Here is a 60,948-nt window from a genome sequence, read left to right on the forward strand (position 1 = left end):
ACTCTTATGAGGTGGTTTTTCAGGCAATTTGATAAAAGGAATATTTCGCAAAACTACAATGGAAACAGGTTTTTTTTTGCATTTACAGGTCACCTGCCAAGTCGATCATTCTTTAAAGGCGGCAGTATGTTTAGATATGAAGACGAGACTAAGTTCTTTAAACTTATAAAAGACAAAAGAATTACAGGAATATTGGATTCTAATCAACAAAGAAATGACACAATTTATCAAGACCTTGAAGCAGATAGAAGGGAGAAACACCCAGAAACACCTCATACTTGGGCGCTCTCAAGTATATGGGGCTTTCCTTACCATTAATGCTTGGATAACATGCTTACGTGTCCTTCGATTAAACATAATGGCTAATGCAGTGGCTGTGATACACTTTAAACCTACTGCCATGATTTTTGGAATGACTTATTGCAAGAGGAGAACATTACGTTTTAGTCGCATAACATCAATTAAAGGTGCCCTAGAACTTCTTTTTAAAAGATGTAATATAAGTCTAAGGTGTCCCCTGAATGTGTCTGTGAAGTTTCAGCTCAAAATACCCCATAGATTTTTTTTAATTAATTTTTTTAACTGCCTATTTTGGGGCATCATTAACTATGCACCGATATATAGGTTGCGGCCCCTTTAATTCTCGTGCTCCCCCGCCCCCGGAGCTCGCGCTTGCCTTGAACAGCATAAACACAGTTCACACAGCTAATATAACCCTCAAAATGGATCTTTACAAGATGTTCGTCATGCATGCTGCATGCATACATCGGATCATGTGAGTATGGTATTTATTTGGATGTTTACATTTGATTCTGAATGAGTTTGATAGTGCTCCGTGGCTAAAGCTAACATTACACACTGTTGGAGAGATTTATAAAGAATGAAGTTGTGTTTATGAATTATACAGACTGCAAGTGTTTAAAAATGAAAATAGCGATGGCTCTTGTCTCCGTGAATACAGTAATAAACGATGGTAACTTTAACCACATTTAACAGTACATTAGCTACATGCTAACAAAACATTTAGAAAGACAATTCACAAATATTACTAAAAATATCATGTAATCATGGATCATGTCAGTTATTATTGCTCCATCTGCTAGTCTGATGATTCAGCTGTGCACATCCAGACGTTTTGCCCTTGTCTAATGGCTTGAACATGAGCTGGCATATGCAAATATTGGGGGCGTACACCCCGACTGTTACGTAACAGTTCGTGTTATGTTGAGATTCGCCTGTTCTTTGGAGGTCTTTTAAACAAATGAGATTTATATAAGAAGGAGGAAACAATGGAGTTTTAGACTCACTGTATGTCATTTCCATGTACTGAACTCTTATTATTCAACTATGCCAAGGTAAATTCAATTTTTAATTCTAGGGCACCTTTAATGGAAACAGCGTCATTTTCACAATAGTCGGCATTTAGAAAATATTAGGGCTGGGACAATAAATCGTCACAATAAATCAAGAAATGATTCTGGATCAATTCTGAGATTTTCTGAATGCATCGCAATTCTCTCTCAAATTGATTCTGAGCTTAGTTTTTAACAGCAGATGGCACTGCATGCTTTAGAAACAGCCGTACTCTGGTTGTTTCCAATTCTTTACACACACACACCACTTGAACCTTCTATGAAATAATCATTCATAAAATTTGAAAAGGTTGAAGCGAATTACTTGGGTGTTTGCAGTGGGCTGTTTACATTAATCTTGTGTCATAAAAGCATTCTGAGGTGCAAGTACATTCAGCCGAATGCACGAGCGCTCTTCTTTGTGAGCATTTGAGCGTGGGGTTAAAAGCTAGATTAGAGCACCATCTGCTATTAAAAACTAAGCTCAGAATCGATTCAAGAGAGAATTGTGATGCATTCAGAAAATCTCAGAATTGATCCACAAATTAATCGATTAATTGTCCCAGCATTAGAAAATATAGCAAAATTTTTGCGCAAATCTGTAATGGAAACCTGGCTAGTGATGAGCGCTGCTTTTTATCCATAGTTGATCATCCCTTAACTCTCGACAACTGGTAAAAAGAAAACGCTGGGTGCTCAGCGTGAAACAGGCACTCGGTGCTGCTAACGTTTTAAAAAAATGTGGCTTATTGAAAACAATATGCTAGCCTCTAGAAAAAATGCTTTGGTGGACACACGGCCTTAGAGTGAAGGAGGAACCTAAGCATGTCAGCATAGCAACTGCATATCAACAGCCTGGAAATTCCCAAGCAACCACTCAGAACACCCAAGCAACCATAGTGCAACGCCCTGGAGACCACTGAGAACACCAAAGCAACTAGATTTCCATGTCCTGGCAACCACATAGCAACACCCTGGCAATGACTCAGAAAACCCTAGCAACTGCATATGAGTGCCCTAGCAACCTTCCAGAGCATCCAAACAACCAGTGCCCTGGCAGCCACTCAGAACAACTTTGCAACCACATAGCAACATCCTAGCAACCAACCACAGCCACCACATACTAACAGCCTGGAAATCACATAGCAATGCCCTAGCAACCAACCAGAGCATCCAAACAACCAGATTGCAATGCCCTGGCAGCCACTCAGAACAACTTTGCAACCACATAGCAACATCCTAGCAACCAACCAGAACTCCACAGCAGCAGCATACAGCCAGGCAACCCCCAAAACACCATAGCAGCCACATAGCAATGCTCAAGCAACCAAATATCAATGTCCTGGCAATGACTCAAAATACGCTAGCAACCACACAGCAACACGCTGACAGTCACTTGCAACACACGAGGACTGCATAGCAATGCCCTGGCAACTGTATATCAATGACCTTGCAACCTCATAGCAACACCCTGGAAATCCCACACAATACCCTATTGCATAGCAACACCATGGCAATGACTCAGAACATCAAAGCAACTGCATAGCAATGCCCTGGCAGCAACTCAGAACAACCAAGAAACTTCATACTAAAGGTGTGGTCAGATTTACCATTGCTCTGCGAAATTTCGTGGGTGAATTCCAGTCATTCCAATCGGAATCTGTGCGTTTCGCATGGGGGTGAAAAAGTTCCCCATACATATTTTGCTCTATTCAAGTTTTGAACTTACCTACTAAACAACAGAAAGCTTACTTCATTTGAAAATGACTTGTGTGTGAGCAGTGCCTGATACATTGCTACACTAATAACAATAGACTCTATTGACATTTTTGCCTGCAAAATTTTGCTGAAATGTGACCACACCTTAATAGCCTGGAAACATAACTGAAAACACCCTAGCAATGCCCTGGAAATCCCCCACAACACCCTTGAATTGTATGCATATTGGCACCCAGTGGCGTAGCAAGTCAGTCAGGGGCCCAATCCGCCCGGGCCCATATGTACAGGCATACCCTGCATATCCAGACCATACGTTTGCAATCTCTGCAAGTGTTTAAGAACATAGATTATGTTGTAATGCATACTGCATAGCACCAAATACTTGACAACATGTATCGAGTTTGATTGTGTGGAGCTGAAATGGAGTCTGATAAAACATTCATTTGCCGCAGTCAGATCTGTGCTGTGTGAAAGTGTGAATGCATGTGATATCCTCAGGCTGGAGCTTCATTTGCCCTGATGCCAGTGCACTGTCGGGTACACAGTGTTCCCTGTCTTCAAAGCAGATGCGTGGAGGGGGCGAGGCGCTTTGCTGTGAGCTGCTGACATTGTATAAGACTTGAGGTTATATATGTGTGTGTGTGTATTTGAATGGATACGCTTGCCTGTGTGTTTAAAGGTGCTGCAAGTGCTCTTATTCTCATGGTTTGTTCTGTAACAAACTGTTATTTAAGCCATCTGTCAACCTTTGCCCGTATCCCTTGGATTCTGGTATGCCGAGTTCCCATTGTGACATTTAAACTAAAGCAACGGCTGTTATACCATAGGTGAAGCGACAGCTTCACGCACATGTGGCTGTCCAGCAGGTGGTTTGGGAAAACGTTGTGCAACCTCATTAATTCAGGGTTTCAAAGAGCAGCAAGCGCTATTAACACACGGCAATAGCTACCGATTGGCTCTCCTGAGGCACTTCCCACCTCAGAACTCATTTCTAAAAAGGGACACGCACTAGAGCACTTGTGGCGGTCTCCATGGCAACAGCTGGCTCTAGTGTGACAATGCTCTGTTGGAATTCCGGATGGATGGTCCAGGTTGTTCCCACGCTACATGCCGAGGAATGCCTCTTCACAAACATGCTGTGGGTGGCATCCAGCTAGAGAGGAAATCCACTGTTCAAAATTAAAAATTGCAAGTGTAACCCTAGTTAATGTTTGCATAACTGGCAATGTATCTAAATATCAAATATTTTCTATGTATTGGATCACTTGTATTTTTATGGCAGCACAAGGGGGAGTTATTTTACACCATGTACATACTGGATGCGACACAGCGACCCTTGCAAATCAATTTGTCCTTCGAGCCAGAAGTAGTATAAGCACTTGAAGTACATCAGAAATAGAATGGGGTATCAGTTTTTTGTAGAGAACTTGTCACACAGTGCCGCATCCAGTGTAGACAGAATCACTGATTATAATGGGTTTTCTTTTTTTTTGATAGCAACATTGAATGTTTGTTTACTTCTATGCGTGTAAACTGCTAGCCTGCCAAATAAAGGTTGTTAGCATGTTCTAAGCTACTTTTAGGTTGTTTCATATATATGCATTTTCTGTAGCCTAGATCAGAAGTTTCCCAAACTGGGTGCTGCGGCACCCTGGGGTGACGTCTGGCGAGAGCAGGGGAGCTGTGTAACAACTCCTTCAAACATTTTTAAATAACTAAAATGTGTAAAAAATTATTTATTAATGTACCATCAATCTCTGATGTCCCCAATAACAACAAATAACACACACAAATTTATAATAAAAATGCAAATTGTAAGAAAAGTCTGAATTTCGGCGGGGGTTGCGAATGATTTCATTACCGTGCTTCATTCCAAGTGTGTACACCTAAAGCCGCCACTTGCGGTCAAATACACACAAAAATATTGTCACTATATGTATGTCTTGCCTCTTATGTCTTGCGGTTTTCCCGCAGAATTAATGTCCGCGGGTTGAAGCGACCCCCATCCCATAATATTTAGCCCCTGGGATGCGAATTTTACCAAGGAACCCCGCCAAAAATGCGGATTTACCCCCCCAAATGCGATTTTTTATGCAATAATCAAAATTATCCCAATATAAAAACACAAATACACTGAGCAAGCAAAAAATTAGGCTAGGTGAGATAGTTGTAACGGTAATTCAGCAATATTTATATATGAATAAAAGCCTTAATTAAAATCTGTCATCAAAGTTATCTCTTCAGAAAAAATTACTGATTACCTAGACTTTCAATGGATGGACAAAAAAAAAAAATAGATTTCATACAATGGTTCTTCCCTGTGGTATTGAAAATCAATCATTTTCAAGGTATGGTATCAAAGTAGTATCATGACAACACTAGTTTGGGGTGCCAAAATTGCCGTTCTGAAAAAAGTTTGGGAAACACTGGCTACCTATGGATGTTAACAAGATATACAGAATACAACTTAAAGGGACATTGATTGCATTGTTAGCTTAGCAACATGCTAATTGCAAGTTACTCTATTCAATTCTACAGTCTCTGTTGTACTTTGCAGTTGCTGAGTTGCTGCCTGCAGTGTTACCAGTTCGCATGGATCCGTGGAAACAACTAATAATTCTGTATTATGAGGGCCAGACAAGTAATTTGGCGATGTCACTTTGGAAAGTCTAAGTGTCTGCACACGTACACATTCAAACGTGCAAACCTATAGACTAAACACGTAAATGAATGGCAAGAACGCATTAAAAGTCTTGTTTTCAGTGAAAAAGGTGTCATTTAAGCAGCCCCTAAGTTAAAAACTACAATCAAAAACTTACTTTAGCTCAATAATAACTTTTTCCTAGAGCTGCTGTAAAGCCAAAACAATCTCTGTCCATTAATTTTCCTATTATTACTGTGAAGCTGCTTTGAACTAATCTTTATTGTAAAAAGCGCTATATAAATGAAGATGACTTGACTTACAATATTACAATGTTACATATTAGTCACTTGTGAGGTTCCATTTCAGTTAGCATGCTAATTTAAGGGTGTGTTCACACTAGTTTGGTTCTCTTGGCTCGGACCAAAAAAGAAAATGATACATTATTCCTGGTTCGCTTAGCGCTCACACTCATTTTAAAGACCAAATCTAAAGATTTGGCTTTTATGACTTATGTATTTTGTGACAGAACTTATCGAACATCGAAAACAATGCTGTGTGCTCAGCTAAACATGCTCTGAGAGCTTGTGAAGAGCTTATAAAATGTGTCAAAACATCAGCAGGAATCCCTCCGTCACACACACAAATGAAGATCTTCTGCAAGGACATGGTGGTTCTGACGTCTGTACCGAACTGTAATGCCCAACATTGCGACAATAACAAGAAAAATCAGGTATGCTTGAGAATTCTGTCCTTTTCAGGGTCAAATCTTGTGGCATCATGTCATGTTTTTGGTTTGCTTGGATGTCTTTGGTCTGTGTTTCGTTCATATTTCAGTTGAACCTCACCAGAGATCATTTGGAAGTGGACCGAGACTTACCTTTTCAGGGGTCTCGGTCCACTTGTTTGGTGCGCACCAGGGTTCGGATGGCAGCGTTCATGCTTATTCAAATGAAACACTACCAGAGCAATCACACCAGAGTTTGTTTTAATCAAACCAAACATGCCAAGTGTGAACACATCCTAAAAGTCAGCTACCTATACAGACAGTAGACAGCAATGCAGCTCACTTGGTGTTGGAACAAAGCCAGTCTCCATCCATCATTCTCTCTTATATCATCATTTCTTCTTCTTCGAGCATAACAAACAACCGAGTAACTGGGCCTGGACATTCTCTCAGAGAGCTCTGCGGCAGGTTGTGTGACATTTAACTCTGATCTGGGGTCACGGATCCCCTCTCGGTCCTAAAAAGGGCATGATTGGCCTATCTCTGCCTCACACACAAACAGACCAATCAAGCTCAACAGCTGACCAAGTATAGAGACAGCCTGACAAGGGCGCCCACCCACTGCCAGCGGCAACAGATGTGACTTCACAAGCTCTGTAAATTATACAGGGCTCTTTTAGCTGGCTGCAGGGAAGCGTGTTCATATACATAAGTTCAGTGAAATGTCCCTGAAAGGCAGGCAGCAGTGAGTCACAAACAGCTGGGCTCTCATCTGGACGCTAATGTTTGCTTTAAATGAAGTCTTACCCACAGTGAAAGGATCAGCTCATATCTGGTGAATCATTCTGAGCCACAGCAGATTTGTATAGCTTCATGTGTTCCATTTTCATATCTTTGATTTAAAGGTATGGTAGGCAATTTTTTTAGAAACACTTTTTGTTATACTGGTTGAAACTCTCTTCACGTCCTGATAGCAATAAAGAATAGAAGTGGTCTTGTGGTTATAAATAATTACTAAATAAAAAAATTACATAAAATCTTCTGTGGAATTTTCAGGACCAAAAAAATTGTCCAATAATTGCATTCAGTCCGTTATCTACAACCGTCACCGAGCACCGCAAACAAACAGCAGTCCCCTTTTACAGTTCCTCCTGAACCAAAACAACAAGCTTATGCTGCGTTCACGCCATGTCATAACCGTAATTATGAGTTGGCAACCTCACATTCGGATGTCCACACTTTCAGTGCCTAAATGAATCTGCAGCAGTCAGGTGCTACAAGTAGAGCTCTGTAAGTTGATTACATCCATTATTGTAATGTTATGTGCTTTTAGACATGAGGTAATTTAACGCCATCTCTCGTGACACTTTGCAGACTCTGCTGTGCGCGTTCATGCGATTTGAAGGAGGCGTGGCTTTGGAGATGCTCTGAAGGGAGGGTGGGATCTTATGTTTTCAAAGCTAGCTTGCTATTGCTAGCCTCTCCAAAATTGCCTACCCTACATATACCCTAAATATATATATATATATATATATATATATATATATATATATATATATATATATATATATATATATATATATATAAAGAGCTCTTTTCCAAAATGCGATAAACACCAAATAAAAAAAAATGAACGAACGCGGCGCCAGTTTCGTTTTTTACCATAAGTTGAATAGGGAAGGCATAGGACATTCAGCGTAAGCGCTATGAAGAATGCGGAAGCGGAAAGTACGTTCAATGTGATATTTTGTTTATAAAGCATAAACGGTTGTTTTTTTTTCCAAAATGACCTATCGATTCGCTAGATAAGACCCTTATTCCTCGTCTGGGATCGTTTAAAGCCCTTGAAGCTGCACTGAAACTGTAATTTTGACCTTCAATCTGTTTGTAGCCATTGAAATCCACTGTAAGGAGAATAATCCTGGAATGTTTTCCTCAAAAACCTTCATTTCTTTTCGACTGACGAAAGAAAGACATGAACATCTTGGATGACATGGGGGTGAGTAAATTTATCAGGAAAAGTGTATTTAAAAGTGGACTAATCCTTTAAGTATTTGCCTATTAAAATCCAAACAGCGACTTTTTTTATATATATATATATATATATATATATATATATATATATATATATATATATATATATATATATATATATATATATATATATATATATATATATATATATATGAATAAATTTAAACATTAAAACATTAATTCTGTATCCACTTAAGGCTGCTCAGGGAAGGGGTGTTACTTTTAAAACAGGGAAGAATCATATGTATTGAATGGTATATTGCTACATTTATTATGATAAAAGACACCAGTAGATATTTTACAATGACTTCAAATATGGCTCATCCAATCAATATTTAGAAATGAACAATAAAATCTTTCACTGTTTAATGTGCAATCATTGCACGTCCTTAGAGATGGAGAATCAGTTTAAAGATACAATGAATAACATCAAATCAGTCACTGTATGCTTCAGCTGTGACACAGAACATGGGAGAACATTTTCTCATTTCTCATGCCCAGCTGGAGAGAACATAGTGTATGTGCCAGAGGTTTTGTTGACATGCCACAATCAAAAAATACTGCCGTGGCCACACCTGACTTTTGTATTGATGAAGATGTTGTGGACTCTTTTCTAAGGAACAAAAGAAGCTGTTTACAAATCTGACAAACGCTTACTCATAGTTGATAGTTTTGGGGGGTTGAATGTATTCACCAGGTGCATCATGTTCTGACTCCTGAAACAAGACAAGGATGTTCTCAAACAAAGATCAGAACAAACACATGCAGGCTTAAATCAGCTTCTTACTGTGGCAAAAAAACCCACTGAACATGATTGAAATTGATTATTTCAATGATTAAAGCCGTTTGGATCCCAATGTATCTTGGCAAAAACATGGCAATACCTTGGTGCTTTTATGCAAGTGTAGTTAATGATGGGGCTTTCCAGTTTTGTAATTACACTGCATTACGTTATGGAACAGCACACAAAATGCACACTATAATAAATACACCGATCAGTCATAACATTATGACCACCTTCTTAATTTTGTGTTGGTCCCCCTTTTGTTGCCAAAACAGCCCTGACCCCTCTAGGCATGGACTCCTCTAGACCCCTGAAGGTGTGCTGTGGTATCTGGCACCAAGATGTTAACAGCAGATCCTTTTTAATTTGCGAGGTGGGGCATCCATGGATTGGACTTGTTTGTTCAGCACATCCCACAGATGCTCGATTGGATTGAGATCTGGGGAATTTGGAGGCCAAGTCAACAACTCAAACTCACTGTTGTGCTCCTCAAACCATTCCTCAACCATTTTTGCTTTGTGGCAGGGCGCATTATCCTGCTGAAAGAGGCCACAGCCACCAGGGAATACCATTTCCATAAAAGGGTGTACATGGTCTGCAACAATGCTTAGGTAGGTGGTACGTGTCAAAGTAACATCCACGTGGATGGCAGGACCCAAGGTTTCCCAGCAGAACATTGCCCAAAGCATCACACTGCCTCCGCCGGCTTGCCTTCTTCCCATAGTGCATCCTGGTGCCATGTGTTCCCCAGGTAAGCAACGCACACGCACCCGGCCATCCACGCGATGTAAAAGAAAACGTGATTCATCAGACCAGGCCACCTTCTTCCATTGCTCCATGGTCCAGTTCTGATGCTCACGTGTCCACGTGTCAACATGGGCACCCTGACTGGTCTGCAGCTATGCAGCCCCATATGCAACAAACTGCGATGCACTGTGTATTCTGACACCTTTCTATCAGAACCAGCATTAACTTCTTGAGCAATTTGAGCTACAGAAGCTCGACTGTTGGATCGGACCACACGGGCCAGCCTTCGCTCCCCACGTGCATCAGTGAACCTTGGCCGCCCTTGACCCTGTCGCTGGTTCCTTGGACCACTTTTGATAGATACTGACCACTGCAGACCGGGAACACCCCACAAGAGCTGCAGTTCTGGAGATGCTCTAACCCTGGAAATTGCTGGAATGGGTTCAAATATGCAAAAATGCTTGAAAACTGAAGAATCTGTAGGACACAGAGGATTTTTCTGAAGAACATTGCTCAGTTTAACTGCTCAGAACAAACAAGAGACTCATGAACAACCATCACAAAACAAACAAACAGTCATGGATCTTCCAGGTAACCACACACAGTATTGAGAATCAATGGTTCACATACTTATGAATGGGGTTATTTTAATAAATTTAGCTATTGTTTTGTCTTGTGAACTAAATGCAAACATCTTTTATGTAAAATATCTTACTCAGGACAGTACTAAACAAAAAATAACATGCATTTTGTATGATCTCTCTTATTTTATTAAAATAATTCTCATTTTCACAAATTGTGCAAGGGGTTCACAAACTTTTTCTTGCCACAGTATACACAATGCACTATTAGTGAGGAGGGAATGATTCCAGTAACATCCATATTGTTCAAAAAAAGGGGTCAGTTTGTCCTGGCACGCGTCCTTCTCAGCTATCGGAGGTAAATATTTACTTTTGACAGACCACATATGAGCCCCACGGTGAGGAATCCTTCTCAAATCACTGTGTTTTCCCATATTATCAGTTTCCTCTCGTCTTGCAGTTTTCAATGGAAAGAATTTGATATCGTGAGGTTTGTTGGAAAGGTTGAGAATGTAGATAAGTGTGGGATTTTACATTACGAATATTTGTTCAGTGTTAGTCAGTAATGTGCTGTTACTCGAGAAGGCCTAGATGTTCTGATCTTGACCTTGCTCCTAACATGGCTGAATTTGAGACGTGAAAAATATGAAAAGGCCAAAACACACTGCAGAGACGGGCATTCAAAGAAATATTCAACAATTCATATGAGACAAATTATATTTTATGCATGTACTATAATTTTTTTATGTACTATCATTTTTCAACTGATGCATGTCCTTTAATATGTTTAATAATTTGCAGGTGTTATTATTGACATTTGAAAATTTGGATGTTTAAATGGTGACCGGACCTAATATTAGCTTGAATTCTTTATTCAGGTGTTTTTATATATATATATATATGGATGAATCCATCAAAGAAATACTTTTCGTCATCTTTTTAAAATAAAATCAGTATCAATTAAATTCAGTACAAAATATCACGATAACATATAAGCTACTTTTTTTTTAAACTTATTTTCTGATTTCTTGTCGAAATATAAAATATGTCAGTTTTTGTAAGAATATAGTGATGTTAGGAGGTGCTCTGGGAGCACAACGTTGTTTTGTGATCTAAATCTGTTGCCTTAATGCACAAACAGATCTGATCCTGCTGGAAACATGATATTCCATGCTGATGTAATGATGATTATTCCAAAGACATATGGGGCACTGCCAACAATCAGACCTTACATCATTATGACTGTATGCAGAAGCCTCATTTCCCTGTAACACTGTTATGACGTTATGATGTCATAAGTGTGCAATAACACAACATGAGCGTAATGTAGCCTTTTAAGAGTGGTGCGCTTGCATAAATGTATGTGTGTGTGTGTGTGTAGATTTACATGTGTTCGGAGGGGGATGGAAGCGGCTGGGGACATCAGGCTTCTCTCCGGTGTGATAATTAAGCTGTAGGAGTGAATGTGGTGCTGTCAATCCCCCCTCGCTCCTGTTGCTCACTAATTACCCCGACTAGGTGTCAATACTCCAGAGCAATGAGTAGGGCTCACATGCGAAAAAGAAGGGAAAGCAGAAAAATTGATTAAAGGATTTGCACAAACATGGAATACAGCCTAGGAAAAGTGCAATTTGTCTTTTATTATTTAGTTTATTTTTCAAATATTTCATTTCTGCACCTTCTGAACACATTCAACCTTACATAAGTGATAGCATCATTCTTTATGATAATACGAAAAATACACTATTGTTCAAAAGTTTGGGGTCAGTAAGAAATTAATTATTCACCAAGGATGCATTAAATTGATCAAAAGTGACAATAAAGACATTTATAAATAACATTTTAACATTATATCAAAGAATCCATTACGGTTCATTACGATTTCCACTAAAATCGGTTTTCAACAATGATAATAAGAAATGTTTCCTGAACATCAAATCAGCATATTAGAATGATTTCTGAAGCATCATGTGACACTGAAGACACATGAGTAATGTTCTCGAATTAAGAAGTTCTGGTCTTTGGTCCGGGACTTACTGATAGATCTTCTGAGAAATCAGATCCAAAAAACCCTCTGGTTTTTCTTTTGTCCGCTGCCCTTACTGCTGCTAAAAAGGTCATTCTGAAACTGTGGTTGGAACCATCTACCCCAGCTATGTCAACTTGGATGTCCTATTTGCTAGACATTGCCCTTTTGGAGTGCACCACAGCTAAAGTTCACAGTGCCACCAGAAGGACAATACAATTTTGGTTGGATCTTATTAAGATTTCATCAAAAATGTTGAAATCTTGAGATCTATCCTTCTATATACTGCTTTGGTCACAGTTTTATTTTACTTTGTGTCATATTTATTTATTTATTTATTTATTTATTTATTTATTTTATTAAGTCTTATATTTATATCTTATGATTATGGGCAGATCTTGGGCTCTGTTGTAAATAGTTATAAACTTAAAATGTTTAATAAATAAAGAATCACAAAAAAAGACTGGAGTAATGATGCTGAAAATTCAGCTTTGCATCACAGGAATAAATTACATTTTAAAATAAAAAAACTAAAAACAGTTCTTTTAAATTGTAATAATATTTCACAATATTACTGTTTTTACTGTATTGTGAGCAAATAACAGCATGCCTTGGTGAGCAGAAAAGACTTTTTTCAAAAAAAAAAAAAAAAAAAAAATCTTACCAACTTCAAACTTTTGAAAGGTAGTGTATAACTTAATATAATAATATTTTTAATGACATATTGTAGTTTGTTCCCAGTTAACGTGAATGATTATGAAGAATATAATGTTAGCTATAGATTTGACATTTTTTCAGGGAATATTTGCCCTTCCTTTTGTTACTGATTCTTAGGGGCATATTTTTTCATTTGTTATATTTTGTATAAATATACTTTGAATTAGTAAAATATTTTTAAATTAATATTTTTATTTAGTAAATGATGACGTTTTCATTTTTGGGTGAACTGTTCCTTTAAATAACCAGGTTACTACAAGAATTCAGACAGTCAGCAACATAAATTAATCAAAGGTGGTGGCAAAAATGTACAGAAGAGGATTAGGGTCAAGCAATAATAAAAAAATAAAACCATCTCGAGATTAAAGTTGTTAAATTTCGAGAAAAAAGTCTAAATAAAATGCTGAGAATAAACTCATTAAATTACAGGAAAAAAGTCATTAAATTACGAGAAAAAAGTCATTAAATTACGAGAAAAAAGTCGCTACATTACGAGAAAAAAGTTGTTAAATTATGAGAAAAATGTCATTAAATTTCGAGAAAAAAGTCGAGATAAAATGTTGAGAATAAACATTAAATTATGAGAATAAAGTCATTAAATTACGAGAAAAAAGTCGTTAAATTATGAGAACAAATTCGTAATTTAACGAATTTGTTCTCGTAATTTAACGAGTTTTTTCTCGTAATTTAACGAGTTTATTCTCAACATTTTATCTTGACTTTTTTCTCGTAATTTAACGAGTTTATTCTCAACATTTTATCTCGACTTTTTTCTCGAAATTTAACAACTTTAATCTCGAGATGGTTTATTTTTTTATTATTGCTTGGCCCTAATCCTCTTCCGTACATTTTTGCCACCACCTTTGATTAATTTATGTTGCTGACTGTATGAATTCTTGTAGTAACCTGGTTATTTAAAGGGACAGTTCACCCAAAAATGAAAACGTCATCATTTACTCATCATAAATTTGTTCCAAACCTGTATAAATTTCTTTCTTCTGCTGAACACAAAAGATAATGTAAAGAATGTCAGTAACCAAGCACTATGGAAGACAATGGGTGCCTGGGTCAACTGTTTGGTTACCCATATTCTTCAAAATATCTTCTTTTGTGTTCAGCAGAAGAAATTCATAGAGGTTTGGAACAATTTTAGATTGAGTAAATGATGACAGAATTTTCATTATTGGGTGAACTATCCCTTCAATAGAAATAATTTTAGATATCTTCAATTCCCCTCACCCCCACCCCACCCTCAAGCATGCAATTGACTTAAATGACAGTGATGCAGTGTGAAGAGTGTCCGATGTGGGGGGTTCAACAGGGACCATCTGTTCAGATCCCCCTCTAAGAACACTACAGGGGCCTTCCAAGGACATTGGGTGGTGGGGTAATGAGTTTGTCCACAGGCCCTCAACAAACAAACAGAAGGCACATGGAGAGTGCATGGAAAAATCTACACAGCCAAACAGATAAAATTACAGAAAGCATGAAATATGAGGGGAAAATGTAAAATTCAGCATGCGACACTTTTCTACCCAGAGTGGATAGAACACTGCAGCAGGATGATGTCTCTGTTACGCCCATAGACTGGTAACAGGTGTCTATCCCATTGTCCTCTTTGTCCAGAATGGAGACAAAGTCTCAAAATGGCCAGACAATGAGGTGATGGAGGACTCATGAATATCTGAAAAGTGAGTTTGAATGTGGTCAGTGGGGGGCGGGGAAGTGCATTTATTTCAAATCTATTTCCATATGCTTTGGAGTCATTCATCATTGATCATTTACTGATCTATTTATGCATGTGGCACGGTTGGTTTGGTTAAGGGACTTGGTTAACATTGAGTTTAACACATGCGGGACCATAAATCACAGCCAGATAACACTGGGTCAAGATATGCAGACGCCAAAAAGGCTATGTTTTGTCTGAAACATCTTTGAAACGTTTTCATTGGCGTGTCTGTTGTGAAAAAAACTAATTGAAACCGTAGTTAATTTGACAAGTGCATTATTACATATTCTCCCATATGGCTTGGAGGCATGTAATTAAACATGTAGCAAATTAATTACCAAATGGAGTAAATTATACGATAAAGTACATAACAGTTGTCTCAACAAGTCAAGGAACAATTCAATTGTTCAGTGATATCAACTACCACCAAAACCCCTCGAGGGATTGTAATTCAAAGAGCTTGTGAGGAACACTGTGTTAGGAAAGAACCTTTGTCAAGAGATGCAATTTCCTGGAATGTATGATCACTGATGGAGAAGGACCGTCATGTACTGACAAGCAGTGACTTAGTAATCCTAATGATCTGTGTGTATATGCGACCTGAAGGTACACGGACTGTTGTGCTTGAGTGGATGTGGCTGATATATGTGTTATTGATATTGCTGCCTTAAAAATAGTTTACTTCCACAAAATTAGGTGGATAGGGAATAAGGGAACATTACGGAAATGTACCCCACCAGTCATCATGATTATGGTGTTACGTTGAGACGTATGTTGTGTATATGGGTGTCCTTCTCTCTTTTCTCTCTCTCACTCTGTAACTCTCTCATGTTGCCCCGTCCTAATTGAACGCGCCGGTAATAAGACAAAATACATGTTTATTTTCATATTAAACATCACAATAGACAATGGTCATTTGATTTAGCACTTTCAAAATGAATTACTTATGATTTATATTAATTCTATTATTTAAATTATGTATATTAATTCAATTAATAATAAATACACATGGACGTATTACATATAAATGTATATTACATGAACGAATGGTCATTTTTATTTATAAAAGCATGTAATCACAGCTTAAAGTTGGCATTAAACGGCCTTTTCTACCCTATTGTGACATATAGACCTATTTTGTGTTTGCAAACAGCGATTACGTTTTGTGGGCAGAGCCTACCTGGTGGCAGAAAAAGACAGTTCTGCAGTAGCAGTCTGTGGAAAAAAGTTAATTTCGAGTTATTCATCTCACGATTCTGACTTTTTTTTCTTGGAAATACGAGTTTATATCTCACAATTCTTAGAAGGAGGAACAGAATTGTGAGATATACTTGTTATTTTGTCTTTTTTCCTCAGAATTGCAAGTTTATATCCCACAATTCTGACGTTTTTTCCCCTTAGAATTGTGATATAACCTGACAAATGCGAATTATAAAGTCCGAACTGGGAGATATAAACACGCAAATGCAAGATTGTGACATAAAAATGTTATAGGTTATGTATAAAAGTTATTAATCTATGTAAAATGTTACAGGTTTAAATATTGTTTCATGCTGTAACTGCTATTTATGTATGTCCCCTATGAACTGCATATTATGTAGACTTACTGTTTACATCAAATTCATGCTTTAATAGTAGACTAATCATTGCAGGTTTCATCAGTCCAGTCTGTGATTTGCAACATAAACATCTCCGTTTAGCTTCAACAGTATTCTATAAAAATAAAGACTATATATTTTTTGCATTCCGATTGTACAACAAAACATTTTTCTCTTATTCTGTGGATTTTCCTCCACTTGTTACCGCTATTTTTCTGCCAGCACTATGCACGTGCAGCTGCAAGTGACGTAACTGTGACGTCTGCTCCAAATTGGTCAATAGGAACGGCTTCTCAAACAAGAAAAAATGTAGGGCGGGACTTGATTTTCTCCATTGGGAATTGATTGGATGGTTGTGGTTTACTATTGGTTGATCTCATGTGAGTGACAGGTTGATCCCGCCCTCGCGCCAGTAAACACATCATCAGAGAATAGAAGAGATGTCACTGCAAGAAGGAGGGGAAGTTATTTTGATACTATTTTTAGCTTCATTCATAAAGGCACTTGTTTCGTTCCTGAACGAATCAGCTTTTTTAACAAATCATTTAAAGAATGATTCAATGACACATAAAAAGTCACTTCTTTCATTTACAAATGAATCAAAAGTGAATTCAAAGGCTGTATCCGGAGTCACCCCCATCCACCTTATTTTGCAATGCGGAAGCATGCTATTTTCTGTGAATTTGTGAGACTTCCGATTCATTAGCCACTATAGGTAAATGACAAGAAGAATAACAAAGTGCAGTAAATGGTAAAAATATTTGCGCTCTATTTATTTACAACAATACACTAAATTATATGGTAAGAAGCTGTTTTGTACAGCTAAAAATAACTGGAAGCGAATGACACCGGAAGCCAATTACTCAATGTGCTGCTCTTCCATTAACAATAAGATGGACACCCTCATTCACTATTCCCTACATTACTTCACTAATATAGGTCAATGAATGAGTAAATGAAAACGAGTAAGCAGACACTGATGCTGCATTCACAAGTAAATGAAAAGCGTTAACACCGACGCCCCGTGTGAATGCAGCGTGAGTGTGCTGTTAGTGCCACGGCCTGTGGACCGCAGGAACTTGTTTGCTGCGACACTCAGTTCATAGAAGTGTACATCAGTTGTACACTCAAGACAGAAGTGCATTATGGGATTGAATGAGGACACCACTACAAATGGCTGTGCCTTCAAATAGTGCACTATATCAAAGTCCCTTTAAGACAAGTCATTTCACTCGGCGGCCATCTTTAAAACGCCTCTCGAGCATCCTGGGCATCATGCAGCTCCAAAGCTGTTTGCCAAGCTTTGGATTAAATTTCATATTTGAAATCACCAATGAAATCTGATAACAACTGTCTCATAATTTTTTTCAAAACACTCAAATCATGACAAAAAAAACCTGTATTTTTATGCTGGATCAAGCTAATGCGCATGCGCACACCTAAATGCGCGTCTCTTGTGCCTCATTTCGGAGGCGCGCGTCTGATTGTTTCTATAGAAACCGGTCTTCTAACGGCCGCTGCAGTGACGCGCCTGTGACTTTACCAGCCGGCGATTGGCTCTTATTTAGAAGGCGGGACTTATTCCGCCATATTGCGCGTTACTCTTTCTCCCATTCAAAACAATACGAGTGACACGTCTTGTGTTATTCTATAGTCTTTGACTATATATAGGGGGCCACTTACCATCACCTACTACCTACCGTCTACTGGCGTATCAACGTAACCTGCAGAAAGAGACAGACTGACAATCTGAAAGTTGCAAACACAAACAAAGTGATACAAAAGACAGTGATGTCAAACTGTTTTATCAGCATATTTGGAACACTGCTTGACCAATCAGAACTAAGCACTGTATGAATTCTGTCAAAACAGTGACATTAATATGGAAGAAATACAATCAGGACAGTGACTGACACGGACAGCGAATACAGCTAGAACAACATAGCTAAAATGAGAAGCTATGCACTCAGTAAACTGAAGCGCTTTTGAACATCCATCTTCATCAAGTGATTGGCTGTGTATGAAATCGCATACTCTCTGGGTAGGTACTTCTTTTGAATAAGTAATTGACTTCGCCAGGAGTTTGATTGACAAGCGATCTAACCAATCATAACGCCGAATCTGCCATTTTGTCCGACAAAGCAGTCAGGAGTTAGAAGATTAACCTCAGTGGACTTGAACTTGAAAAATGGTGTGCATTGACGTTTTTCCACGTTTGAAACAACATTCCTTCTGATGTTCATTCATGTTTATTTGATGCTATAAATTAACTAGTATGAAGAGATGATCGGTTCACGAGCCGCTTGAGCTGAGGCGCTACAGCGATCTGTCACGACACATTAAAGAGCCACAAAATGGTTTTTATTGTTCAAATTTCTTTAAAAAAAAATACACAATTTGAAAGCTGGGACTTTATTTAATATCATAAGTAACCTGCTCTGTCTTGTCTGTCGACGTGTTGTCAGTGTCCTCTTTGCTCTGCGATGTATTTTTCACTCTGTGTGGCGTGACAGTGCCATGGCTTGTCGGACAAAGCAACAGTAACTAAGTGGGGCGGGTCTTTGCGAAGGGTCAATTACTTTGCAACTGTTAAAAACGTATGTTCTATTATAGTATGAATGTGTGTAGCATATAAACACATACACATATATAGTATATAATCCAGAAGAACTACATCCATCATGCTGTAACTGTCATGTGACCTACCAGCATCAGCTGTGTCGCTTCACTGCCATTTATTTATCCTCTCCAGTGGCCTCATGGGATAGTAAAGTGTCCATCAAATATAGACTTCAGAATCCCGTTGGAAGTAGTAAGTCACCCAGGTACTTCGTTTATGAACACTGTGAATTTGGACAGACTGTTTTTATCACATTTTCATCTCTACTACATATGATAGTCGTGAAATACACGATATCGCATGCAGCCATTCTGTCAGCTAAAAATGTTCCCCTAAATGTTTCTTTTCCCTTTCTAGAGCTCTAAACTTGGCTATACAGTCAAGTTTTAAATATACAGTACAGTCCAAAAGTTTGGAACCACTAAGATTTTTAATGTTTTTAAAAGAAGTTTCGTCTGCTCACCAAGGCTACATTTATTTAATTAAAAATACAGTAAAAAACAGTAATATTGTGAAATATTATTACAATTTAAAATAACAGTTTTCTATTTGAATATATTTCACAAAGTAATTTATTCCTGTGATGCAAAGCTGAATTTTCAGCATCATTACTCCAGTCTTCAGTGTCACATGATCCTTCAGAAATCATTCTAATATGCTGATCTGCTGCTCAAGAAACATTTAATGTGTACAATTGTACAAAATATTTGTGTACAATATTTTTTTTCAGGATTATTTGATGAATAGAAAGTTCAAAAGAACAGTGTTTATCTGAAATCTAATCTTTTGTAACATTATAAATGTCTTTACTGCCACTTTTGATTGATTTAATGCATCCTTGCGGAATAAAAGTATTCATTTCTTTAATTTCTTTTCAAAAAAATAAAAATAAAAATTCTTACTGACCCCAAACTTTTGAACGGTAGTGTATAATGCTACAGAAGCTTTGTATTTCAGATAAATGCTGTTCTTTTGAACTTTCTATTCATCAAGGAATCCTGAAAAAAAAAAGTACACAACTGTTTTCAACATTGAAAATAATCATAAATGTTTATTGAGCAGCAAATCAGCATATTAGAATGATTTCTGAAGGATCATGTGACACTGAAGACTGGAGTAACGATGCTGAAAATTCAGCTTTGCATCACAGGAATAAATTACTTTGTCAAATATATTTAAATAGTACACAGTTATTTTAAATTGTAATAATATTTCACAATATTACTGTTTTTTACTGTATTTTTAATTAAATAAATGTAGCCTTGGTGAGCAGACGAAACTTCTTTTAAAAACATCAAAAATCTTAGTGGTTCCAAACTTTTGGACTGTACTGTATACCCATTGCTTAAATTAAGTCTTAAAGCACAGAATCGAAGCAATGATTTAACCATTAGCCTAATTTAAACAAAATAGCTGTAAAATGTCATGTTGGACATGGACCAGCTTCTCCAGAACAAACAGCTCCATAGTTAGTGTACATGCACATAAAGATTAAAGTTGACTCCTCCTATCTCTTTGTGTCCGTTTTGCTAGACCATATCTGCCAGGCAATGTCATTGTGAGCTTGGCTGTGTCTGCAATGGATTCCATGCCCAGTGCCAGCAGACCATTATCACCATTAGACAAGGGCCTTGGTGTACTGGTTAGTACTTTAGCGAGCTGGCAGGACTCCATGCAGAGGAAGATTCATTATGGATGGTCCCAGGGTGCTGAATGCAAACCTGACCCCACTACCACACCCACAGGGGTTTGTGCCCAATGGACCATTATGATGTCCTTGGAGGCACCGGACCATGAATTTATGGGCTATGTTCCTTACTCTCTGCTTCCCAGTGTTCCATATTGTTATTCTGTGGTGTTTAGATGAAGCTAAAACATATTTGATCCAAAAACTTAAAACAGCAACACTGAACTCATTAACTCTCTAAGCTGTGAGAAGACAAATATGTCAGAGTCAGGAATACCACGTCCTAAATGGCTTCCTTTCCCACATCTACAATAATATATTAGTGGCTTTTTCTTAAACCACAGGAAATAACCGTTGACGCTTCAGGCCGCATTGGTTTGAGTCTGTGTATAACGAGAGGGTTGAATAATCATTCGTACCGCGTAGTATAACTGATATTTACTGACATGATTAGACACAAAATATTATAAAATAGTGTATTTTTAGATTATTAAATATTAAATTCAATGAACAACTTAACTTACTTCTCTATAGCGATAGCCAGGTTGAAACACTTCTTCACTATTCACTTAATGAATCATTTGTTTTGAATCGATGCTTCGGACGAAGTCACGTGATTTAAGCTAACCCATGTTTATATAACCCACAGGATTTATCTCAAGCGAACCCATAAACCATCATTAGTTGTATAATTATGACTTATTTCGATACATTTTTTAAATTAAATTCGAGTAAAGTTTTCTGTCACACTTTTTCACCTACGTCTTTAAACCAGTAGATGTCCTCAGAGTTTCGAGAGATTCGCAACGTTGAGTCAACTTTTTCTAGTTCCTCTATGCGGTGCCTGATTAAAAATGATTTAAAAAAATGGTTTGCGCTCGCTCTAAATATAAAAAACATATTCATTGATGTATTTTAAATTACATAACATATCAAATATCACCTTATACTGCTGAAGAAAAAAAATCCCTCATGGAATATAGCAAAGTTGTTTCATGAATACTAAATTACAGTGCATTATTCATAGTAGGCCTATAGAGTACCTCAGAGAGGATGTGTTTTTGTATGCAAAACCCGGAAGCGAGTTAACATTTTAGGACTTCCGGTTCCATCGCCCTAAAGTCATTGGGTTTTTTTTAATTGGTTTTTGCTAAACCGCCTGAAATAAGGTCTGTAACAAAGCCTCGAAATATTTTCACGTTTTGATCTATGACATAAAACACACCAGTTATAACCCGCTTGTGATTTTTTAAACCTTTATTGTGTCTTAAAAACGGCGGTTGCAAACAAGTTGCTAAAAGGGACTACTTCCTTTGACGGGGACTTTAGACGTCATCATGACAAATAGGACATTTGGACAGCATTTCACATGAAAAAGTGGATAAGTATTAATACACAGCATAGATCATAATCAGCGAGCATGTTTTTAAATAAAGTTGTTTTTTAAATAAAGTTTGAGGAAGCTTGCTGGTGGTGGCGTTGATCCGCAACCATGGTGTGCTGTAGCTGTTAGCTTTTTATATCTGACGAATTTATTTAGGCTTTAAAATGTATAAATGTTGTGTTCACTTGTAAATATTATCTTGATAGACAAAACGTGTAAGTGTCATAACCCTTTGTTAAACACAGAGCTTATTTTTTGCGATTTTCCAAAAGTCTATGGGAAAAATGCATAGGCTTTCGATCGAGGGAGCCCGTGCGCCGCTAACTTCCGGGTTGGCCTACAAAAACACGTCATCTCTGAGGTACTCTATTCATAAAACAATACATGGAAAGCACCCGGATGACCTACTACTTCCGAGATTCTGAAGTGCACATCTGCTGGACACTTTACTTTCCCATGAGGCCACGGGAGTGGAGTTGTGATTGGCAGTGAAACAGCGCAACGGACGGCGTAAGTCACAAAACAATGACAGCATGGTGAATGTATTAAGTCCAGATTTCATTTATTACACACATTCATACTAAATAGATTACAAAGTAAGTTCCACATCAAATACTCAGACGTATGTTACTTTTTGAATAGCGAAGTGAACATATTCTGATGTGAGAATGCCATTATACTCTCTGCATCGGGATTTACAGCTTCAAACACCAACAGATGGAATGAGTCAATGGTAATTAAACTGACCAGTCCAAAAGGTTAGAGGACAGGGCTGTTGGCTGTTGACCCCAACCAAAAAGGTCACTGGCGGTCACTAGTGGAAGTAGCTAAACATACGACGACTCAGCAAATGCTTTTGTCTCCATTTCTTTTTTCACTGCTTTATCCCTTTATCCCAAACACATTTCGGCGGCAAAGCACAACCAGTCGAACATTCTGTAAGGGAGGTACAGAAAAGGTAGCGGTCTGGTCCGTATGGAAAGTATCAAAATGCTTCACTCCCAGCTGAAGACTCGCAGACAGCAGGTGGAGTCTAGAGGCAGAGATGAGGTCATTGGGGCCAACAATTTTCACATGGGTTTGTTTTACAGTGTTTACACCAGTCAAAACTCCCTAGCGTTAGCACCCACATACCACGCAGTGAGCTAAACTCAGTGAACTCTAGCGCCCATTTATGCTCATAAAAAAACAAAAAACAAAACAAAAATTAGAATTACTGACTGAGATGGACGATGGTGGCATCTCACCAAAACTGAATTTGCCCTATATCTGTGATTGAACTGTACTGTTTGGGCTCTACTCTATCCTTCAGGAATGTTTTCATCAGCAAACCCCAGAGCTGATTCCACCCGGCCCCTCCCATCGGCACAGAGCCACACCATCCAAGAATGTAATCCAGTATCTCTGCATCCTCAGGATCAGAGGAAAGTGTGTCATTTATCAACAGACGACGACACAGGCGACACAGGAACATATGCAGTCGCAAAAGTTTCTGTGGCAATGAACCGACATACAGGGTTACACAAGTGTCTGTAAGCTGACCACACATTTGTGACCTACTTACAAGAATTACGTGAGAGAAATATCAACATGAGAAGCAAAAACTCATTCACAATGCTGACACGTACATTCATTTCTGAGCGACACTGCCCTCTGCTGTACAAAAGTGGTAGCAAACAAATTTAATTATGCAAAGCAGGAAATCCAACAGGAGACAATTAGCGTCACACAATATTGGTCTTATATACATTTTACATACAAATGCTTTAAAAGTTTTTTTTTGGCATTCTAATACATTGTGTGTTATAACTTCTAAAAGCAGCTTTTGCATTATTGAAAACAGAACAAATGTATTTAAATACATAACTCAGATGTTACAACTTTCATGTGCTTCAGTCCTTACAGTAAAAAAACTAAACTTTAAAGGATTAGTTCACTTTCAAATTAAAATTTCCTGATAATTTACTCAGCCCCATGTCATCCAAGATGTTCATGTCTTTCTTTCTTCAGTCGAAAAGAAATTAAGGTTTTTGATGAAAACATTCAGGATTATTCTCCTTATAGTGGACTTCAATGGCCTCCAAACGGTTGAAGGTCAAAATGACAGTTTTAGTGCAGCTTTAAAGCATTCTACGTGATCCCAGACGAGAAATAAGGGTCTTATCTAGAGAAACCATCACTCATTTTCTTAAAAAAGAAAAAATCTTTTCCTGACAGACAGGCAGCAGCTAGTGAGGCTGGGAAAATTCTCATCCAGCACCCTCACCATCAGCACCGGCGCCCCTCAGGGCTGTGTTCTCCCCCCCACTGCTCTTCTCCCTCTACACGAACGACTGCACCTCTAAAGACCCCTCTGTCAAGCTCCTGAAGTTTGCGGATGACACCACAGTGATCGGCCTCATCCAGGACGGTGACGAGTCTGCTTACAGACTGGAGGTTGAACCTGGCTTGCTGTCTGTCTTGAGCTGGCTGTCTGGTGCAGTCTTAACAACCTGGAGCTCAACACGCTCAAGACAGTGGAGATGACCGTGGACTTCAGGAGAAACCCCCCTGCTCTCCCCCCACTCACCATCATGAACAGCACTGTGACTGCAGTGGAGTCATTCAGGTTCCTGGGCACCACCATCTCCCAGGACCTGAAGTGGGACAACCACATCGAGTCCATTGTGAAAAAGGCCCAGCAGAGGTTGTACTTCCTTCGCCAGCTGAGGAAGTTCAACCTACCACAGGAGCTGCTGAAACAGTTCTACTCTGCCATCATCGAATCCATCCTCTGCACTTCAATTACCGTCTGGTTCAGCTCAGCTACCAAATCTGACCTCAGAAGACTACAGAGGGTAGTCCGGTCTGCTGAGCGAATCATTGGCACAACCCTCCCCACTCTCCAAGAACTGTACCTATCCAGAGTATGAAAAAGGGCAAAGAAGATCACTCTGGACCCCTCACATCCAGCACACTCCCTCTTTGAACTGTTGCCATCTGGTCGATGCTACAGAGCCCTGAGCACCAGAACGACCAGACACAGGAACAGTTTCTTCCCTCAAGCAATTAATCTCATGAACACTTGACAAACACGGAACACACAACACTATTACACTTTATTTACTTAAAACACTTATTTATATCTCAATTTGCACACATAACTGTACATACATTTGTCTATATTATATATTGTTTTTTGCTTTTTTTGCACTTTGTCTATCTTGTAAATTTGTATATTATTATTTTATTCTTTTTATTATGTGTCTTGTCTTGTCGCTGTCACTCTGTTGCACTGTGGAGCTGATTCTGATTCTGATTCTAAATGCTCATTTTGAACTAGCTCTCTTCTTCTTCTTCTTCTTCTTCTTCTTCTCTATTTGAATTCCAGCAGTGTAGACACTGCTAAGTGTATTACTGCCCTCCACAGGTCAAAGTTTGAACTAAATTGTCATATACAATATGCTTGTGCAAGTATATAACAATTAGTTCAAACTTTGACCTGTAGAGGGCAGTAATACACTTAGCAGTGTCTACATGGCTGGAATTCAAATAGAGAAGAAGAAGAGAGCTAGTTCAAGATGGGCATTTATGGTTAAAACATATATAATTTATTTATTTATTTATTTATTTTAAGAAAATGAGTGATGGTTTCTCTAGATAAGACCCTTATTCCTCGTCTGGTATCGTTTAAAGCCCTTTGCAGCTGCAATGAAACTGTAATTTTGACCTTCAACCGTTTGGAGGCTATTGAAGTCCACTATAAGGAGAAAAATCCTGGAATGTTTTCATCAAAAACCTTAATTTCTTTTCGACTGAAGAAAGAAGGACATGGACATCTTTGGTGACATGGGGGTGAATAAATTATCAGGAAATTTTAATTTGAAAGTGAACTAATCCTTTAAGACATGTATGCTTTATTGAGAACTGTCCCACAATCCACATCCTCACTTGCTGCGCAGAAATGCGTCACTGATTCTGTTAAAAGGAACATAAGACATAAGTTACTCAGTAGGTAAAAGGATTTCATATGTAAATATTGTCCGTGTGTCGTGGCTCGTGCCTGATCATGCCAGGGATGTCATGAATCATACGATTGTAATCATAGATAGTAAAATAGCATTCATATGATATCCATCATTCTTTGTTAACCTACCGTTCCCTGACATGAGAGTTTCATCCATGCTTTTCTCTTCTCATCCCCATCTATACAACCAGAAACAAACAGAAATCAAAATAAACCACAAGATATTTCCAGGACAATCTGCATAGCAACTGGAATCTAGCAACCAGTATATCAAAGATTTTCATCTTTTGCAACACATCCACACCCAAATCATTTCTAAAGCGTATATGCAGGTTTGAAACTGGTAGGTCTACTATTATTTGACTTGTTTTGAAGCCTTCAGTCTATCATTTGTTTGCTTTTAATTTATTACTCTTAATTTCAATGGAAAGGGTCGTTAAATAAGAATGTGCTGTTCTGTTGCAGATTCTTTATCTCAAACCCAATGCATACTGTTACCAACAAAAACATCAACATTTCCTTCATGCCAGCGGCAACAGGTGTGTCAAAGCGCTGTCAGTTTACCTTTGATTGTCAATCTACTAAACAAGGCAGCTGCAAGGATCACTGTCAGAAAAATGACAGCAGGCAGTAAGATCTTCTCAATGTCCTGAACTTGACTTCTCTCCGGGTCACGGCACCAATTTACTGTGATTAAAAATCAAAATGCATATCCTTAATAGCTTTGAAACATAAAATTGAAACATATCACTACTATCAGTGACACTACTAAGTACATTTTCATTAGCATGACACTAGTTTAGCTATTTTCAAAATAATGTCTAGTGAAAAGCTACATTGCAAAATCCTACATAGCTACATGGAACTATTTTTTAAAGGTGCAGTGTGTAAATTTTAGCGGCTTCTAGTGGTGAGGTTGCGAATTGCTCAGTCCACCCCTCCCTTTTGAAGCACATAGAGAAGCTACGGTGCACAACACAGGACAAAGATGTCATCATCTGAGACAGAAGAGAGTAGCCAGTCAAACAATGAGGTTTCTTGTTACTTAGAAAGGTCTCTGCTTCTAATAAACCACTACTACTAATACTACTACTTCTTCTCCTACAGGCGTATTCAATGTAGTGACAATGCAAGCTGCCTCTAAAAACATCAACGAAGAAGAAGAACAACAACATAGTGACGAAATATGCTCTGTAGAGCAATTTGTCCATTTAGGGGTACTGTAGAACATGCTGGCGCAAAATGGCGACTTAACATGTCGCGGCATTTGTAGATAGAAATGGCTCATAGTAAGGTAATAAAAACATAATGGTTCATTATGTAAAGTCTTTATACACCACTGAAAATATAGTTATGTATATTATATTGCATTTCTGTCAATAGATCCTCCTAAAAACACTGCACCTTTAAAGAGAAATGAGAAATCAAATTTGTCTTGACCTTTTGACATATAAGAGGTCTTTGTAAAACATCCTGTAAGTTTTATAGCTTAAAGCGTCATCCACATTATAAACAAAGCATTTATTCAGTCAAGATCCAAAAATAGCTTATTTTGATTTTGTGGGATCTTTGACGTCACACGGGCAAATACATTTGCATATGACGGCCTCCAGAGCAAGACATAAAAAATACCTAGGTTAAAAAAAGTACACTTCTATAATGTACTTAAAGTGCTCTATTTTCATGCACTAATTTTGTACTTAATATACTAGGAATTCTTCTTTAGTACTTCTTAAGATCATCTTAAGAACATCTAAGTGTACTCAACTGTGCTATTTTGAGACACCATGAATATGAACTAAAATGTGCTTTTAATTTACTATCTCTGTATTTAAAAAATGTATTTAGATACCACTTATAGTACATTTGAACCCACAGTGTACTACAAGTGGTATCTAAATATATTTTCTAAATACAGAGATTTTAAATACATTCTTCTAAAGAAGAATTTTTAGTATATTAAGTACAAAATTAGTGCACGAAAATAGAGCACTTTAAGTACATTTTGGAAGTGTACTTTTTTCACCTGGGTTATACATCATCGCATCAGGAACAAGTGGATGCTTTATTTCTGCAATGGTGTTGATCGTGTCAGAGGATTATATGTTTGTTCGGAGAATTGACTGCAGATTGGTTTGTAAATGAGGCACAGTGTAATGGAGAGTTTGCAAAGAAACTTTTGTTGGAAGATAAAACAATCAGCTATATTGCATCTGACAGCAGCTCCATCACAAACGTAACTATTTTTAAAAAAGATTTAGAAGATAGTTCCTTATTAGCTAATCAATAATTACCTAATGAGATTACCATCATTAATAACTATTAACTAACTGACAAACTGTAAAGAACATTATTGTGTGTCTGAGACGTAATCAGTCATAATTTTTACTCTGAATATAGTCATACAAAGCATCATTAATTACTCAAGTGTAACTCAAGTGAAAAAACATCTTTTTCACTTTAAAATAATGGTCCAGATCACTACTAGTTCTTAAAGAATGACTAGGTACTTGAGTAATTAGTGATGCATTTTATGACCATGTTGAGAGTAAAAAATGACAATCTTCAAGAACTACTAGTGACCTGGACCATTATTTTAAAGTGAAAATGTTTTTCAATTTAAAATAATGGTCCTGATCACTAGTAGTTCCTGCATAGTGACTATGTAACACTTGAGTAATTAATTATGCATTTTATTACCACATTGAGAGTAAAAGACAATTGCTCACATTTCAGACACTTTAATGTTGTGATTAGTAATTAATTAGTAATTCTTTATAATTTGTCATAGTTACCTATTAGTTCTCAATGATGCCAATCTCATTCTCTAATTATTGATTAGCTAATAAGGATCAATCTTAGTCCTAAATTTGATACTACTTATTGATTAGTTAAGCTTGTTTCTATATTAGTTAATAGTAGTAGCTGAAGTGTTAATGTACTACTACTCATTAGTCCTGCATTACTTCCTGCATAGTTACTTATTAATGGCGGACCATTATTCTAAAGGGTTACCCATTTTTGTTAGCTTTATAGCAGCTACCACTATTGAAGGTTAGCTTGACTGTAGTTGAACTTCTTAAAAGTATGAATAGCTGTAAATGCTACACATACAGTGGGTACGGAAAGTATTCAGACCCCCTTAAATTTTTCACTCTTTGTTATATTGCAGCCATTTGCTAAAATCATTTAAGTTCATTTTTCCCCCTCATTAATGTACACACAGCACCCCATATTGACAGAAAAACACAGAATTGTTGACATTTTTGCAGATTTATTAAAAAAGAAAGATTGAAATATCACATGGACCTAAGTATTCAGACCCTTTGCTGTGACACTCATATATTTACCTCAGGTGCTGTCCATTTCTTCTGATCATCCTTGAGCTGGTTCTACACCTTCATTTGAGTCCAGCTGTGTTTGATTATACTGATTGGACTTGATTAGGAAAGCCTCACACCTGTCTATATAAGACCTTACAGCTCACAGTGCATGTCAGAGCAAATGAGAATCATGAGGTCAAAGCAACTGCCTGAAGAGCTCAGAGACAGAATTGTGGCAAGGCACAGATCTGGCCAAGGTTACAAAAAAAATTCTGCTGCACTTAAGGTTTCTAAGAGCACAGTGGCCTCCATAATCCTTAAATGGAAGACGTTTGGGACGACCAGAACTCTTCCTAGAGCTGGCCGTCCGGCCAAACTGAGCTATCGGGGGAGAAGAGCCTTGGTGAGAGAGGTAAAGAAGAACCCAAAGATCACTGTGGCTGAGCTCCAGAGATGCAGTCGGGAGATGGGAGAAAGTTGTAGAAAGTCAACCATCACTGCAGCCCTCCACCAGTCGGGGCTTTATGGCAGAGTGGCCCGACGGAAGCCTCTCCTCAGTGCAAGACACATGAAAGCCCGCATGGAGTTTGCCAAGATGGTGAGAAATAAGATTCTCTGGTCTGATGAGACCAAGATATAACTTTTTGGCCTTAATTCTAAGCGGTAAGTGTGGAGAAAACCAGGCACTGCTCATCACCTGTCCAATACAGTCCCAACAGTGAAGCATGGTGGTGGCAGCATCATGCTGTGGGGGTGTTTTTCAGCTGCAGGGACAGGACGACTGGTTGCAATCGAGGGAAAGATGAATGCGGCCAAGTACAGGGATATCCTGGACAAAAACCTTCTCCAGAGAGCTCAGGACCTCAGACTGGCCGAAGGTTTACCTTCCAACAAGACAATGACCCTAAGCACACAGCTAAAATAACGAAGCAGTGGCTTCACAACAACTCCGTGACTGTTCTTGAATGACCCAGCCAGAGCCCTGACTTAAACCCAATTGAGCATCTCTGGAGAGACCTAAAAATGGCTGTCCACCAACGTTTACCATCCAACCTGACAGAACTGGAGAGGATCTGCAAGGAGGAATGGCAGAGGATCCCCAAATCCAGGTGTGAAAAACTTGTTGCATCTTTCCCAAAAAGACTCATGGCTGTATTAGATCAAAAGGGTGCTTCTACTAAATACTGAGCAAAGGGTCTGAATACTTAGGACCATGTGATATTTGAGTTTTTCTTTTTTAATAAATCTGCAAAAATGTCAACAATTCTGTGTTTTTCTGTCAATATGGGGTGCTGTGTGTACCATTAATGAGGAAAAAAATGAACTTAAATGATTTTAGCAAATGGCTGCAATATAACAAAGAGTGAAAAATTTAAGGGGGTCTGAATACTTTCCGTACCCACTGTATACAGGCAAATACAGGTGACACAATGAACTAGGGATGGGCGATATACCAGAAGACATGATTAACCGGTAGAGATTTGTCAACCGGTAGAGATTTTGGACATCCTCTGTATCGCGGTTACGCTCACGTGACGTTGCTGTGCTGTGCGGTCACGAAAGCTCATTGTTTGCACGTGTTTTTAAGCACTGCGGTTTAAAAACAGTTGATATTAAACCGTTGAAGCTCAATTAGCATCGAAAGACAACTTATTTCACTATATGCATACGCTCTCTGTTTCTCAGCGCAGTCTGAGAGACGTGCGACTTGAAGCTGCTGCTCATAAAGCACAAGAACTGAATTTACTGCTTTTTGCCGCCTAATTGGGCTTGAACGGTTAAATACACATATCTATGTGTCAAAGTGACATGTATTTGCAAGTAAATTGGGTAATTTATGTCTTACGTCAATGTGAAGATTTGAGAAAGAACTGAGAAATTGAGAAAGAGCAACGCAAGAATAGAATACCTCAGAGATGACGTGTTTTTGTAGGCAAAACCCGGAAGTGAGTTAGCATTTTAGGACTTCCGATTCCATCGCCTTAAAGTCAATGGTTTTTTTGAGTGGGTTTTTGCTAAATCGCCTGAAATAAGGTCTGTGGTTAACAGCCTCTAAATATTTTCACGTTTTGATCTATGACATAAAACACACCAGTTGTAACCCGCTTGTGATTTTTTCAACCTTTATTGTGTTGGCGGTTGCTAAAAGGGACTACTTCATTTGCCGGGGACGTCATCATGACAAACAGGACATTTGGACAGCATTTTGCTTGGTGGTGGTGGCGTTGATCCGCGACGATGGTGTGCTGTAGTCCATTTATAGCCTACTATTAGCTTTTTATATCTGACGACTTTATTTAGGCTTCAAAATGTGCAAATGTTGTGTTAACTTGTAAAGATTATCTCGATAGACAAAATGTGTAAGTGTCATAACCCTTTGTTAAACACAGAGCTTATTTTTTGCGATTTTCCAAAAGTCTATGGGAAAAATGCATAGGCTTTCGATCGAGGGAACCTGTGCGCTGCTAACTTCCGGGTTGGCCTACAAAAACATGTCATCTCCGAGGTACTCTATATATGGGACCATGCAGTTGGTCTTAAAGTGACAGCATCCAAATTTACTTGCTGTCATTAATGCGAATCAAACAACAAGAGAGAAAATTGCTCACAGCTCTTGACTGAATCATTTTTGTAATTGTAACTTTAATAAGAATTAACGTATATTTACACAGTAAGGTCTATGCAGTGTTTGTTTATACATTTGATTACTTTATATATTTCATGTAGTATTTCTAGTGCTTTAAGTTTTTCAGGTAGGTCTGTTTAATTTGTCTTATTGTAGTTTGCTTTCTTTGCTCTTTAACTGTCTTCAGTAAGCTTGAGAGTTTAAGGCTAGTATTAGTTTTTTAAATGATATTGAAAATGGTAATAAGAATAAATTTCAGTGGTATCAAAAATGTTGATATTATAAAAACCTTATTTAAAGCAAAAATAACTATAGGCTACTGTGATATATATTGTTATCGTGAAATGAAATGTATCAAATCATGACATAAGAGTTTTGACATATCGCCCACCACTACAACAAACTCAAATATTCATTGGCATGAGACTAGTTTTTTTTTTTTTTTGTAATGTACAGAGCCCCGGGCATGACATGCAGGAAAAAAAATTGTAGGCTAAATCGTGTGCACGATTTACTATTTCGTTTATGTGCATGATTTATAAATCGAGGGAACAAAATAGTAAATCGTGCGCACAATTTAATTTTTTTCTTGCATGTCATGTTACATGTAACTTTTTTTTTTTTTTTGAAAAGATTAGCTTGCCTGTAGTTGAACTATTGACATTATAGGTAGCTGTATCTTGTTGCTTAGCTAGAGCTTTAAAGTGGCTTCCCCAACACCGCCTAGGTGCTTCATCACCATTATAGGCTATATGTACTTACAACACTGCAAGTCGCACTGAAGTACAGGGACTGAAAAGTGCACATCTACCCTCTGGACCTTTTAAACAGGGAAACATGAAACAATTCACATCAATAAATTATAAATGACATAAATCCAATAAGTTCTGTCAACACTGTTACTCTCCTTGTTTAGCCTTACCTGGATGCAAGCACACACTTCACATGCATTTTTAGACAAGTTGAAAACTGTGCGCTTCATTTTGTCCTAGAAAACAAATAAGAACTGGCGTGACATCAAACAAGCTTAAACAAGACTGCCCTTGTGCTACGAGTTTTTCTTAGACCCTTTTCTTTCTCATGTCATCAGGTACAAACCAGGTGAAAAGTTTTACTTTGACAAGGGCAATAGCCTTCAATGGAAGCCTTGAGGCATGGTTTACTAAGATCAATAGGAGAGTACCGAAAAACAAAATGATGAAAAAGAAAACATCTGCATGACATCATGTACATTTGCTCTCAAGGTATTATAACTGATCCTACATGCTGATAATCCTGCTAATGTTTCCTTACCACAGAAAGAGTTTGGGACTTGTTCCCCTCGATTTGTTTGCACTGAGAGGACGGTTTCATCTCACAGACTGAAACTGAGAAGTTGGCTTTGACCCATGTTGATATCTCTGCCCACTGCTGACCATTTTTGGATGTCATCTTTGCTGTCCAGACTTGTCAGATAAAACATTAAAGTCATTTAAAGCCCTCATACAGTATGTAACATAAACAAACTGCTTGTTAAAGGTGTCACAGCTAACAAGGAATGTTCTCAGTACGTTGTATCATACATCTGGTGCAATGTGGTGCGACGCAAGTGTTTTTTGCTAGTTTCAGCCGACACAGTTATCATTTTCATGTCCAGCGCCACATTGTTTAAATAGCAAATGCACTCACGCCCATCTGTTCACCCATGGTCTTGCTGGTCTGAAAACGAGGTGTGTTCAGGTGCATTGTTGGCGTGTTGCTATTTTGAGGCAACTGAAATAAACTGCGCCATTGACAAACAAAAACCTGTTCTGTGTTCGAAATCACCCCTATACCTTCATTCACTATTCCCTACATTAGTCCACTAATATAATCCACTTGAAGGAATGAATGAAAACGAGTGAGTGAATTTGGACAGCGAGTGCGCCAGAAGGGCTGTCGCTTTTGCATGGTTTGTGCTTGCTGTTTAATAATCATTTGAATCTTGGCAAACTGGCAGCTCCAATAGTAATGAAAAAAATTATGTCATGAAAGCTAGCATGTATAAACCTTAAAGGAACTCTCCACTTTTTTTGAAAATAGGCTCATTTTCCAACTCCCCTAGAGTTAAACAGTTGAGTTTTACCATTTTCATATCATTGCGCCTGCTGCACCCATGGTTCCTTGATTATTACGCCAGAATGAGAGTATAGTTCCTAGCCATATTGGCCTAGAAAATCGCAGCTTTTCATTTTCAGTCGGTCTTAGTACACGATGTAACTACAGAAGTGTCAAGTTTTAAATAGGAAAAATATCAAAACTATTTGGTAATTTTTGAGCGAGATGCTATTAGTCTCATCAGATTCAATGAACTATGCTAAGCTATGCTAAAAGTGGTACCACCAGACCCAGAGATCGGCTGAATGGAATCAACTGTTTAACTCTAGGGGATTTGGAAAATGAGCCTATTTTTTAAAAAAGTGGAGCGTTCCTTTAATTAAACAATTTAATAATCAAGTAAAAACGAATTTATACCTGATATTACACTGGGAAGTTGATAGATGGAAGATTCAGCTGTGGACGGCATCTTCTGTTCAGATGTGGGAATTCATTCGGTGTGCGGCACGACTCTCACAATGCATTATGGGTATTCCCTAGCCGTTGAGTGTACATCAGTTGTACACTCTTTATTGCGGTGCATTGTGGAATTGAATAAATGCACTCTGTAATGTTCACTATGGTTTCGGACACCACTACAAATGGCTGTCCCCTCAAATAGTGCCCTATTTAAAGGTATAGGGGGGGATTTCGGACACAGTCCTGGTCTAAAGTCAATGGCGCAGTATTTTATTTTTTTTGTTATTTAAAGGACGCATTAGTTATATGCACCTATAGACGGGTTCACAACATTTTTAAATATTAAAAATAAAAGGATTCCTCTCTGGAGAAGCGTTAAACTATTTTATTTGTCGTTAAATTAGCAAAATACCATTTTTTCTGTCGTTAAACTAGCAAAAGAGGATTCGGACACCCCCTAAGTGCACCTGCGCCATGCATAGGGCCCTATGAGATAACATTTTCCAGTAACGATAAAAGAACATTCATGGAACATTTTCAACACATTTTGTTTGGACGTTCATCTGATATTTTTAAAAAATTACTTCTTGTTTCAGAACATTCAGAGAACATTCAAAAGTAACGTTCCCAAAATGTTTGCAAAATGCTAAAATTTAATGTTTGCATGTTCGCATAACCAAGAAAATGTTTTAACGTTTTAAAAAAAATTGACGTATTGAATGTTAACTAAATGGGAACGTTCGCAAAACATTCTTAGAACATATTTTTGTTAGCTGTGGTAGTGCTTGGTATACCTGAGAAATTTCCTTTGGCAAAAGGACATTTAATCCATGTCCCTGCTTCAGTGGTGAACTATAAAAGAAAGAAGAAACTGTGAATTCTGACCCAACCCAAACATCTACAAAGGAACAGTTCACCCAAAAAATGTATAACCAACTCATGTGGTAAATTCCAAGTCATTTGAAGTAATTTGATAGTTTTTGTTTTTAGGAACAGACCATAATGTAATTATTGTTGTTTTTCATTGAAATTCACAGAAAACTTTTAGCTATTTAGCTAGATAGCTACATACGAATACGATTACCATAATCTTTAAAGCTAATTGTAATATAGTGCAAGAATGATATGAATATAGTGCAGCAGTCATATGGACAACTTTTATAATGCTTTTATGGTCATTTTTGTAACATGACAACTCTAGTCCCCATCCACTTTCATTGTATGTTATAGAGCAGCAGGGACATTCTGCTACATTTCTCCTTTTGTATTCCACGGAAGAATAAAAATCATACGTTCAGGATCACGAGGGTGAGTAAATGATGACAGAATTTTCATTTCAGGATGAAAGAAAATAAGCAATAAAATCTTTATACCTTCGTGCAAAGTGTAGGGTGTGGATCCACAGAAGAGAATATCACCTGAGGTAAAAGCAGTAAGAAATAATGAAAGGGTCCCTGACAATCAGCAGCTGTAACTGCAGATGTAATAAAATGGAACAAAGGATGACGGGGAAGAGAACTTACTTTTTGCCCCTCTGAATGAAAAACATCTCCGAGGTCTCGGCAGCCTTTTCCTCCATCTACATGGCATAGAGAAACTGAGACTTTGACAGGACACAGTGGCTCCCATATCAGCTCCTCCTTATAGAGGTCATAGGTTATCCCAGACCACAGTTCTTCTAAATCTGTTACAGAAGACAAATTTGAGTTTTAAAATCCCAATTATAATATTCAAAATCATGATTTGCAAGGCAGTCTCTTTTGTCCATAATGATTTACAGTTTTCTTGATTGCTAACGCCCTATACCTGAAACCCAAACCATTCATTCAGTTCATATTAACATTCAAGTTTATGCCAAACTTAACATAAAATGTCCTAATTCTGCTCAGGTTTAAACATGTTCTCATTCAGAAGACTGAGTACAGACACATGTAATTAACTCAAGCATCACAACGTGAACACAAATAACACACATTTATCTATGAGTGAACATTGTGAAGCAAAACTGGTGACAGACTAATTAAAAAGATATGAAGTTAATATAAACAGGTGATTATAGTCTAGAGACTCTGCAAAAGAGTGCAACAATCAAACATGCCTGTCCAGAGTGTTTACAAAGAAAAACAATGGAAAAGTATCGCAGAGGAATGTAAAAACACGTTCTATGTGAACGGCCCATAACACTGGTGGAGAAGCTGAAAAACGAGGTATGGAGAGGAAGATGAAGAGGAGATGAAAAGAAAAATAAAGGGGAGGGACTCAAAGAACATTTGATCCTGATGAAATATGAAGCACTCTACTACACTCTAAAAAATGCTGGGTTAAAAACAACCCAAGTTGGGTTGAAAATGGACAATGAATGGGTTCTTTTAACCCAGCAGGTTGGGCAAACATATAAGCCAATCACTGGGTTAAAAATAACCCATTCATTGGGTTAAAACAACCTAATCGCTTGGTTTGTCCATTTTCAACCCAACTTGAGTTGTTTGTAACCCAGCATTGTTTAGAGTGTAGTTGATCATGTTCTTGTGCATGGAATGACCTCAAGAGAAGCTGGCCTAAGTAAGCAATAAGGTACGACATGAAGCGGAGTGCCTGCAACCCTTTCAGTCGTGACTTATTACAGCACTAGCCTCGAGTACTTTATTGCTTTTATAAAACTGTTACCACACAATACAAATATTAAAGCCAGAAATATGTATCAATGCAACTTTCATGAAGTAAACTTTTTCAAAAAGCCTTCCTTCCACTGGAAAAAATAGTCCATGACTGTGAACAGCAACAAAAGTTACATTTTCACACCATTAGATGGCGGCAAAGGAAGGCTTTTTGAAAAAGTTTACTTCATGAAAGTTGCATGAAGCGGAGTGCCTGCAACCCTTTCAACCGTGATTTATTCACGATACAGCACTAGCCTTGAGTACCTTATTGCTTTTATAAAACGGTTACCACACAATACAAATATTAAAGCCAGAAATATGTGTCAGTGCAACTTTCATGAAGTACATTTTTTCAAAAAGCCTTCCTTCCGCCAGAAAAAAATAGTCCCTGACCGTGAACAACAACAGAAGTTACATTATTACGCCATTAGATGGCGACAAAGACCGTCTTTATGAGTGTGTCAGTCAGTACCGAAAACTTTTATATTGAAAAGTCTGAATTGTTTTGAAAACGGAATAAGACGCAACCAGACGCAACTAACAAATGCTTTGACTAGCGCTGTCAGTCACGGGAAAACCCCTTAAATGTTAAAAGGACAAGATAATACATTTAAACTGGATTTTTATTATGAACATAGGACTGACCTGAAGGAAAATGCTAAATCTGTTGCTAAGGGTGTTGTGTAGTGATACACAGAACCGTTGGGTTCTGTTATTGTGAATAAAACACAGCTATTGACCAATCAGAATCAAGGACAGGAACTAATCATTTTATAAAGGGTTTTTATACTACTTACACATACAGTATAATTACAGTACAGTATTTTAGATAAAAGAACTTTCACTGCTCTTGTGTTCAGTAAATACTGTAGCACGTTCTACACCCTCAAACTCGTAACTGTCAAATTGATTTGTAGAAAAGTACTACTTAAGCCCAAAGTATACTTCAACTGTGCTCAAGATGAAGAACGATGTATACCCAGGCCTTTACATGTACTGTATTTTTTCAGAACTAAGAGGCGACTGCCTAGGGGAGGTGGACAAAGTCTTTTTTCAAAGGACAAATGAACTGCTATAGTACTGTAAATATAGTCATTGCCAAAATGCATTTCAGCTGATAGTGCAGAGGATGCTGATTTTATTTATTTTACTGATGGATTAATGTATTTTGTTGCGTACCAAGTTAATATTCAATTCTTTGGAACTTTAACTTTTCTATTGCTTTTCATCTACTGTAAGATCACTTTACAGTAGTGTAAGGAAAAGACTTTTCTTAAAGATCATTTGTGTATTTGTATCTGCACCCTTCAATTTATGTTAATACTATAAAAAGACAATGACCCACATGATTCCTCATTCCCAATTAGAGAGATAGTTTGAAAGAGTTTTTTGGACCCCATTGACTTTCATTGTAAGGACGAAAACATTCTTCAAATTGTCTTCATTTGTGTTCTGCAGAATAAAGAAACTGCTACAGGTTTGAAATGAAATGAGGGTGAGGAAATGATGGTGGACTATCTATTTAAGTGCTTTAGATTCACATACAGGACCCCTGGCAAACTAGCAATTTGGATTAGAAATAAGTACTCCCTTTACAAATACGAGCAAGTGCCAACTAGTATATAAAATCTGAAACAGATAGAAACACAACCAAGTGCAAATAAACAAGCCAATGCAAGATTTTTTTTTTTTTTAATTCAGGTGTTGGTGAAAGAGGTCTTGAGGCGGGTCAGAGGATTAACTTAGATGTTGCCACTTGCTATGAAGTTTTAGGTTACCTCACAAAACATTTTTTATGGTGTAAAATGAAAAATTAAATTACCTCTGTTTTTAATATTGTAAATTTTACTCACTGTTTTTGAATGGACACACTTGAACTCTTCGAGCATCTACTTTAACAGGCCAACCCTGAAAAAAAAGACATTGGAAATCAACAATTCCTTCTCTAACAGTCCGATTTTGCACATTCAGAACATAAATAAAGCTTTCACACCTCAATGCACAAACAGGGTAAAGCTTTGGAATACTGAAGCGTTATGCTTCTCTGTAGATGCTGTGATTTTATCTGAAACACAATGTGCAAAACACAAGGGTAAAATGTCAATGTAAAAGTCTTCAAAGAACTTCAGAGGGGAAGTATGCTAGCTCTTCTTACCGTTCTGTGTGGCCCTTCCCCTGCACAGATAATACTGCGTTTACGACAGAGCCTGAGATTGTAATCTGTGTCCTCAGGAGCATCATTCACTTTCACTGTTAATGTATTCCTGTCTTTATCTACAGTGTATGCCAGTTTCCCAGCTACAACAAAACAACAAAACAGTTAAGGCTTTACATACTGACGTATCTATCTATACATCTATCAATGTATTGACATCATAATAATGAAACTTACTGATGCACTCAGCAATTGTGTCTCTGATACCTTCATGACGGCATTCTGTCAATAAAAAGCAAAGGGCAATAGATAATGTTATTTGGGTCATGTGTGGCTACATTATATATAGACTGCTGATTATATATAGACTGCAAAATAAGGAGGAAGTTCAGCTGGGTAGAAACATAAACAAACACAATACTGATACCGGGAACAAGGTGTCTTTGTGACCACATGGCCTTACAGTAGTTGGGAATCGTTTTGAGAGTCACAAACATATGCTGTCCAGGTCTAACAGGAACACACTTAAACTGCACATCAACCTAGAAGTATAAACAGATATACAATATCTGAGATCAAGGTAGGAGATTGACAGATTTATGGCATTGATAAAATGCTCAGTTGTTATGCTAGATGTGGATTTGTAGCTTAAAGGGATAGTTCGCCCAAAAAAAAAAAAAAAAGAGTTTCTTTCTTCTGTTGAAATCTCCAGAGTTAAATCAACTCTGCTCAGAGTATATGGTCCCTCTCTAAATAGTGTTAAAATAACACTGAAGCAGAGTTAAAGTTAATGAGATAATTAAGCAATTAATTAAGTGATGATTGTGCATTAGTGATGAACACCTGCTGTTAACAAGCAGAATCACTAAAGAAAAGAGAAACACAAGAACAGCCTTATTAATTGCTTAATTATCTCATTAACTTTAACTCTGTTTCAGTGTTACTTTAACACTATTTAGAGATGGACCAAATGCAGAGTTGATTTAACTCTGGGGATTTTACTGTGTATATTTTGAAGAATGTTAGTAACCAGACAGTTGACGGCACCCAATGACTTCCATAGTAGGAAAAAAAATACTATGGAAGTCAATGGGTACAGTCAACTAACATTCTTCAAAATATCTTCTTTTGTGTTCAACAGAAGAAAAAGACTCATACAGGTTTGAGGGTGAGTAAATGATGCCAAAATTTTCATTTTTGGGTGAATCCCTTGTGTACCTGTTTTCCTGTGGCGTTTTCTCTGCCAACTCTGCCAAAGGTATACATCTGGCAATGTCCTATCATCCCTGCAGAATCGGCACACACTAAAACTCCACGGATATCACCTGGAAAACAGGTCAAAACTTTACAAGAACCTTATTTTTTTCATTTTCATCCTTTTTAGGTGATGCAAAGTGCTGACATCATTTTGCAGTTTTTCCTTCAATTAACATTTGAGGTTACATCAACTATTAAGGCATTTTGTGGTTAGTTAATGTTAGACCTTTTAGATTATAAGGTATTTAATTAATAACTAATTTTTGTGAGAGAATTTGTTTTTAAAAGATGGAGTTGTTGGAGCTGCTGTGTCAATGAGTTACCACAGTTTTTGATTTAATTCAGTGATGTAGGCATGACTCATTCAGCCTAAGTAATTACACAGCAATTTTGAACTTTTTCAGCAGAACACTTCATTGAACACTGAACTTTTTGGGGTAAGTTGCCACAATGCTACATGAATCAGATCAAACAATTATGAAACAGTTTGTGAAACATACAAATACAAAAATTTTAAATATAAAAATATCATCCAAAAAAAAGAGGTATATCTTAAAGAAATATTAAGGGATTAGTTCACTTTCAAATGAAAATCACTCCAAGCTTTACTCACCCTCAAGCCATCCTAGGTGTATATGACTTTCTTCTTTCTGATGAACACAACCGGAGAAATATTAATAAATATCCTGACGCGTTTGAAGCTGAAGAAAGTGCATCCATCCATCAAAAACATGCTCCACACAGCTCTCAGGGGTTAATAAAGGCCATCTGAAGTGAAGCGATGCGTTTGTAAAATATCCATATTTAAAGGTGCCATCAAACGTTTTTTACAAGATGTAATATAAGTCTAAGGTGTCCCCTGAATGTGTCTGTGAAGTTTCAACTCAAAATACCCCATCGATTTTTTAAATAAATTTTTTAACTGCCTATTTTGGGGCATAATTAGAAATGCACCGATTCAGGCTGCGGCCCCTTTAATTCCTCACGCTCCCCTCCCCTGGAGCTCGCGCTTGCATTAAACAGCATAAACACAGTTCACACTGCTAATATATCCCACAAAATGGATCTTTACAAAATGTTCGTCATGCATGCTGCATGCATACTGCATGTGAGTATAGTATTTATTTGGATGTTTACATTTGATTCTGAATGAGTTTGATAGTGCTCCGTGGCTAAAGCTAACATTACACACTGTTGGAGAGATTTATAAAGAATGAAGTTGTGTTTATGAATTATACAGACTGCAAGTGTTTAAAAATGAAAACAGTGACAGCTCTTGTCTCCGTGAATACAGTAATAAACAATGGTAACTTTAACCACATTTAACAGTACATTAGCAACATGCTAACGAAACATTTAGAAAGACAATTTACAAATATCACTAAAAATATCATGATATCATGGATCATGTCAGTTATTATTGCTCCATCTGACATTTTTCGCTATTGTCCTTGCTTGCTTACCTAGTCTGATGATTCAGCTGTGCACAGATCCAGACGTCCTGCCCTTGTCTAATGGCTTGAACATGAGCTGGCATATGCAAATATTGGGGGCGTACATATTAATGATCCCGACTGTTACGTAACAGTCAGTGTTATATTGAGATTCGCCTGTTTTTCGGAGGTCTTTTAAACAAATGAGATTTATATAAGGAGGAAACAATGGAGTTTGAGACTCACTGTATGTCATTTCCATGTACTGAACTCTTGTTATTCAACTATGCCAAGATAAATTCAATTTTCCATTCGATGGCACCTTTAACAAGTTATGAAGTAAAATACTCACTTACACTACGTCCTACGCTTTCCCTATTCAACTTACGGAAAAAAGATTAACTGACGTGAGTCACTCAACGCCACTTCCATTTTTTTCCGTAAGTTAACCTCCCAGAGCCGTGTGGAGTACATTTATGATGGATGGATGCACTTTCTTCCGCTCATACTCGTGAACCCTATCACTGCCTTTATAAAGCTTGGACGCGTCAGGATATTTATTAATATTTCTCCGATTGTGTTCATCAGAAAGAAGAAAGTCACATACACCTAGGATGGCTTGAGGGTGATTTTCATTTGAAAGTAAACTAATCCTTTAAACCAAAAAATTTTTTATATTTATTACATTTAAAACATGTACCACATCAAAAGCATTTTATTCATGCATTATTAATGTGACATGAATCATACACACCAGTAACATTAACTGATGTTGCAATTCTGAGCTGGAGTGAACATTTCCTCTCCTCACATGCCAAAACAGTAGACAATGTCACATTACTGAACACGGCGCTGTTAAAAGGCTGATCTCTGCAGCGAAACGCTGACAGTGGAGCTATAAGATATAGAATATGTTAGTGCGATAGATAGATAGATAGATAGATAGATAGATAGATAGATAGATAGATAGATACTCACAGTAAGCTCTGGATTTACACTGCAGACCCTGTTTGAAGAGATCAAAATGATTTGACGTTATTTAAAATATTACGCTGAGTGATAATAGTGTAACCTACTTTCCCATTTATGGTTTCAAAAATGCTTTAACACTTAACAGGAAATGCGAAAGTACTGTAAGGATAGTAAAACAAGGGGTTTCCCACTCACTCCTAACACTTATAGGAAGTTCCTGGTTAGATAGCAAATATATCACAGCTGTCAGGCAAATGAGTGTAGTCAAGTATATCCTCATATCCAGTTACAATAATCAAAAGAATATTAACTTTGACTGTCCGATGACCTGGATGAGTGGGAGTGGGTTGTTTGGGAATCAGTCTTACAGACGCAAAGTCTGCTATACTAGAAGACTGCGACTAATGCTTTTTTTTAATAGGCTATATTACACAACATGGAAGGCTTTGTTGTTATAGATGAGATCATATTTTTATGACTCATAATTAAATGCCACTCAACCTGCCATTACTCTTTTCTGTCATAACACAGCAATAGTTCTTATAAATTAGCACTGGCATAATTCTGTTAAATATTAATATATGCAATTGATCCTGATAGACTAGTCTGTCTGACTAGACATACTTCCAACACATTGATATTATTTAAAAAAAAAAAAAAAAAAAAAATCAAATTATTACTGCAGCAATGCTCAACTCAAATAATGTCAAGGTAATATCAAGTAAAACAAAAAAGAAGAACTAAATAAATCACTAAATTGATACTGATAGATAAAAAAAAACCAAGCAAAACACTCTAAATCACGTTATTATATTATATAATATAAACATGTAACTGACAAACCTCAGAACATCTCCAATCACAGTCCTGGTTCCTCTCGACTTTGTTCATGTGGACCTTGTGGTTCTGGAGGATGAGGGGCAGAAGAAGAAGCTGAAGACATTTCATGTTTGGCGTGCAGACGCTCCTGTAGAAACTTGCTTTGTTGCTGTGAATGACTTGTAGTCACAGTATGCTTTGAAAATCAAACCCGCATTGACATAATGGAAATTGCCCCCGCCCACTAAAAACAATAATTAGAAGAAGACAAAAAGTAGCGCCGCTTCAGAAGTTGCTCATCTATGTATCACTCAGAGCTCTCTCTCTCTCGAGCTCTCTCTCGACACCTAATTCGATCATAATGCCAATTTAGAAAGAAATATCTATAAAAGCAATGAAAACTCTAAATAAACATCGCTCTCTGTGGCATTTACTAGTTCACAACGCTCAGTTACAGTTTTAGAAAGGTGCTTGTAAATGTATATAATATATATTTAAATGTATATATACTTTTTTTTTTTTTTACTGATATGGACCTATGTAATAAGTAATAAAGTAACTGTTCTGTGGAAACTGTACAACTATACAGTTCTGTATTCGCCGCTAGATGGAGACAAATAGCATCAGCAGACACGCCTTACGGAAACAAGCGTGAATTTAGACATTTAGGATTTCCCACAAAAATACCAGAATTACTTGATCAAAACAGTCAAAATATGCAGCTGGTTTTGATTACAGCACATCATCTGTGCAGATGTGAAACATTTTAATAATAATAATTATTATTGTTGTTGTTGTTGTTTATTAAATTATTTTAAATTATCTATATGCTAGTGCAATGTGATGATTGGTTACTGTTGCTTCCTACACTCTTAGAAAAAAAAGGTTCTTTGGGGTTCTATATAGAACCTTTTCTTCTAAGAGTGTATTCAAATAATTTCTAGCAGACCATCCTAAAATATATATATATTTTTTTTTATTTTAATATAGATTTATTATTATAATTATTATTATTGACACTAAGATATTATATGTTTATCAATTATTACTAAGATATTATATGTTTAATGTAGCCTAATATTGTTATTATTATTATTTACTTATTTATTAAATTATTTTATATAATAGATGCAAGGGGATGATCAAATGGGTTACTGCTGGTTCCTATTCAAATTATTTCTGGTTGACCATCCTAAAAAATAAATCATAATCATAATTTTAATTTTACTATAGATTTTTTATTTATAAGTATTATTATTGACTTATTAAGATATAATTATATGTTCATTATTATTATTATTATTATTAATAATATTTTTATTATTAACGCTTACTAACATATCATAATATATGTTTAATGTATTATTATTATTATTTACTTATTTATTAAATTATTTTATATGATAGATATTATTATTATTATTAACACTTACTAAGATATTATATGTTTAATGTATTATTGTTATTATTATTTACTTATTTATTAAATTATTTTATATAATAGATAGTGCAAATTGATAATCAAATGGGTTACTGTTGGTTCCTGTTCAAATTATTTCTAGTAGACCATCATAAAAATAATAAATCATAATCATAATTTTAAATTTAACATAGATTTTATTTATTTATTAATTATTATTATTGACACTTGCTACGATATTATTAAATGTTTATTATTATTTTTATTATTATTAACACTCACTAAGATATTATAATATATGTTTAATGTATTATTATTTACTTATTTACTTAATTATTTTATATAATAGATAGTGCAAGGGGATGATCAAATGGGTTACTGTTAGTTCCTATTCAAATGATTTCTGGATGACCATCCTAAAAAATAAATCATAATCATAATTTTAATTTTACTATAGATTTTTTATTTATTATTATTATTATTATTGACACTTATTAAGATATCATTATTAATATTATTATTATTAACACTTACTAAGATGTTATAATATATGTTTAATGTCTTATTATTATTATTTACTTATTTATTAAATTATTTTATATGATAGACATTAGACATTATTATTATTATTATTATGAACACTTATTAAGATATTATAATATGTTTAATGTATTATTATTATTAACTTATTTATTAAATTATTTTATATACTAGATAGTGCAAAGTGATAATCAAATGCATTACAAAATAACAAAATAATAAATCAATCGTAATTTTAATATAGATTTATTTATTATTATTATTGACACTTAGATATCATTATATATGTTTATTATTATTATTATTACTAATACTTACTAAAATATTATAATATATGTTTAATGTATTATTATTATTATTATTTACTTATTTATTTATTTATTTGCTAGATAGTGCAAGGGAATGATCAAATGGGTTCCTCAAATTATTTCTGGTTGACGATCCTGAAATAAATAAATAAATAAATTATATATATATATATATATATATATATATATATATATATATATATATATATATATATATATATATTTTTTTTTTTTTTTTTTTTTTTTTTTTAATTATTATTATTATTATTATTATTAATTCAGGATGGTTGACCAGAAAAACATGACATTCATGTGATTATGAAACAAACCCAACAGCCTCCCATGTTTATCCCGATCACCCCTTCCCCTCTCTGTCTGGCCCCTCTCACATTATTTCTTGGCGGGCGTTGTTTGCTGGTCTCTCCCTGCCTCCAGTGCGCCTCTCCCCACCCCCTCTTTGTTGTTTCTCTCCTCCAGCCTCCGCTGCGCGCACACACACACTCGCTCCCTAGGATCAGCTGCGCGCTCGCTCGCGGTATCCGTGCGTCCCTTCCCCCCGCGGCCTGGCTGCTGATGAGATGAGTGGAAGATGTCGGTGTCGGGGCTGAAGGCCGAATTAAAGTTCCTGGAGTCAATCTTTGACCCAAACCATGAGCGATTCAGAATAATCGACTGGAAGCCCGATGAACTGAGCTGCCAGTTCAATGTGACAGGAGAAAAGCTGCTGATTATTCACTGCAATATCACGGTAAGATTCATCAGCCTTGTGTAGCTTATGCGAACAAGACAAGGCCGAGTCAAATAACACCACCACCACAACAACAACCCCCTTTGACTCTGTTACAGCCATTATAATGCGAATAAAAGCATGTAGACCGATCAGGATCGATTATATCCTCAAACGGATGTCAAAATAACAGCTAAACAAGTACAAGCATGAGCTACATTTAGCCTGCTAACGTTAGTTGATTAGCTAACAAAGTTAACTGCGTTGACTCTCGCTGTAACTGTGTTAGCTAAACAAACTCGCCTGCTAATATTCAGGTTTGTTTGATTATATGAAACACGAGATAGTTAAATAAAACGGATAGTTGTTTTATTCCGCGTTAGTGATATTTTGCAGTTAAGTTAGTTGCCAGGTAATTAGCTTGTGTGCTAATTTAGCAAAATGATACATTAGCTAGCAAAACGACGTTTTGGACAATGTTTTTGTTTTGTTTTTTGGTCTTGCTAATCTGACTTTGAGATGCTATTTTGGAATATATACAACGTAAGAAACCTTTTTATTTGTGTAAACAGTTAGTTATATTGTCAGCTATCTAATTTAACAGTAATTAGCTGAGTTCTTCATTTAGCGAGGCCTGTTAAGAAATGCGTAGATTAAAAATGATCCAACTCAGTTAAATCTATCGTGGTTTGTTGTAATATAATTTGCATCGTGATTTCACATTGCTAACGTTGTGTGCTAGCAATATTAGCGCATTTCCAAACTTAATATTACGAGCGATTCCTGCCATTTTTCACAGCTTTTTAGAGGACACAATCTGCACGTATATTATTAAGTCTGCTAGACTATCAAGAGTTGTTGTCATAACCTACACTATCTATGAAGACGCACTGCAGTGCAACTGGCGGCCGTTTTGGTGTTATTGAGGCCAGTTAGTTTGCTGAGCTTATATTTTGATGTGTGGTGCTGTAAGGTCAGTGTGTGTGGTCCTGACAAGCAGAAGCAAATCACGTCGCCATCATTTTGGCTCTCCAATTGATGGGAGGAGATTTCTAAGTAGTGGATGGGAACATGATGTTCACATGATTTTACATGGACACATCAACATTAGCTCTGACTCACACCCACTGCACAGATCTGCTGTGGTCTCTTCTGGTTGTTCAATAAGAGAGAGAACCTGCAGAGTTTGATTCATTGGTTTGGCAGCTGTTGGTGTGGCTGCTTGTCATGCAAGTGGCTGAATGGATCTGGCCAGACTTCAGTAACCTTGTGAAAGGACAAAGGGTTTTGATGCAATTAGGAAGATGCTGATGTTGTAACTTTTGATATTTTTGTAGGAGTCTTACCCTTCAACCCCACCAATATGGTTCGTTGATTCAGATGATCCAAGTCTGACTGAAGTCCTTGAACGCCTAGAGGATGTCAGAAAAGGCAATACTTTGGTAAGGAGGTGTTTTCTCTACCTGAGATGGGATCATCAAAATGCAATGATAAATAAGTATTTTAATGCACATTACTGTTCAAAAGTTGTGGGTCAGTAGGTTTTTTTTTTTTTAAAGAAATGATTACTTTTACTCAGCAAAGATGCATTAAATTGACAAGTGACAGACTTTTACATTGTTACAAAAAATCTATTTCAAATGCACTTCTATTCATCTGAATCCTGAAAAACAAATGTATCACGTTTCCACATAAATATTAAGTAGCACAGATGTATTCAACATTGATAATAATAAGAAATGTTTCACCAAATCAGCATATTACAATGATTTCTGAAGGATCATGTGACACTGAAGACTGGAGTAATGATGCTGAAAATTTAGCTTTGCATCACAGGGATAAATTAAATTTTTTAAATGTTAAAATAGAAAAAAAGTTATTTTAAATTGTAATAATATTTCACAATATTATTGTTAAGCAAATAAATGTAGCCTTGGTGAGCATTTGAGACTACTTTTTTCTTTTAGTCAAAATTGATAATATTGATTGCAAGGGAAACTACTATTTTCAACTATTATTTTCACATTTGTCCAAGATCTATTAATTTATTCCAAAAATACATTACACATGCCATACATACATGTAGTGACCTGAAGTCCTCTCTATGATGAACATGTTTTTAATTTTTTTTAAAAACTTTCAGGTTGATGGAACTCTTGATATCATAGAAATATAAAACATGGATATTTGAAAATATTAATGATTAAAATGTCTACACGGGTGTTTTTATGATCATTTAATTCAAGCTTTTGTTTAGAAGTTTGTCAAATTCATATGAAACCAACAAGAATAGAGTACATTTCTAAGAACTTGGAACATTATTTTTAATAGAATCTTTTAGCAGGGCTCAACGCTAAGGATTTTTTTCTTGGCCAGTGGATCAAATTTGTACTTGCCCTGCCAAACTTTTCACTGGTCTATCCACAAAACAATTTACTATGAAGTAATATGTTTTCATTGTTTATGACCTATGTAACCTTAATAAATAAGGTTATGACACCAAAAAATACTAGCCTTAGTAAAATACATTTAATAATATTGTTAAAGAATAGTAAACAGTAATTAAATAGAACAAATAATCAAATTGCAAGCAATAGCACAAATAAATACAAAACATAAATTAAATAAACAGTGCTTCTCAGGTTTTTCAGTAAGGTTTAACAATAGTTTTCAGATAGAGAAATTGAATCAAATGTAAAATAATACTGCATAGTGTTGTTTTTTTTCTTTGTTGTTTGTTTATATTAAGCAAGCAGCAGGTTTATTAGGCTGCTGTCACTTTAAGAGCAAATGCATGGATCCAATGTACTGTTACACATGCTTTTTATTTCTCAACTGTCTGTGTTCACATATCTGACTGTTTATGAGGAACTCACAAAGACATAATTTTGTGTGAATTTGTCGATTCAAGTGCAAGAAGATGTGAAAGAGAACTCAATTTAGTATGTCTGAGACATGGCGTTCTGGGCATGCGTTTTGGATGTGTGCGCACATAATATCTCATAAACAGTGCGCTAGTACCGAATTGAGTTCTCTTTTGCATCATCTTGCACTTGAATATTCAAATTGGCGAGGCTTAAAAACATGGGCACGTGATTAAATAATAAACTTTTATAACAATGCAGCGATGCTTGACGCAGCTTTGTCAACCGTTTCGAACGTCGTGTACGCTGGCACCGGGCCATCAGGCATTCCTTATTAGGGGCTTTCGCACCGGAACTCAGTTATAGGAACTAGCCACTAGGATAGTATCTATCTTGGCCATGTTCCTGGTTGCATTCGCACTGGGAATAGAAACTGTGAAGCAGCCGACAGTGGCGTCTTTAAGCGTGGCGTTTACAAACGCTAAAAACTTGTGGATGGAGGATGCCGTGATCGGAGCTGTGTTTGTTGTGTGTCGTGGGATTTGTGATAACGGAGAAGGAATGTAAGCGACTGAAAGAGCAAAAAGTCGGACTAGAGACAAAATATCCTATGACAACTTTCAGTATTACATCTCATTGAGGCAGAGAAACACAACCCTGCAGACAACAGGTAAATGCCATTATCACTGTTTTCCATGTTCGTGAAGTAAATATGTTAACACGGCTTTTTAAAAATGCCGGGTACCGGTGTTTGATATGCGTTGTACACTTATGTCACTGATAGTTCCTATAGTGCTGGTCTAGACCCTACTCTGAAGTAGGAGTTAATTTAGTTCCCCCAAAAGAAGTTCCTGCGGTGCGAACATGGCAAAATCCGGGTACTTCAGCCAATAGTTTTAGGAACTATGAAAAGGTTCCTCTGGTGCGAAAGCCCCTATTGTCAATCCCTGTTTTATAATGTACAATCTTATTTTAGATTGACCTGAATATGATTATGTGCCATAATCATGCAGCCCTAATCCATAATGAAACCAAATCCACATGTTGGTCAGGATGAGACTTTTTGTTTTCTTTATCTGAACACATTTTATCTTGCATTCTTTTCTTTGTGACCCAATGTTTGATAGTAGATTAGCTGTTTTATTTTAGTAAAAATAAGTTTGACAATTTTTGTCAAATAAAGTTACTCACCATTTGTTACCACTTTTTCTTCTTATGCAGCTCCTACAGCAGCTGAAAAGGCTGATCTGTGATTTATGCCGACTCTATAACCTGCCCCAGCATCCTGATGTGGAGATGCTGGATCAGCCACTTCCTGCTGGACCCATCAATCAAGACAAGAAGGTAGCCCAAATCAGCACAGACCTGCATAGTCTTTTTACACTCCTTCCTTCTCCCCTGTTCTTAATGAGTATGAGCGGATGCAAACTTATTGTTTCATGTTCTTGTTGTTCCCAGCATGGAACAACAGATGAAGTGACATCAGAAGAAGAGGAGGAAGAGGAAATGGCAGAGGTATTAAGCTTTGGGGGATGCAATGTTTTCTTTATGACAAAAAAAAAAGACTAGTTGATACCTAACACGTTCTTTTGTTTGTTGCTGTGGCAGCAGGATATTGAAGATCTAGACCACTATGACATGAAAGAGGAACCAGTTGATGGGAAAAAGTCGGAGGACGATGGCATCGAGAAGGAGAATCTGGCCATTCTGGAGAAAATCCGCAAGAACCAGAGGCAGGACCACTTGAACGTAAGTGTCCATTCGGTAAGGTACCTTTTTTATATAACTTTGGGGTTGGGTGGAGCACTTTTAAAAAAGCAGCTTATTTGATTTGGTTAATAGCAGTGACTACTAGATCCTCTCCTTATGTGTAATATAATGCCTAATAGCAAATGATTTGGTTTATTTACAAGTAGGGTCAGCTTTTTCTGTTTGCATATGCTGTCATTTATCGAAGAATAATTTGAAAGATTGCACCTTGTAGTGGTGTTATATGTTCCCTAAATGCTACTTTGTTGGTCTCTTAGGGTGCGGTGTCTGGTTCAGTTCAGGCCTCTGACCGCCTCATGAAGGAACTCAGGGAGATCTATAGATCACAGAGTTATAAGACAGGTAATTTTGGTTTTTCAGTACAGAAATGACATTTCCATGTGTCTGTTCCAAACCTTTATACTACCTACGTAGGCTGTTGGCCTCTAAGGGAACATCTTACCTGTAATGGAACTTCATAAATGGCTAATTTGGAACGGTTCCCTTTTTCTGCGATTGGCTTTTCCACAAAATGTTATCTTATCTTGGAATTTGGCCACATTTTAAGAGTGCACATGAGATGCCTTAAAATGGTTTTGGAAGTTTCAGTTAGTTTTATCTTGTTTCAGGATGCAGGACTGTTACAGATCTGTTGATCTGTTTGTTTACTCTTCCATTCTGTCTGTTCCAGGTATCTATTCAGTGGAGTTAGTCAATGATAGCCTGTATGAGTGGCATGTCAAGTTAAGGACGTAAGTGTGGTTGCGCAACGTATGAAATAACTTATAGGCTGATGATGGTTTAAGTGTTCAGATCATTAATGTGTAAAATCGTTCTCCTGTGTTTTAAGGGTTGACCCAGACAGTCCGTTACACAGCGACTTGCAGGTTTTGAAGGAAAAAGAAGGCATGGACTACATTCTGCTCAATTTCTCTTATAAAGTTAGTGTTGTTTTGTTTCTTTGTTGTACAATAAAATACAGATTGAAGATAATTTGATTGGAAGGTGAGATTATGCAACTGAAGTTTTGTTTTCTTTCTTTCTGATGGCAGGATAACTTTCCTTTTGATCCTCCCTTTGTACGGGTTGTGTCTCCTGTCCTGTCTGGAGGGTGAGCATGAGAACTTTTTTCTAGTAAATAGATCCATCAGACTGGCCTGTCTATGCTAGTGTTAATATGGTAACACTTTACAATAAGGTTCATTAGTTAACATGAACTAATAATGAACTGCACTTATATAGCATTTACTAATCTTTAATGATAATTTCAACATTTACTAATACATTATTAAAATCTTGTTAACATTAGTTAATGCACTGTGAACTAACATGAACAAACAATGAACGGCTGTATTTTCATTAACTAACGTTATCGAAGATTATTGAATACAGTAACAAATGTATTGCTCATGGTTAGTCCTTGTTAGTTAATACATTGTTTAACTAATGAACCTTATTGTAAAGTGTTACCGTTAATATTTATATTTAAAGATAAGCAAGATATATACACACACACATGCATACATACAGAGCTGGGTAGATTACTCACAAATTGTAATTGGTTACTGATTTCAAATTAAATGACACAAATTGTAGTTAGTAACGTGATCAAATACATTACTAGCCTGACGTGGTCATACTCAATTCTAGTCAGAATATGAGTCTGATACTGCTCCATTGGGCTTTGATTATGGGGGCGTATTTCAACCGATCCAGGAAAGACCTCAATTGGATAGACCTACAACCAATCAGAGCTACAGAGTAAGTGACGTATGTTGAGCGACGAATAGTTGTCAACAGAACTCAACTGCACACATGCTGGAACTAGTAGAAGATGAGCGTAAACAATCTTTGCCGGTGTTGTAAAAAGAATTTAAGTATACACTGAGTACTTGCCAACACGAGCTTAATTTTTGAGAGAAGTATTAAAGGTAAGGTACAGCCATCATTGTTGTAAACTAATTCAACCCAAGCGCTCTTTGATGACGTGGCTGATTACGTTTCTGGTGATAATCTGTCAGTCATCGCCCTGACACTGTGATTGGTCCGAACAGTTTCTGTTCGGGCATAATTACTCCTCTACGGATCGAGTCCAGACCGAACTTCCCGACCTAAAAATGTTGTGGGCGGGGCTAAGTTCGGCTGGCATCCAGGCTAATACATTACATATTTAATGCTATATAATGTGACTACTTTTGGATTACTTTTAGATTACTTTCGACCTAACTTATCACATTGATTTGAGTAGAATAATCTTGTACCATATTGATTATAAAAATACAAAGAGAAAGAAAATGTATTCCATTCTTTATCAACAACATGAAGTGCATTAAATATTACATTACGACAGGGTTTCCTAGACTGGAGTTCATGATGGAACTGCAGGGGTTCATGAGTTTAATGAAAAGCTATTAAAGGTGGTACAGGGGATGTTTTCGTCGACTGAGTTTTTGAAATGAGCGCATGCGGAAGAACAACCCCCCTCCTTCACAGTTCAAGTGAACACCTCCCAAAACTCGTGCACGAGTGTTTGTTTACCACCGGCATTCGCTGTGTTATTAAGCCGGGCACACATTTAACGACTAGCTAAAACATTCTGACTATGCTCAACATACAGCGATTGTTTCCTGCTCCTGAAGCAGATTTATATACTTTCACATGGAATTTGAACACCGACTGTAATCGCAGACTGAACGCAACTGGCTCTGACTGGACGCGTTTGAGCGCGATCAGTCATAAGTATCAATTTACATTCATAATCGGCCTTACAATCGTTAAGCCGCGCACACACTTAGTGGATTCATTATGTCGGACTCACCGCAGGTAACTCATAATCTGCAGTTGTTACTCCTGTCTCCTGACAAAAACATTGCATGCGGAGTGTGGAAAGTTACTAGAGCGCGCAGCCGCGCATCTCTCACAAGGAACGTCATGGCAGTGATTGACAAGCCAGAGGGCCAATCGTTTACGTGATGATCGCGTAAACGATTGGCTGATGTTTTTAAGGCCCTACCTCGTGCACAGATGATGTATATTAATATTATTCCTTTCAGTGCACCTAATAAATAGTCTTTTATCAGTTAGTAAAGACAGTTTCAAGTAATATTGCAAAAATGTATAAAACAAAACATCCTCTGTACCACCTTTAAGTTATTTAATCATAAAAATGTTAAGATAAAATAGTTTTAAAATAAAAATGATAAAAATAAAACGCCAAGAAAGATTAAAAAAAAAAAATTCTGTTTGTTTGCCTGCATGTCATGTGAACATTAACTGACATCAGAGAACCGTGAATTACATTTTTTGTTTATTATTTTTATTGACAATTTTATTATTGACCTAACTTAGAAATTAAAACCTCAGGGGGTACTTCAAGTAAATATATTAGGTTAAAGAAATTTCAGCTGGAAAAAAAAAAGTTGAATGAATTGCATGTAAATATGAAATTATGTGAATTTGTACATTTTAATGAGTTTGAAAGACAAAAGCCTTCCAAAGACATTAATACATGGTTAAATAACTCACTGAAACTGAAATTCAAATAATAGTGTTAATCAGGAGTTGATTAGATATGCATTCTTGCAATATTGAGAAAACACTTCTGTAAATCCAGCGATCAAATGCTGTGTGGGTCTCAGTTTTCAGTAATAGGCAATTTCTGTGTGTCCAGTTCCACAAACCTGGAAGACCTTCTGAACGTATTCAGGCAGTAGGTGTTTCTAGAAAGGAACATTTCAAAGATAAAAAAGTAGTAGTAGGGAGAATCAATAAATTATGAATATATGACTGCCATTGTTAAGATAAACACTTAAAGGGTTACTTCAGGATTTAGTATTAAGCTTTGTATTAGTAGAATACCACTAGTATTTTCGAATTACCGTGCTTTCCCTCTTCATATCAGCCCGAGATGAGAGATTTATGCATTTTTATTCTGTAAAAAAGCCTCCGATGACGCAAAAATCGTCATTTTGCGTCATCGGAGGCTTTTTTGGCCAGAGGCTTAAAACTACAGCCAGTAATAGCAGGTAGTTCCGCATTTTTTCCACCACGCCCATACATATGTGCGTTTGAGGTTACTCACGGACATAGATCAAAGATTTTATCAAAAGTGGGTGTCAATTATATTTTTAAGCTTACAGTAATTAACTTTATTTTGTCTGCACTACATCAGTGGTTCATCTCGCAAATGTATCGGTCTCTGCAGTCATCTCAACCAATAGCAACAGGCTTTTGTGGTAACGTTAGCATAAATAGATAAATAGACTAACTCAGTTTTACAGAACAGTGGCTTTACTTTGATAACAGTCAACTTATATGCAACTTATATGTAATTGTCTATCTAACGTTACTTTGCTAAGTTTGTAGTTTTACTGCTACCTACAACACTACATATAGGCTACTGTGTTATCAGTCTAGTATCAGCGAGTCTTACCTCTAGGCGAATACGCTTAGTACCAGATGTCCCAGGCTGTTCGTCCTCTGGGAAAGTGAATATCGATGGTATCGCGGTGTCCTTCAGAATGGTTCTCTTCATTGCAAGGATATTTGGTTCGTAGTCCTCGTGCTTGAAATGGAGACTACATATTCTGCGTTTTTTTTAGGTTTTCTATAACGGTGTCATCTCCAAACTTCGGGTGTTTGATGGCCCTCAGCCACTGTTTACATCGCTCCAAATCTTTAACTTAATCGGAAAATGATGGAAACTTACTTGTCCTTTCCTGGTTTTGGGTGTACATCCAGGTACAAAGCAATTTAGCACCATTTCGCTGTAAATGTATGAACTAACTCACGATTTATAGAATTAATATGTAACAAAGCAAGCCTAGTTGTTTGAATTTTCCTGGTAATGCCGCCTGTAACCGATAGGCGTGGTTTGGGCGTGGCCTCGCAAGGGCAGCAAAACAAGTGCATTCTGAGAGTTGTTGTCTTTCATCCACATTAGTCAAAAATACATTTTCTGCCTTTTCTCAGTCTAGAAAGCTCCAAATTCAAAAATAATTTCACATTTCTACTACATAAATGACAATTTTAAATACACATTCATCTTTCCAGGGGTGAAGTACCCCTTTAAGTATGTTAAAACGAACAGCCTTAAGGTTTTTAATTATAAATTCATGTTGTCTTTCATGAAGGATCAATTCATTTAACTCCTATAATTATATTAAACCCCCTGTTTTTAAATAATTAAAATTAATTTATTAAAAATGTTTTTCTCATCTAGCTATGTTCTTGGAGGAGGAGCCTTGTGTATGGAGCTACTTACAAAACAGGTTTGAATCTTCTGAATTCTCTTAAGGTTTGCACATTGAAGTAATAAAATGAAACTGAAACAATAAAATGAGATGAATCTGTGCTGTTGATCATAGGGCTGGAGCAGTGCCTACTCAATAGAGTCAGTCATCATGCAAATCAACGCCACCTTAGTCAAAGGGAAAGCCAGAGTGCAGTTTGGAGCAAATAAGGTTTGTCTGGCCTCCTCGTGATCAGAAACAAAAACTATTTCCTTGCAGAAATGTTGACCCCTTTTCCCTTTTGTTTTGTGCAGAATCAATACAATCTTGCCAGAGCACAACAGTCATACAAATCATTGGTTCAGATTCATGAAAAGAATGGTAGGTGGAGAAACTATAAAATGAGCTACAGAATTGATGCACTTTGAACTGTTCTCAGATGTTTGTTTTTTTTTTTCTGGTGTTTTTTTTAAATCTAGGCTGGTACACACCTCCTAAAGAAGATGGCTAGTAGACGCATCGATCCGCTCGCACACTGCAAACATGGGATATCTGGTCAAACCTTTGCTTTATTTTACTAATGTTTTTTTGAGACCTCGTGTAAGTGGAAACCATCAGGGGAAACGTTCACCCTCTCGCTGTCTGGAATGCTCGGAAATTTGCATCGTCCTTTATCTTCTGCAAGGCTGGACTCTTTGACCATATCCCATGATGTCTGGATCTCTCATGCTCTCTTTCTCTCTCTCACTTATTCTTTTCTATACTGATGGGACTTTCAGAGCCTTGGTACTAATAAGGCATCTAACATGGCGTTTCAAAATGGTCTGATCAGAGAAAGACGTGTTTTTCTCTTTTTTTTTTTTTTCTCTTGTTTTTGTTGCTTCCTCCTCACTTTTACTGGAGCATGGCTCTGTTCAGGATTATTACATAGATGGAGATGCTCAATGAAGATGCTGGATCTGATCCTCTCTGTCTGCTTTTAAAGGACGTTCTTATGGCCATGGACTTTAAATGGTGGTTTACTGAACTTAAAACAGGATATGGATGCAACTAGAGACAATGTGAAGACAATGTGCCACTGCTCTTGTATCTATAGAGACATTTCCCCCCTCATGCATTCTGAGTTAACATGTTCTGGTACATTTAATGCTGATGTTGTTGAAGAATCATTATTTGCCACAATTATATGTGCAAGCTTCTTAAGCAACCCTAATATTAATGATAATGGCGAGGACAAGAGGAAGGGGCACTTATACGACTCTAGCTCCAGATCTCGTTTTTCAACTAAGGATGAATTCCACTCTGTTTCCTTACGCTCGCTTTTAGCATGTGGCTGATCTGACCAATAATGGACAAATACAAGCTTTGGCTTTGAAAAGGCGAAGCGAAACTTGCCGTCGCTCCATAGTTGAACAGAGCTCCACTTGTATACTTGTAAATGGATTTGAGGCGTCTTAAATGTGGTGTTTATGTGAAGTGGGGGAATTATCCATGAGGACTTTTGGACTCCAATTGGGGGGAAAAGGTTGATGTTTCTCAAAATAATGGGGGTAATGTCTTAAAAATTGTATTTATATAAGTGATATGAACATAACTTTTTGATTTTTTTTTTTTTTTTTTTTTTGTTCCCACCCTTAATTGTCATATCCTGTTTTGAAAGATGTTCATAATTTCTGCTCCATTAAAAAACAGCTGTTACAGATTGAGACATTTGAGGTTTACATTTCTAATGGACCTCTCATGATCAGCAGTACTTACTGTCAATTTTATTTTGTGAGTATCGATGGATTAAAATCTTCAAGAGCGCATATAATACTTTTCTCATAGCACAACACTACAAGAGCACTGTTTCTTTCCATGCCCGATGGACAATTCATACAAAACTCAAGGCATTGTTTATTTTACCTCTTGGATTTGAACGTCCAGTAAGAAAGTCTTAAGAACGGTCAATGTTTTAACATTAACGACAAAAGAGGACACCATACCTCCCTACTTTTTTTGTCTTTTGTTTTGGAGTGTATTATAAAACTGGCTGTCGAAGGCTCGCATATGTGAGGGTGTCTCACAGTTTCCATTAAAAACTCAGGAAAATCCATTCTGTTAGAAAACGCTTTTTCGGTCCTTTTGCTCTACCTATCCACTTCAAGGACTTACTTTAGTTCCCGAAAGCAAAAATTATTTAAACAGCTTCCTGTGGCCTCTATTTAGTATTTTATGATGGGGCTTGGTTTCATCGTAAGAAGTGTTAAAAGGCGAATCGCGATTGGACGACGCTGGCTATAAAAATGCATTAGATTTCCATTATGTTTACTGAATTTGAGTGCTCAGTCAAATGTAAGTTTTATGTTTTTGTTGTTGTTTCTCACCCCTCTGACTTCAACTTTCCCAGTTGTAAATATTTTGGGTTTAGTATTTGCACAGAATGTTGTGATTGTGCCTCTTGGATCAGTCCTGAGTTTGAACTTCCATAACAGACAGGCTCTTGGATATGTATTATCTTGAACATGGATGCAAATGTAATCTCTTACTCCAATCACATGTAAATGTAATTCAAGAGAGCCATTGCAGCAGGAGTGTCTTGAGTAACTCAAGTGTCTGCTTTGCAAGTTATTGCTGCTGTCTTGTTTCAGAGATGAGCTCGGTCTTGGGTTTTCATCGGTGAGATTTGAAAAGGCAGACCTTTTTCGACTGATGTTCCTTTTTGGGGGTTATTCATCTCAGAAGAACATCTGCATTCTTTCAAGAGTTGTTGACCTGGGCTTGTCCGCATTGACCAAGATTTCTGTAACTGATTAGTCTTTCTTGTTTCCTTGTCCGAACAGTAATGACTTATTTGTTTTTTTGTTTTCACACCGAACGTGAACCTCGCAGTAACTAATAACAAAACTCGTCTCTGGTGCCATTTCATGGAATGGTTCTTGAAGCTCACACTGTTGGCATGCTTTCTGGGTTTTTTTTGTTAGTTTTTTTTTTCCATTACAAGAGAATTTTGACCATGTACAGTATATTTGTAAACTTGCATCAAGTTTATGAATAAAGAATTTTACGAGGAGCCTTGTTATCTGTGAGTGATCTGGTTGATGCATCCGAGAACTTAGATTTTCATTAAAGGCACAATATGTAACATTCTTGGATTAAAATATTCAAAAACCACTAGAACAGTGTTATATATTTTGTTGACTTGTGTACTTGCATTATCCCAAATGTTTCCAACAATGTTTAAATCCCAGAGAAATTGGCTATTTTAACCAGTGTAACGACCCGTGTCATTCCGGCTATTAATGACATCTTATCCGTGTTACCCTCGATTTCTGGTTCAGTAGAAACCATGGAAACACCAAAGATGCTTAAATATTTTTGTTTTATTAGACAGGTGAGCAACTGTTTGGATACATATATCAACAGAAAACGAATTGTTATATAGCTCAAAAATGAATTGTTTTCTTGATTTACCGCGAGTACCACGTTTATACACAAAGTAAATCAGACAACACTATTTTGTCAAGTGTCTTACATAGCATAACCAGAAAGTGTTTTATTTGTAGGAGCAGTAATACAGCATTTTCTCCATTATACAATGTTTTAAAATGAATTACATGCCATTTAGCAACACAAGTCATCCAGCTTTTAATAATATGATATTCTAAAATCAACAAGTGTCTCATACCAGCCATCGAGCGGACACACAGAATAACGTTCAGCATACTCAAATGTATTTTTAGTATTATTGTTTTGACCAAGTAAAACAGTGATGCATTACCCCACAATTTTAATTCGTCAAATAAAGTGACCTGTATGAGTAGTAATTCAGCACTTGCGGCTGTTTCATTACAATAAAATAACATGAATTTAAGCGATCAAACATAACTAACAAAGTTCAAGTTCAGTTAAGGAGGTGGCGAATGTTAATCGTAACTTTCATTTTGTAAAATAAGCTTAAACATCAAAATGTTAGAAGTGGCTGCGGCATATAAAGC

At 36.9% G+C, this 60,948-nt stretch overlaps 2 protein-coding genes across 8 annotated transcripts; one reads left to right on the forward strand and one right to left on the reverse strand.

The window, feature by feature from the left end:
• Window positions 1-26,181: 26,181 nt before the first annotated feature.
• Window positions 26,182-48,452, reverse strand: il17rel (interleukin 17 receptor E-like). Of its 4 annotated transcripts, none has more exons than XM_048158359.1 (19): window positions 48,250-48,452; window positions 44,157-44,219; window positions 43,320-43,347; window positions 43,096-43,236; window positions 40,870-40,976; window positions 40,079-40,193; window positions 39,889-39,933; window positions 39,652-39,794; window positions 39,490-39,561; window positions 39,350-39,404; window positions 36,360-36,520; window positions 36,210-36,254; window positions 35,631-35,688; window positions 33,595-33,746; window positions 33,224-33,289; window positions 33,064-33,121; window positions 26,917-27,039; window positions 26,482-26,531; window positions 26,182-26,303 (listed from the first exon to the last, which is right to left on the reverse strand). In XM_048158359.1, the coding sequence occupies exons 2-19, from the start codon at window positions 44,202-44,204 to the stop codon at window positions 26,295-26,297; spliced, it is 1,476 nt and encodes a 491-aa protein (XP_048014316.1). In that variant the 5' UTR covers window positions 44,205-44,219; window positions 48,250-48,452; the 3' UTR covers window positions 26,182-26,294. The 4 variants fall into 4 exon arrangements, with proteins under 4 accessions (XP_048014316.1, XP_048014315.1, XP_048014314.1 ...); XM_048158358.1 differs by lacking the exon at window positions 48,250-48,452 and adding an exon at window positions 46,790-46,919; XM_048158357.1 differs by lacking the exon at window positions 48,250-48,452 and having other exon boundaries at window positions 44,157-44,734.
• Window positions 46,972-60,023, forward strand: ube2q2 (ubiquitin-conjugating enzyme E2Q family member 2). Of its 4 annotated transcripts, none has more exons than XM_048158362.1 (13): window positions 46,972-47,148; window positions 48,465-48,569; window positions 51,213-51,335; window positions 51,450-51,506; window positions 51,600-51,755; window positions 52,019-52,103; window positions 52,432-52,492; window positions 52,591-52,681; window positions 52,793-52,851; window positions 56,962-57,010; window positions 57,107-57,202; window positions 57,286-57,352; window positions 57,451-60,023. In XM_048158362.1, exons 1-13 carry the CDS (start codon window positions 46,990-46,992, stop codon window positions 57,480-57,482), a joined length of 1,140 nt encoding a protein of 379 aa, XP_048014319.1. In that variant the 5' UTR covers window positions 46,972-46,989; the 3' UTR covers window positions 57,483-60,023. The 4 variants fall into 4 exon arrangements, with proteins under 4 accessions (XP_048014319.1, XP_048014321.1, XP_048014320.1 ...); XM_048158364.1 differs by having other exon boundaries at window positions 51,600-51,740; XM_048158363.1 differs by having other exon boundaries at window positions 51,603-51,755.
• Window positions 60,024-60,948: the final 925 nt, after the last annotated feature.

The sequence above is a fragment of the Megalobrama amblycephala genome, linkage group LG15 (genome assembly GCF_018812025.1).
Source record: "Megalobrama amblycephala isolate DHTTF-2021 linkage group LG15, ASM1881202v1, whole genome shotgun sequence".
Taxonomy (NCBI): Eukaryota; Metazoa; Chordata; class Actinopteri; order Cypriniformes; family Xenocyprididae; genus Megalobrama; species Megalobrama amblycephala.

What these genes read in the sequence shown, in the direction of transcription:
- ube2q2 (XM_048158362.1), top strand. Translation starts at nt 46,990, where the DNA reads ATGTCGGTGTCGGGGCTGAAGGCCGAATTAAAGTTCCTGGAGTCAATC. An exon ending in CCATCAATCAAGACAAGAAG is followed by an intron (nt 51,336 to 51,449) that starts GTAGCCCAAATC and finishes TGTTGTTCCCAG; the next exon opens with CATGGAACAACAGATGAAGT. An exon ending in TGCTCAATTTCTCTTATAAA is followed by an intron (nt 52,682 to 52,792) that starts GTTAGTGTTGTT and finishes TTCTGATGGCAG; the next exon opens with GATAACTTTCCTTTTGATCC.
- il17rel (XM_048158357.1), bottom strand. Translation starts at nt 44,261, where the DNA reads ATGAAATGTCTTCAGCTTCTTCTTCTGCCCCTCATCCTCCAGAACCAC. An exon ending in AAAACGCCACAGGAAAACAG is followed by an intron (nt 40,194 to 40,869) that starts GTACACAAGGGA and finishes TTATACTTCTAG; the next exon opens with GTTGATGTGCAGTTTAAGTG. An exon ending in CACAATTGCTGAGTGCATCA is followed by an intron (nt 39,795 to 39,888) that starts GTAAGTTTCATT and finishes GTTTTGTTGTAG; the next exon opens with CTGGGAAACTGGCATACACT.